This window comes from Anser cygnoides, chromosome Z, assembly GCF_040182565.1.
Source record: "Anser cygnoides isolate HZ-2024a breed goose chromosome Z, Taihu_goose_T2T_genome, whole genome shotgun sequence".
Taxonomy (NCBI): domain Eukaryota; kingdom Metazoa; phylum Chordata; class Aves; order Anseriformes; family Anatidae; genus Anser; species Anser cygnoides.
Genome location: NC_089912.1, coordinates 54,231,240 through 54,301,963, shown reverse-complemented (window position 1 = coordinate 54,301,963; position 70,724 = coordinate 54,231,240). Strand labels below are relative to the sequence as shown.

The 70,724-nt window shown below is 39.4% G+C and overlaps 3 long non-coding RNA genes across 6 annotated transcripts; 2 read left to right on the top strand and 1 right to left on the bottom strand.

Moving 5' to 3' along the window:
- Window positions 1-14,010: 14,010 nt before the first annotated feature.
- On the bottom strand, window positions 14,011-21,023 carry LOC106043836 (uncharacterized). Its single transcript, XR_001211901.3, has 3 exons — window positions 20,175-21,023; window positions 16,151-16,291; window positions 14,011-14,290 (listed from the first exon to the last, which is right to left on the bottom strand). It is a non-coding gene; the product is annotated as an uncharacterized lncRNA (long non-coding RNA).
- On the top strand, window positions 16,701-49,994 carry LOC125180326 (uncharacterized). 4 transcript variants are annotated; one of them, XR_010827654.1, is made up of 5 exons: window positions 16,701-18,153; window positions 22,887-23,272; window positions 26,993-27,073; window positions 42,293-43,602; window positions 44,562-49,994. It is a non-coding gene; the product is annotated as an uncharacterized lncRNA (long non-coding RNA). The 4 variants fall into 4 exon arrangements; XR_010827656.1 differs by lacking the exon at window positions 16,701-18,153 and having other exon boundaries at window positions 22,110-23,272; window positions 42,293-42,877; window positions 43,476-43,602; XR_010827655.1 differs by lacking the exon at window positions 16,701-18,153 and having other exon boundaries at window positions 22,110-23,023.
- A 12,465-nt stretch (window positions 49,995-62,459) lies between these two features.
- LOC106043823 (uncharacterized) lies at window positions 62,460-70,352 on the top strand. Its single transcript, XR_001211896.3, has 3 exons — window positions 62,460-63,427; window positions 65,266-65,430; window positions 67,657-70,352. It is a non-coding gene; the product is annotated as an uncharacterized lncRNA (long non-coding RNA).
- The last annotated feature ends 372 nt before the right edge of the window (window positions 70,353-70,724 follow it).

Genomic DNA, 70,724 nt, shown 5'->3' with positions numbered 1-70,724 from the left:
CTTCCTGTTTAAAAAGACCACTTTGACCAGTCTACTCTTTCATCTTCACAAATGGACTTCTTGAGCAATCACAAAGGTTTTCAGAAACAATGCTTAGTTTCTTCTGTCCTTACAAGTGGCTTTCTCTTCACTGTTCCCAATGGTACACTGTGGAACCCTTAGACTCTATTCACCTTTACTTTGTACAATAATACGTTTTAATACTTTCTAGCACAAAAGCTGGAAATAGCATCCCCACTTTCTCCAGAGTGCTACACAATCTCAACTCAACTTTCAATCTCAACTTTCATTTACATTGTGCCTTTTATTCGGAAGGAATCAAACTGCTTTTCAGATTCTAGTGTTGCTTTGGGAGATAGCCTATGCCCATGTAGCCTTAGGAACTAATATTTACCACCACTAAAATGTAGCCACCATCAGGATGGACTTTCATTGTGGGAAGGGTACTGCAGTGACCATAGTGAGGGAAGGATGACTTTAAATGCACAGCCCAACCATTACACTTCCACAAAGTGATGCCCCATTTTAAATTCATTTGGGAGAAAATGTGTCCTTTGATTTACATATCTGGCCATGGAAAGATAATATAAGCTTTCTAGAACTCATGTAATTTACCTTGAATGGAAGAAGGTGTATTATCATATCATATAGTATCATATTGATGAAGGTGTAGAAGTATATAGCCTTCTTCTATCAGTGACTATGAATGCATGGTCACTGAAAGTTCGCTGTTAGATCATGCTGGTATCTGTGCACGTGCTTATCTGTTCTCATGTTTGTCTAAATATCTGTGTGTAGATACAAGTATCTTTCAGTCTCCTGTACTGCATGATAATGTATAAGAAGATTATTTAGTTTTGCTCAGGGATGAAGGGTTGAGGACGCTTTTTTTTTTTTTTGAAAACAAGCTATATACAAGTACCTTTTGTACTACAACAGTTGCACTCAGTCTGTTTTTCTGTTTTGCACTGTATATTGCACAAACAATAACTATGGAATTCATACAAATCCAAGGCTCCTTTGAGTAAAGAAACATCTTTGGTCAAGCTTTGTGTACCAGATTTCAGGGGAGCTTGGTATTTCCTGATACATTGCCCCCAGAAAATTAAGGCAGCTTTAACTATCAATTTGTCTTTTTCTGACTACTGCACAGTTCTTGTCTCTCCACACAAATCTTGTGCTGATGATACACAGATGATCTTCTCATTCAGCAGCCTTAGAGATTTTAAGACGATTGTGATTTGGTTGTAGTATATTTGTAAACTGGAATGGGTATACTTTTGGCAAGAGTCTTACTAGTATTCCCCTTGGATTCCTTGAATGACAGAACTGAATCATATTTTCATGACTTATATTAGTCCTCCTCACTTATGAAGCAAAGGGGATATAACCTATGCTTTGCTGTTGTTGTTTTTCCTTGTGAGCTGTTAAATGCAACACTTAATGCTGGACTATATTACCATATGTAGCTGAAATCCAGGTAATTGGTGTGAATGTGATTAAAGAAATCCCTCACCCCTGAGGCTTCTGAGTGAGTTTGCTTCATTTTACTGACTGATAAGGGTTGTCATATTTGATCTAACATCAAAAGCGTGAAGAGGAAAAACAGAATTAAACCAAACTTTTTTTTCTTTTTTTTCTTTTTTTTTTTTTCCCTAAGGTTGAGTAGGAAATTTGTAAGTTATGTGAGACAAAACAATTATGCCTCTTCACACTGTACTTCTTGAGATGTGGAGTTGTTTTATTCTTGGGGGATTTTAAACAAAGAGCTGCCACCATGGGGGCTGATTGCTTCAATGGGTGGCCCAATTCCATGGAGACCACATAGCTTATAGGTGAAACTGAACGGAGCAGAAATATTTAATGACTTATCTTAATTGCAAGATACATCCATTTTCAATGCTGGGCTGTGTTTAACAGTTATTTCTAAGCACTGTAAATAGTACATGTAGGCGTATCTTTGAAAGGCTGCAAAGAGAATTTAGAGATTTTCCCTCTTTACATTCACAAAAAGAAGAACATCTATTTGTTTCTTCCTTGGCCACTGTTTTAAACTGTGGTTAGGGATGGATGATAGAGGGATAATAACCATTGAAAATATATGGGACAGATTCTCTCATGGTGATACTTTGCATTAGTTTATCTGAATAGAGGATCTGACTTTTATGCTATTAAACAAATTGAAGGTAGAGGAATTATCTAGCCTGATCAGCTCTGCCAGCTCTGAGTATGTACAGTAATGCTCCTGGAAAGAAAGCAAAACAAACAAACATAAGAAACAGAGAGGTTTTTAGTACAGGTAGCTTGAAGTAGATGGTCCATCTACCTGTTAAAATAACTGTGACAAAACAGGGCGATTTCAAAAAAGGACTGGGAGAAGTGATTCCTAATCTTGACTGCTGGTTCCTTGCTTTAATGGGGGCCTATAGGTTAAAACAAAAAAGACCCTCACTGAATTGCTCTGAAGGGTTTGTTGCAGTGATGATGGCAGGACGAACAGGACATTGAGAAGGCTTAATTGCAGTCAACAATGTAACAACAGCAGATAGCACAGTGGTTTAATGAAACTGAGGGAAAATGTGGGGAGGTGAAGAAGACATGCAAATAGCATGAAAGAAAGAAAAAAGAAAAAAAAAAAAAAAAAAGAGCCAGGCTAAAATAAGGAGAGGGTAGATGGGCAGGTGTAATTAGGCTGAAGAGGCAAGGGGAGATGTGATAAGCTAGTCACTTTTTTTTACGACTGAGGGCTTTTGCTATGGTGAACTTTGCAGCCAGGCTTCATAGTTCTTTCCCAATGGGTTCCAAAAAGAACAAAGGGATCTGTCCAAAATATGAAGCGTTCTGGGGGATGAAGCTGAACCTTGCCTTGACTGTTTCCCATTTAATCTTCTTTTCTCCCTAATTTGGCTGTTGCTTCTTGTAACTTGGAAGCTTATCTAATCATGAGTCTCAGTTTCTCCAGGTGTGAAAGCAGCTATCATCTGAAGATGAAAAGTGCTATAAAAATTCTCTATCATTCATGTTCATTTCAGACTTTGCAAAGAAACTAGTTTCTAGCTTGTCACCTGCCTGTGCTTGTTTTTCATAATCTCTTTAATGAATCTGCTTTCATCAAACTGTGCTCTGAGATGAGCTCAGGAGTAAGTTTTACAGAACTGAATGTGAGGATCACTCCACGGATGGAATGTTTTCAACATTCAACATTATTATTTGGAGGAGCTTCTATGGCTACCAATGTGGTAAGCTTTAGGCTAGACTAATCAGTATGTGGTTGCTGCTCTGCCATCTAAGCTCATCTGAAACTGAACTACAATTCACATTAAGTAATTTTGAGATAGAGGGACAGTCCCAAAGTCTTTGTAAAGTTTTCAGTTAAATACTTGTAGTTAGAAAATTATTTGATCTTCTGGCACAAAAATAAAGTGATAAAAAATGTTTAGGTGAAAATTTGTGGCAAAAACTTTTAAACTACGAGAATTACATAAGCATTTGATCTCAATGCTGAACATGCCTATAATAAAATACTAAGCTGATGCTTGAAGATCTCTGAATCTATCATTAATTTCACAGCTTTAAGCAAATCTACATTTCAAGGCTTTTACCTGGAAATATTTGACAAAGCCTCTGTTCCCAGTGCAGGATTGCCTCACTGTTCCTTTGAGCACAATCTTTGTGTAAGGCAAGTTCCCCCACACCAACATTAAATGTAAAAACCCAAGAAAAAAAGTAAGGGATAGTGATGGAGTCACTTTGACTTCTACGATTGTTGAAATTCTCTCATTCCTTGATATCCTTGATATTGGTATTTTTCCTGCAGGAAAAAGAAAAAAAAAAAAAAAGTATCATTAGTTAAAATAAGCAAAAGCATTGATTGGGCTTGTCAGCTTGAATTATTTCGTCAGAGATTCAATATTTATTATGCATCATCACTACATTTATCTGTTTTCCCTTTGACTTACCCATTTTCTTGTAATGAATGTCAAGCTTATATCTGCCAGGGGTAAACTCTGGGCAAGTCAGCTCTCCCTGTTATTTATAAAAGATTCTATTTTGCACTTCGTCAAAAATGTGCTTCAATCTCATTTTAGAAAGATCCCTCACAAACTCACACTGTCCTTTTGATCCTTGGCTGACCTAGAAAGGCTCTAGATTAAATTATCAATGGAATGTTTTAATATGATGTATAAGAAACTGAAGTCACCAACCATTACAAAGTGAGGGCATAATTCAGGAGAAGCAATCAGTTGCATGACCTGTACATGTAAACCCCTCCTTTTCACCAGAGATGTCTTGTGCTGACTATTCCCCATTACTATCATGGGTATGGATAAACACCAGGGGTAAAAAGCAAAGGCAAAATGTTCACACTAGAACTAAGCTGAAAGCAATTTGGGACATGTTAACGTATATAGAACCTGAGGATTCTTCACACTTTAGAATAGGTATGATTGCTTACAAAACACTTATGTATATACATAAGTATTTGACATTAAGTTTGGGTATCATTAAAATCACAGAATCACAGAAACAGATAATAGTTGAAATTGGAAGGGACTTCTGAAGGTTGTCTGAGCCAAACCATCTGCCCAAGCAGGACCACTGTTCTTAGTAAAAGTCAGTTTACCTCATTCTCTGTTCCTCTCCTTCTCTTTTGTTAAGGTACTTTTTTTTTTTTTTTAGTTAAATGTAGTGCTTTCTTTTTTAAATATCTGCTTTTCTTCAGAGTTTCTTAGTCTCTGAAGAAAGGCCTTGTCTCAGTGACCCCAGACCTTATCTCATTGTATGCTTTTTTTACCTCCTAACTCAAATCATAGCAGTATTTATGAGAGGAAAATTTTATATGTGAAAAACTCAAAATTCCTATTAAATTTTATCAAGTATGTCCATTTACTCATCATAAACCACACACTTAGCTGACTAATCCTTAAACTGTGGATGTTTATTATAAAGCATAAACCTCACTTAGCTGGAAACTAGTTAATACTTTAATAAGAAATGCTTTGGAAACTTAGAAAAGAGAGACTTAAGCCTCGTGCATTCTGTAGTTTATTTGAGATGTTGCCAATAGTCTTTAATTTTCTGGGGCCGTGATGCACACTTATCACCCATAACCTCAACTACACAGTCAGCAACTCAGAAATACAGCAGGTTTTGACATATAAGACATTCCAAAGTGACTTCTAGCTGGATTTATGGGGATGTCCACTTTAAGTCACTTACTCTGGGACAGCATCAGTAGTTTGCTGGCAGTGTTGTTTGTGCAGATGATATTAACAGATATTTCAACACAGAAGTAGGAGCTAGAAGCTGTTAAAAATAGCAACTGCTCCCTACCCACCCCCACCCTGACTTACTTTGGTGGATAATCCATGCTTTTGAACAAGATACATCATTTTGTCATCTGAGGTACACCTGGTGTTGACTGGACTTGCATGAGTAGCGCAGTGTTTCATTTGTGTTGTGTTGTTGTTGGCATGATGGCCATGTGCTATGGATTATTCTCTGCTCACACAGAAGCAGGGAAAAGATGACAAATTGCATTCTCTGGTAGAAGATGACGCTCAGCACCTTGTCTTTCATTCACTTTGTTTTCATTAGACACTGAAACGTGACAGAGCATGAGTCACTTGCAGTACTGTGAAACATGGGTGGCAGAGGTAAGACCAGCCCAGACTCTGAGCACAGTCCCAGCAGCCAGGCATATTGTGATTAAAGCACTGGAGTGATTTACTGTAATCAGAGAAAGGAAGAGAAGTATATTTGATTCTCTTTAAATAAATTGTTTTTCCAGTTGAGCAAAGTTTGTGAAGCTGAGTCCCGAAGAGGTTACTTTTTTTTTTTTTCATACATTTTTTACTGTAGTTAATATAATTGCCATGTGGAGAAGGTCCACTAGTTACTATACAAACACAAACACAGTTTTTGAAGTAAGGTCTTACCATGCAAGAAACACAGAATCAGAAAAAAATGTTTCATTATTTTTACACTGTTAGTTTTCTGCAGAGACCTGAAAGTCTGCTGGAAATTTCAAATGTGTAGATAGTGAAAACTGATGTTGGTGATCTATGCCTTTGCTAAACACTCACAAGATTTTCTTTGGCTTGCACTCCAAATAGTCAGCTTGACTGCTGTCTTATGGTAAATGTGAACAGCAAGGCTTGACCTGAAGACTTTTTTTTTGTCTGTGTATGTGTTTTAAAATACTCTTTCTGTTCAATATTTAATGGTCAGGCCTTTTCTTTTCTTTTCTTTTCTTTTCTTTTCTTTTCTTTTCTTTTCTTTTCTTTTCTTTTCTTTTCTTTTCTTTTCTTTTCTTTTCTTTTCTTTTCTTTTCTTTTCTTTTCTTTTCTTTTCTTTTCTTTTCTTTTCTTTTCTTTTCTTTCCTTTCCTTTCCTTTCCTTTCCTTTCCTTTCCTTTCCTTTCCTTTCCTTTCCCTTCCCTTCCCTTCCCTTCCCTTCCCTTCCCTTCCCTTCCCTTCCCTTCCCTTCCCTTCCCTTCCCTTCCCTTCCCTTCCCTTCCTTCCCTTCCCTTCCCTTCCCTTCCCTTCCCTTCCCTTCCCTTCCCTTCCCTTCCCTTCCCTTCCCTTCCCTTCCCTTCCCTTCCCTTCCCTTCCCTTCCCTTCCCTTCCCTTCCCTTCCCTTCCCTTCCCTTCCCTTCCCTTCCCTTCCCTTCCCTTCCCTTCCCTTCCCTTCCCTTCCCTTCCCTTCCCTTCCCTTCCCTTCCCTTCCCTTCCCTTCCCTTCCCTTCCCTTCCCTTCCCTTCCCTTCCCTTCCCTTCCCTTCCCTTCCCTTCCCTTCCCTTCCCTTCCTTCCCTTCCCTTCCCTTCCCTTCCCTTCCCTTCCCTTCCCTTCCCTTCCCTTCCCTTCCCTTCCCTTCCCTTCCCTTCCCTTCCCTTCCCTTCCCTTCCCTTCCCTTCCCTTCCCTTCCCTTCCCTTCCCTTCCCTTCCCTTCCCTTCCCTTCCCTTCCCTTCCCTTCCCTTCCCTTCCCTTCCCTTCCCTTCCCTTCCCTTCCCTTCCCTTCCCTTCCCTTCCCTTCCCTTCCCTTCCCTTCCCTTCCCTTCCCTTCCCTTCCCTTCCCTTCCCTTCCCTTCCCTTCCCTTCCCTTCCCTTCCCTTCCCTTCCCTTCCCTTCCCTTCCCTTCCCTTCCCTTCCCTTCCCTTCCCTTCCCTTCCCTTCCCTTCCCTTCCCTTCCCTTCCCTTCCCTTCCCTTCCCTTCCCTTCCCTTCCCTTCCCTTCCCTTCCCTTCCCTTCCCTTCCCTTCCCTTCCCTTCCCTTCCCTTCCCTTCCCTTCCCTTCCCTTCCCTTCCCTTCCCTTCCCTTCCCTTCCCTTCCCTTCCCTTCCCTTCCCTTCCCTTCCCTTCCCTTCCCTTCCTTCCCTTCCCTTCCCTTCCCTTCCCTTCCCTTCCCTTCCCTTCCCTTCCCTTCCCTTCCCTTCCCTTCCCTTCCCTTCCCTTCCCTTCTTCCTTTCCCTTTCCCTTTCCCTTTCCCTTTCCCTTCCTTTCCCTTTCCCTTTCCCTTTCCCTTTCCCTTTCCCTTTCCCTTTCCCTTTCCCTTTCCCTTTCCCTTTCCCTTTCCCTTTCCCTTTCCCTTTCCCTTTCCCTTTCCCTTTCCCTTTCCCTTTCCCTTTCCCTTTCCCTTTCCCTTTCCCTTTCCCTTTCCCTTTTCTTCCCTTTTCTTCCCTCTTCTTTTCTTTTTATTTTTTATTTGAAGCTGATCTGGCTTGTATTGTTGTTGATTAATAGGCTGACATTATATGCTTCAAAATCTCAGTGTGTAGAAACATGATTTTAGGCTAGTGAGCTAGAAAGAATCAATGTAAGGTTTTTATAGTAGTTTTGTGTCCCTCTCTCCTCATAAAACAGGCAGCATCTCCAAGACCATAACCGAGCTGCCTCATATAGATCCAGAGACTTAAAGGTATCAGGCAGGAAAGCTGAGACCATGTACCCATAAACTGCCTTCTCTGGGGCTCCGTGCAGGACAGGCTGTGAGACTGGAGACACGGTCATGACAGCTTCCTGGTCACATCACCACAAGACAGCAATATAGTAGTGGACTTTTAAAAAATTATGCTAGATTACTCAAGCGCTGCTCCTACCAAATAGGCCATTAAAAAATACAGATTGAACTGTGGCAAATGTACTGTATACTCATGTGATGTGTAATATACTAATATACTACTGACTACTCAGATCAACTTTACTGAAAACTTGAAGAAAGAAATTAAACTTCAAATACACATTCAGCATCAGCATTGAACTAAAAATTAATGTGTTCTCCTCTTTGCCTTTAAAAGACCCCTTCAAAGTGATAGCTGAAATAGGCACACTGTAGCAATTGTGGGTATGTGGGTCAGTTCAATGAATCAGTGCATGTGTCCTCAACTCTGAAAGTTTCTTTTTTCCTGTTCCCCATCTCCCCTTTTTGATGGTTAGTACTTAATTGTTAGACTGAACTTCCACACCATGAGAGAGTCTTGTGCAATTTGTAAACCAAGGATGTTGACTGTATGCAGAAAGCTGGAATAAATTTGCATTCATCGATACAGCTGAGTTTCTCATCAAACATAATGTTCTGTATTGTCCAGTCATTAATTCTGAGCTGTAAAGTGCCAAAATATCTTTACTTTAAACATAGCTGTAACATTCAGCCACAGCAGAACTGCTGCACAACTTTTGAAAGCTGAGTGTTTCCACATATGAAAAAAAAACTAAATGACTACAGTTCAATTCACTGAAGGTTATTTATACCTCAGAACTTACTGTCCTAAAAGTGCCTGTCCCATTGGAAATATGATTCAGATGCCCTGAACTGAAGAAACATTTTCCTTTTTCCTGTGTAAAATATGAAACAAAAGAAACTGAAAAACACCTCATTAAAACAGTTCCTTTGTCCTTTTTTTGACAAAGTAAACTGCAAAGAAGCATGGCAGTTTCTCTACGTAGGTGGTCTATTTTATGTGCTAACCTCACAGTGACCTCTGAGATACATTGGAAGATACTTGATGAGTTCTGAGGAAAATCAACATGTTATGCAATGAGAGATTTCGGGCTTTAGTCTATTAGTGACCAAGTTTCCAAGCTCAAGAGCCTTCGTTCAGAAATATTGCTTGTCTTTGGTGCATTCCAGTTGTTCCCAAGCTAGGTGAATGTTTTAACCTGCATGGCCCTTTATTAGATCTCGATACTCTGTCAGGCTGCGTTCCCTAAACCTTTCAGGGAGGCACAAGTAGGTTTTCATGATCAGCTGCAGGGAATTTATCTCGTCAATGTGTGTACATGTGATCTTTAAATATATTCCCAGGGTATTTTCCAGAGGTACTTCTTTTCATGTTTCATAGTCCTAGTACACTTTACCACCTTTTTCTTACTGGCTGAATATCTTTGCATATACAGAGCTAGTGAGAAAAAATAGATACTATGGGCCCCATCCTCTGCTCGTATAAATCATGTCCGCTCTGCTGAAGCCGCTAGAGACATACCAGCTTACTTCATGAGAGGAAACAGCCATGTGTTCTTTGTGACTTTCTTTTTTAGAAGCGTCTTTATAGAGTTGCAAATGTGTTTCATATCCTTGGTCTTGGGAGGAGAGCAAGCCAACACTTGAGTACATTACAGCATTTAAAATACAGTAATTTAACGATGCCCGTTAATCAGTCAGCTAACTCTGCATGGAAAGTCTTTACAAATGAGAAAATATAACTTTCATTTGTTACTGTTAGACTGAAATACTTTTTTTTTTTTTTTTAAATAAATATAATTGGTCTCATTTTTTTCAGTGCCAAGTCAAAGCAGAGGCATTTTCCACCCTCTAAATCTTCCGAACTGTCACTACTCGTAGTCTGAGACAGTTGTGAGAGAGGAGCTGAACAGCTTCGGGGTTTAATGTGGTCACTGTGAAGGGCTGGGTCTGTCATGGCCCAGTGATGTGATTTCATTAGTTTGTAACAAAATGGCTGGTCTGGAACAGCTTGCTTGCAGATTTTTTATATTCCTACTACTTATATAAGGAGCCAATATTTAATCGGTTTAATTTTATCAGCAGATAGCAGAGAGAGGACAGAAATGCTCTTGCTTGAGATGTTGCCACATGATTGAAACAGCCCACTTAGGGGTGAGCCAAGGATAGAAACTCCACAGTTTTTCATCAGTCTGACATACTTATAGTTGATTGGCACGCAGAAGTACTGTCAAATTAGCAATAAAAGGGAGAAAAAAAAATCCATGAAGGAGTAATTATGATGTTTGTTTTCCTGAGACTTATTTAATAGGCTAGAGGGGACCATTAGATCATTCCATCTCACCTTCTGTGCATCACAGGCCATTACAATTTCATTTAGCTGTCCGTACATTCATCCATAAACTGTCAACTGGATTAAACAAGTCTGTGGTCAGAAAGCAGCAAAGGTGTCTAGAGAAGGAACAGGAAGGACCATGGTGCTACCAACACCCGATGCTCCAGAGTTTGCATGGTACTGCATATGTAAGCTCTCTCCAGATAATCTCAGGAGATGAACGAAACTCTCTATTGTAAAGTAAGGCTTAAAAATCCACACAAGAAGTGATCTGTCAGTCTTTGTGAATTTAACATCCTAAGAAATTCCCTTCATACCTTTCAGAGCTGACAGTTGTGATGGAGTTATGGATGTGGCTCCATGCACATGGATGAAGATGTTCTAGCTGGGTGCCTAAGGGAAAGGCCCGTACAGATTATTGCTTTCTAGTGTGTCTGCCAGGAAAAATGTGACTTTTACAAAACATTAGAAACAACGACATGTGCCTGGATCATCACTATTTTATTTATTTATTTATTTATTTTTGACGAGAATTAGTATAATCTCCATAGGATGTGAGGAAAAGATCTGGAATAGTCCATTTGCACCCAAGTGATGTTCCAGCCCCTCCCCGTGACAACTGGTACTACAGTTGGACGACACAGAACCCTTGTTTTATAAATGTATGCAATGTGAAAGACAGAAACATGATCAGGATCTGAAAGCCTTGTGTGGGGAGTGTTAGATGCTCTGATTTGCAGTCAGGAACTGTGAGTTTTCATGTCTCTGTGTTGTCTCAGTCCTTACTAAAAGTCTTCTCACTGACAGATTATGTTCTTTCTTTCTTTCTTTCCTTTCACCTCCTCCTCCCTGGTTCTGCAGCCAGGTCTGACTATTTCCAGCAGCCTACAAGTCATTCATTTTGGGCTGGAAGGACTGGTATTGTATGGGACAGAATAGTTACATACATGGAAATAAAAAAACTGAAGGGAAAGAATTTGACCAAAACCCACGACATCTAGGCTGCAGGAGTTGAAAATGGTTGTGTCCAATGTAAATATAAAGAAATCCTCTTTGTAGACAATAGTGTAATGAAGCAATGTCCACTCCTTATTGAGAAGGATTATCGTGCCTTATGCTGATAAAAGAAAACAGAAAATAAATAAATAAATAAATAAATGGCTATAACATGGCAAAATAGAAAGTTGACCAAGGTAAAGAGGAGCTCATGTGAGATTATCAGCCAGTGAGATAAGTCTTTAGTGACCCTTGTTTGAGCTTTGCTTCTGTTTTCAGGCAGCAGTCACTGAGTGCTTTCATGGATGTGGGATCAGATTGCCTTGCTTCCTCCTCTACTCATCACATTTCATACTGCACTTACACTGATGCTTGTAGCACCCTACACATGTGCTTCTCAGAAACAAGTCAACAGCATTAAGTTTTGCAACACCAGATAATGTTGCTTTCAATGTCAGCTGCTTCACTATTTCATGTCACCAAAATCTGAGGTTTTGCTTATAAAATGTTTCCCCATGTAAGAAAAAAAATAATTTTATATATGTATGTATATATATGCTTGTATTATTCTGTGCAAAGCAAACATAACTGCTATGCTAGGCTCAATATGACTCTTCACCCTCTAATGTGGCCACTAGGCAGCATTCTGAATGTTGGTTCTCAAAAGCACATAAAATGCAAATTAATTAAGATGGCTATTCCTTATAATATAAATAACTAAAAACTATTAAAATATCCCTAATGAGGATCAAATAGTTGCATAATGTTCTAAGTTATGACAGTACTATGTAAGACTACTAATGAATAAATGCCAACTGATTACAAAAGACATAATTATAGATGGTTAACGGCTATGCAATTAATAACACTTGCTAATCTTTAGGTAAGATTTAATAATCACTTGATAAATTATTTCACTTACAATGATACTCTGTATTAAATCTAAGTGAAGGGTTATGTTCCCAATTTGATATTTGTGGCTTTAACCATGCTACTGGGAGTTGGGCAGCTCAAGCCTTGTTCTTAGCATTGAGGCTATATAATCTGAATAGGAACCTTAATTAAGTGTTACTGCATGTGTTTTGCTTGGCAGAGGAAGGAGAAAGACAAAGTCTTGGATCTGAACAGAAGCCTCAATCTACTGGCAAGTGAATATGTGTGTGTTCAGGGGGAGGAAGGGTTGTTATCCATGCTTGATTTCTCTTGTTGGAATGAGGTACAGCAACTAACATTAGATATCTGCAGCTTGGGCCGGGCTTTTAAAAAATGCTGGGAGATGGGGTAGTGAGAAAGAGAGTGGGAAAGAAAGGAAGTGATGTTAGCAGGTGACTTCAGTATTATTTTGTTGCCTCTGTATTGCATCTTACCCATTCATTGTAGCTGTGAGTGGTTTCTGCTTGCACATTGGATTTCCTTTTTCCACTCATCGAGATACTACACGCTCAGCAGCCATATTAACTGGGTGAACATTATCCCCTTTCAAGTAATGAGTAGATATTACTTCAAGAAAGAATATAAAGTCTATCATCTTAATCTAAATATCTTTGTGCCTCTGAATCTTATTCCCATGCCTTGCTTACCAGTTCAAGCTTCAGTTTTGGTATAACCAGTAAAATAATGGGGTCATGGTTCAAGACAGTGAATATCCTCCCTTACTATGCCAGAATATTTGAGTACTCCTCTCTTTAAGTCAGCACTTCAAGTCTTGCTGCAGTCAACCAGCAGAGCATGGAAATATGATTTGATTCTCTACTGTTTCCTGCATTATCAGCTTGCCAACTCGTCTTGATCTGACAGTCTCTATTACAAGTAGAAGAAGTATTGCAAAGTGCAGAATGCAAACCTTGACTTTCCGATTTCAATATAGGCTGTGGTGATGGAAGTTAAATTTGTAATGCCATTGCTTTGCAGATAAATACAACACAACATAAAAGGGATCCCAACAAACGTAGCACATCCAAATATTTTTTTAAGATTTGTTCTCATCCTGTACACATTACAAAAAGCAATGTATAGATTCTACTCTGTTATTGTGTTAATATACTATTGAAAATGTATGAGCTGAAAGTAAACAAGTGGTTCAATGAATATGAATACACGTAAAACAAATTAACAGTATTTGATCTTTATCAGGTAAGGGATATCTTTTCTTGTGTCTTGTTGATCTTTTATAAACTAAAAAAAAAAAAAAGCCAACTCGTTGAAACAACACAGTGATTAATTTCTGAAGCATTCTTAGTCACAATGAATCTTGTGAGGACACAAAAACATACAGTAAAAAATTGTCATTGTTATGCACAGTGAAAAAGCTGTCATGGCATGAAGTTACAGAATAGAATAAAGAATAAGTGTGTTAGGATTTTTTTTTTTATTTTTTGCCAACATGGAACAAAAACCTTTTACTAGAATAAGAAAAGTTGTATTATGGAGGAAGACATTTTATTAACCTCTTTCTCATTGTCATAATTCCACTCAAATCTTTCTCCAACTACTTTCTGTTTCAGCTTCCTGTTAAGTATTAAAAAAGAAAACCCAGCAAAACTATTGTTTTATGTAATAGAAGAGCTGCCAAAAGCAAAAATGTGAAAAGTAGTTGAAATTAGCAAGTAGTCTTAGTACTTAAGAAAGAGTAATAAAAATACCCTACAGAAAATTGTTAAATTATTTCAGGTTAATAAGAAATGCACACACTTTTAATTTTATTTCAAAAACTTTGGAGTGAATGCTTTTAGAATTCTTACAGAAATAAACTTGGAAGCCCAGTAAGTAATGGCAGAGTATCTAATATTTCTTCTAAATATCTTTTTACATAACATAGCAGATTATTATTATTATTATTATTTTGTAAATCATTAACTGTTAAAAGAACCACTTTGTATCATTGCGATTTTTTTTTTCCATTGGCCGTTGCAGAAGTGTTCATTTATAATGCTCCTCCATAACTTTTGGTCTGAAAATCTTGAAACATTTTGCAGATTAATTGAATCAATCTTCAGAGAGCTGTAATACAGTACACAGATATCATTAATCTGCTTTATAGATGGAGAAAGTCATTTAGCTGAGACTAGTTTGCACAAGGTCACACAGCAGTCCTGTGTGAGCTAGCTATTTGCTCATAATATTATCAGTTTTAGGCTCTGACCACTAGACAAGTTAATTAACATTTAATTCACATATTGTTCTTGATACCAACATAATGATTCTGATTGATAATGAAACAAGCAAATATAAAAAGAGTTAGATAGTTTTCCATGTGGATTTTTAATAAGAATTATGTTATGAGGAAGAATGTGAATTTAAGTCAATAAACGTTATTTTAGAATATTGAAAGTCACAGAGAAAGAAGAAAAGCAAAATTCTTTATAATAATGTTCTTGCCATGCATGAATATAGTGCTTAATATGCCAGTCATCACTGTGGTACACTCTTATACTTGCACCATAAATGGGAAAGAATACAAGATGCCGGCTTTGGAATCATATCTGAACTTCCCAAAACCTTGGGTTGGTTATATTTTTCTTATGAGGTCAGGCTGGGTCTAATGGAAGGCCTGAAACTTCTCAGTGCTTGGGATGGTTCTGACAGAAAGTTTTGTATTCCTAGATACCCATTCTTAAAAATACAGATTCATTTGTGTAAATTTATATTGTTTCTGTTACGGTCTTTCATTAGAAGACAGACTGAACTGATCTTCATGCTAGTTTTTAACTTTTTTTTTATTCTAGTTGGGAATCTTGTTCTGAAGATGCCTAAAACATGGCAACTTTTAAAGACTTTGACTTTAACGCTTACAGGTATCACTTCCAGTGTTCTGGACCTTATTTGTGGCATTCCACAATGATTTTACAAAGAACAAGAAAGGTCAGGGCTGGGAGTGCAATGCTGAGAGTTGTAGTGGGGGCCCACGTGAACCTAATGAGGTTCAACGAGTCCAAGTGCAAGGTGCTGCACCTGGGCCGGGAAAATCTCAGACAGGAGCACAGACTGGGAGAAGAACTCATTGAGAGCACTTCTGCAGAGAAGGACTTGGGGGTTCTGGTGGAAAAAAAAATTGAAATGGGTCAGCAGTGACCTCTTGCAGCCCAGAAGGCCAACTGCATCCTGGGCTGCATCAACAGAGGAGTGGCCAGCAGCGGAGGGAGGTGATTGTGTCCTTCTGTGGCTCTTGTGAGGCCCCACTTGGAGTACTGTGTCCAGGTCTGGGGCTACCAGCACAAGAAGGACATGGACTTGTTAGACTGGGACGAGAAGAGGGCCACAAGGATAATCAGAGGGCTGGAGCACCTCTGCTACGAAGACAGGCTGAGAGAGCTGGGGATGTTCAGCCTGGAGAAGAAAAGGCTCTGGTGAGACCTCATTGTGACCTTTCAGTACTATGGGGGGACTTATTGAAAAGATGAGAGTGGCTTTTTACAAGTGCAGATAATGATAGGAGAAAGGGGAATGGTTTTAAACTAAAAGAGGAGAGATTAAATTAGATTAGATGTTAGGAGGAAGTTTTTCACGCAGGATGGTGAGGCACTGGCACAGGTTGCCCAGAGAAGCTGTGGATGCCCCATCCCTGGAGGTGTTCAAGGCCAGATTCGATAAGGCCCTGAGCAACCTGGTCTGGTGAGTGGTGTCCCTGCCCATGGTAGGGCAGTTGGAACAAGGTGGTCTCTAATGTCCCTTCCAACCCAAAGCATTCTGTGATATGGTTCTTCTGCAGGCAGGACAGGCCTCATGGCAACACACCACTCTCAGCAATGTCCCGAGGCAGGCCCTGCCCTACAGCAGGGCTCTGGCACTACACTGCAGCATTAGCCCAGTGACAGCTGTTTCTGAAGTATCATTTGAAACTGGGGTAATCCTCCCAGTTACCTTTACTCCTTCACCGTTAGCTGTGCATATCTTCCCCCTGCGTGCAATCCCATGATGAATGGAAGCGGCATTCTTGTTCTCTTGGTCTTGTAACTCTGGGAGCTCATGTGTGAGAGATGTTCTTCCTGTCCTGGCATGTTTCTGAGGTGGTATTAGTAATTATACCAGGGGAAAAAAAGGGGTGATGTTATTAACATCATTAAATTAAAGTGATTTGAAAAGGAAGCTTTCACATAACAAAGAAAACAGGAAGTAAAAGTATGCAGAACAATTTGAGGACATGCCTGAACTTTCCTAGGCAGAACTGACATCCCACTCATCAGGTGGGAAGCAAAAAAATTAAAGAATGTTCTTTGTTTCCAAATTGCAGATTGGCAGCTTTGCTTTTAGACATGTTTCAATCTCCAGTTGTGTCTGGAAGTAATTTTTTTTTCCCATTTTAATGTTTAATTTTCCATTACTGTGTAAGTAAATGTTTTTATGCTCAGTGTATACTTCAAATTTTAACTCTAGTAAGGTATGTAAAAAAACAAAAATAAAAAATGCCTGTCCAGAGGAATAGAAAAAAGTTCAAAGTTCAACTCATAATCATAAGCAGCAATCTCCCTGCCACTCCTCCCTCTCCTTTTCTCTCCTCCTTTTCTCTCCTCCTTTTCTCTCCTCCTTTTCTCTATTTTTTAAAGAGGTCAGAATTAAATATCCACTTTTTCTCTCTTCCTCTGGATGAGCTGTAATTTCATAATATGATGGTTTTATCCAGAGCTAACGACTTTGGTTTGGCGTAGAACTATATAATCTTAGAAAATACAAAGTAATAGCTTAAAAGCTTGGGCTATGAAAGGAAGGAATACTGCAGCTTAGTAAAAGCATATGTTGCTTGTGGGGACCTCACAACCACATTCAAATTCAGCTCTTGCCAAATCACGTTACATTGCTAGAGCTCCTTCTTTAAATTTCCCCAGTGAGGCTCATATGGCAGGATCTGTGTTCCTGCTATACAGTATTAAGGAGGTTCGTGGGCCTCTCTTCACCTTTTCCTTTCTTTCTTTTATAAAATGATAATGCCACGTAGAAATTTACAAGTCAAGATCTCCATTCTCATTTTGGTTTTGTTTTTGATTTTTGTTTTTCTTTTTTTTTTGACAGCATCATTTTTAACAATGCATTTTCTAAAAGACATAATAACATGGCAAAAACTTTGTCTCATATCCATACGATTTCCTCTTGAGACAATTGTTCTGGGAGCTGATGACTTTGTTTTATAGTGAGACACATGCAGTGTGTGGAAAGAATATTTGACTGCAACAGAGATTGAAATCTGAGTACAGCAGTCATGAGAGAGCTAGATCTGAATAAAAGTACCTAAATTTCACTGAGAAAGTATTTATAAGTTTTGCAAAAGACCTACTTAAGGATTTTTATTGGAACATTTTTCCATCTTTTTTTTTTTTTTCAGATGCAGTCTTATTTAAAATGTAAGAAAAAAAATATGAAGGCTGTTATTTTTGTTTTCATAGGGAAAACGTGTAGGGGTTTTTTGTTTTTTGTTTTTGTTTTTTTTCCAAGGAGGCACAAAATATTCTGAAGAATTTTATTTTCCAGGGTGATTTTGTATACAGGATACTTTTATTCCACATTAATAGCAGGGGACATATAAGACAAATTTAACAGAAAGTTCAGTGGCCAAATTCTTTGGTGGAGTAATGCTGAAGGGGCATACAAGCAGATCTAGAGCAGAGATACATTTGGCTCCATGTATGCTCTGTATAGGCATGTACTAGTATGTCAGAAGTAAAATAAAGTGTGCAATGAGAAGGTAATTCTGTTTGACGTGAGGCAACTTCAGAGTGAAAACCTTTAAAACTTTGAATGCAACATAAACCTGATGTAATTACTCCTTTGGTTCAGGGACCTCCACTTAAAATCAATGGAAGTTACATGCAACAAAACTTTACGCCAGTCTGTGAACCCTCCTGAAGACTACTCATGCAACATTTTATAAGGTTTGGTATGATATTCACAAAAGATCTACCTTACGTGAGAATTTCTGTATATCTGTTTCATCAAGTGATATTTAAGGTGCTTGCTATCAAACTGCAGACTTACATTCAGCCTCCTACTCCATCAATGGATGGCAGATTAGAAATATTGAAAATGACAAAATTAAATGTTTTCTGCAAAAACATACTGCAAATGCTTCTATTCCTCTTATGGAAAATAAAGAGGAAAGAAGGACAGAAAAGGCCAAATATTTTTTGCAGACTTTCTGGGCTCCTTCAGTCCTAGGGAAGGAATTTGATTTGGTGAGGCTAAGAAAAGGCCAAAGCCTTCCAGCTGCATATAGCTGACAACCTGTAAGTGTCCTGGATTTGCTGAGGTAAAAACTACGTTTCAGTGGTAACTTTCAATCAGTCCTATTATTTGGCTTTCTTTTTATTTAGAAGTGTAAAGGAACATGTGAATTTGTAATTATGGTATGTGTCAATCTAAAAACTCTTTTGTGCAAGGATGTTCCAGCAGTACTAATGTTTTTATTTTGTGTCTCATCTTGGTAAAACCCAGGTACAGTGAGGTTCTTGGGAAACTATCAAAAGGGGACATGTTCAGAACAGTTTGTGATTCACTGGATCATGTGGACTGGTGAGAAATACAGAAAATCATTTGAAAAATTCACATGGCTCTGTTACTAAGAATGAGCATTACTGTGGGACATTGGCCACAGGGCAGGAGTGGGAAAACCTCTCACTGTATAAAGTCTCTAACACCACAAACTACATGCTTGCCCATTTGTTGTGTTGGCAGTTTTGTATTTTTGATATTTCTGGAGGTGGAGTTATGGTAGTAAGATGAAATAAAATTCACTATAAGAATTAAATCCACACCCTGTGTTAGACTAAGGTAGTAAGAGTATATGTTTTCAGAAAGTAAAGTGGCACTTCATCTAGATTATGTTAAAAATCGGTCCAATTTCATTCAGATAATCAGTATATACAGTAGTTTCACTTAAAGTTAATTATTCTTCTGGAGTTATTCCTGCTTCTTGCAGTGCTTGCCACCTTATATAAAGTTTTGAAGCGGGATGAAATTTAAGGTCATCTGTTATATGCAGCTTCCTTATTCATTAGTAAATGTTTCATAATCCCTGTACCAAAGGAAAGCAGAAATGAATATATGGTCAAGAGTTATGAGGATGTCTAGTTACTTTACTGATCTGTTCTGTATCTGTAAACTTAATTTGAGACATCTCAGATTTTTACCAAAGGTGAGTCAGTAGACAAGCAAAGTGCCTATCCTGTATCAGTTCTGACTTGCTGAGACTTGCATTCGATGTCTTCAGTTAGAAAAGAAAATACCAGGCACACTGAGAATACATATATATGCAGTATATATTATGCAAGAATGAAATGGTTCATTTCTAATGAAAGAAAGCTTCTTAGCGAGTCTAATATAAACTATGCTCTATTAAAAAAAAAAAAAAAAAGACGTTGTGAAATTAGTAACAAGAAACCCAAATTTCTGCATTCCCCTCCCCCCCCCCCCCCCCCCCCCAAGATTCCCCCAGATTCCTGCTCTGGAAGCTCAACCAGGACTCTGAAAGCCAAGCTTTGTCTTTTCTAGTTTACTTTTATAGCCCAGATACTAAATGGTCTGCTGCTGTAGCTGAAACCTATACGTTTTTTCACTGTCTTCACTAGAACATGGCTCACTCTCTTGTATCTAGATTGGCTGTGCAAAGGTCACAGAAGTACAAAAAAATGTAAAGGTAGTATCAGTTTATAGTGATAAGAAAATGAATCAGTCTAAAGTCAGAATGCTTTCTAGGCAAAGATCTGTTGAATTACAAGATATTGTTTTAAATAGCTGTTATTCTAACCATAACCGCACTTTCAACAAATACTATATGCGGTTTAAAGAAATACTCAAATGACACATATGTCCATACTAAGAACATAACTAATGTCAAAGGAAGATAGAATATGAGAGATGAATAGTGCATTGTTCCACATTCAACACTGTGACTGACCGTGAGTCCAAAGAAACTATTATTTCTGCCTCCACAGAAAATACGTACACTCTGTGCTCGTGCTTTTTCTTTACACCTACAAAAAACAAACATATAGTAAAAACACTGCAAATAGCTGTGTTAAAATGACCATATAAACATGGTTAACCATTAGCAAATCTGTTTTAATGCCTTGAGGTACAACTGATTAGAAAAAAAAGCAAAACATACTGGGGAAAAAAAAATCTCTTTTGGAAGTTTTCAGCTGACTTCCAAGTGATAATAGAACTATTTCAAATATGACTTGCTATCAGAGGTAGTGTGTTCTTGAGGTATTCACAGCTACAGGAGTATGCTTTCCACCTCATGAAAACACACAATGCTCATTAATTTTAAGGCAAACAGGCTGATTAAAACTGTGATACCCTTATCATTTGCTAACAGAATTTCTTATAACATACACCTGTTGCTAATAATATAAATGACAGAATCTGCGAAATGGTAAAGGATTTCAAATGAGATTCAAACACCACTTCCGATGTCCAGTGCAACTGTTGTGCAGTGCTTCTTGGAGAAAGACTGATAGCCTTATAATCCGTCGAGGGGCAAAGCAGAATGAGGTTTTAAATACGCTGGAGAATAAATGCTGTGGGAACATCAGCACAGGGGAAGATTACTCCTAATGTCTGTCTGGATTGGTTGCATTTATTTAAAAAAAAATAATCTAAATGTGTTTTATAATGATTGTCATAACAATGAGTGACTTTCTTTGCTGGGTAGAAAAGCTGATAGCATGAATTCACAGAAAACGTCCAAAATATACACTTAAAGCTTTGACTTTTTCAGTGGCTTTATTTCCATGAAGAATTGCATTGCTCTCCACTGAACTTTGGAAGTTACTGAACACATTTGACTTGGCACAGAAAGAGCACATAAGCACCTGCTTAACTTTTAAAACAGCTCCAAGCCACTATTGCTCCAATTTACATCCTGTTTAAGGGATTGGATGCAGATCATCTGCAATCTTTGTAACAGGAGATGGTCTGAAGAAATAAGGGAGGAACTGGAACAAAGCCAAGGCAACTCTGGGTGTTACCACAGATAAGCAGCATACTTCAGCTTTCCAACTGGCAGTCAGTTGTAGAGAAAACCAGCTACTCTACACTTGCAGCAGTCCACTGCTGCTGGTTGAATGCTGCACTTTGATGTAGGGAAATAAAAATGACTGAGTGGATGCCTAGGCTTATGGATATGGGTATGGATATGGATATGTGAACAATTTGCACAGAGCAAGGACATGTGGAGAGTAAGTTGTAATACAAGGGATGAGAAAAGCTTGCAGTTTGTTTTTATATTTTAGCCAGTCACTACAAAAACACCAGCGTGTAGTAACACAGTGACCCTTATCTTTCTTAATGGGGTATCCTTTCTTCACTGGGATCTGTTATGCGTGCAGCCACAGAGTTCAACATTAAAACTGGATAGTCTCTGTGAACTTATGCAAATGCATGTAATCAAACACTGCGTTTTTCAAGCTCATTCTACCACAAAAACACAGGTCCGTCACTTTGTACGTAATCATCAGACTAAGCTTTTCACTTCTTAATCCTCAGAATGAATAGTAAAAGCTGAAATGTCATCGTAAAACTGTGGAGAATCTTTAAGGCCAGTTTCACTGGGCTTTAAGGAGATCAATGACCTCAAATGCTTCAAAGGATTATTATATCAATTTATAATTAATTTCATTATCTTTTCATCATCATAAATTATGAAATCAATATTATTTCATATATGCTCAGTATTAAGGCTATTAATGTATTGATGACTACAGCTTTATCACTCTTTCTGTGTTATCTGTGACAAATTATTGTTCTAGGAAGAAGAAGATAATTGAGTCTCAATATTAATAAAATCTAATGTATTTGCATTAGCAATTTACGCTTCATGGGAGTTGAAATAAGCTGAATATTCACTAGTTGATTAGTTTAATTAAAAAAAAAATCTTATTTGCTTGTAATTATCAAAGAACTCTGCCTCAGATATTACAGAGTTACTACGTTTACAATCAAAGCTCATCATGGCATCTCAGAGAAAAGGAGTTATTCTTTGGTTTTTGGATGAGAAGTGGAACCAAAAACCTCAACCACTGGTACTTAGAGCTGTGTGCCTAATGGCAAGATTCTACTGACTGAAGAGCATGAAACTGATGAGGTTTGTCACAGTCATGATCTTGGAAGACTGTAAAAAAAAAAATCAACCCCACAATCCTAAAAAAAAAAAAATCCCATTCTGTCCCCCACTTCATACAATGATGTTTTAAAAATATCTAGCCATTTTGCCTTTTTAGTCCAAGTGTATTGAAATGCTAATGTTCACTCAGATTATTCATAGGCAAGGGTGTTCGTAGCTCTCGCAGAACAGCTCCCAGTGCAATTAACTTTGTCCAAGTAAGGATGCCAAAATCTGGCCACTTATATGGCCTGTATGATATTTAAGTGAATTTGAAGTCAATCTGTATGTATTAATGCATGTTAGACCATATAAAAATATTCCTGGTTGTTATTGGTGGTGAGATTTGGTTCTTACACAATAATACTGGAGTTCTTTTACAGAGAAGGTAGCACTGGATCTGTGCTTCACATTTTATTTTTTTTACTTCATTTTTCAAATTTCTTTGATAATATTGAATTATCTTTGATAACATTGGCATTCTTTTGGTTAAATACCAAACAGAATCTTCTATCACAGAGATTGCATTGAACAGAAAATGAAGAGCATGCTATAGATTGATAGATTGTGGATAAATCTTCGTATGGAAACCGTATGTGCAGATAGCTTATGTCCACTGTGTCTACTGCAGATTGCAGAAGGTAAGAATGTTCAGCTGGAATAACTGAGTTGTCTTTGAGCTACATATTTTTAATTTGTGAAGCTTTATAAAGCAGTCCAATGGTTGTTATGTGCTAGCAACTGAAATCACCAGTCAGCTTTACACAGATTCCACTCCGTTTTCTGCCACAAGCCACGGATGTCAACCTTCTATGAGTCACACCTGCACGACTTGAAACAGATCTTTTAAGAGAAGTGGAAGATCTGTTCAAACTTGAACATGTAAAGGGGTAAGCATAAAAAATACTCCTTAATTTTCTTTAAGGTTTTGGAAAGTTTTTCTTTAACTTCTGAGGTGACAAATATATGTTTTAGTAGTCTTTGCATTATGTTTGTCTGTTAAAGATTCTCACTTCTGCAGTTGTGCATGTAAATGCAATCATTTCTCGACCACACACTGTAAATATTACATCTGTGTATGTGTGTTTATATATAATACAGCCTGAATTTGTCTTGCCTATAGTTTCAGTAGTGCTTTACTGAGCACAGGGCAGTTCTTCCAGAAGGGGAACAGCAGTAGGACTGAAATAAAACGTGTTACACCCTTCACACTATCACGTGTAAAACTAAGTTCTGCCAAACGGTGTCACTCACATGCTCTGTATCTCTCTTGAGAATTATACAACTGTCCAAAGTATTTTTGAAGCAAAATCAAATTCTCTCTCCTCATCTGAACTAAATAAAGTAGAAATGAGCCATTTTAAGTAAGAAATGACCCAATTTCTTCTTTCCAGTAAAAAACAAAACAAAACAACAACAACAAAAAAACACTTTAACTTTACTGTAGATGTCCTGCTATTAATTATTTGAACACAGATGCTTTGCATGCATATTAGGAACAGCAAACAGGTTAACTATCAACTCTGCTGATAAACAGGGCAGTATCATCTCTCACTTTCACAATACTTAAATAAAAGATGCATAGGTTATCTCAAGGAAGTTCCATGCATGCAATAGATAGAAAACTGAAATTTTCGTGTAAAGAAAGGGAGTAAAGTATATAAATCAAAGAGAGAAATAATCTGAAGTGAATATGAAGCTAGTGTAGTCTGTGCAAACTGATTACCTCTGGATTTACATTCTGCCTGTGAAAAAAAATCTCTTGACAATTAAGCTGAGCAGGTACCAGTAATTGAGAGTGGGGAGCTCTGGTTACCACTAAGATAACGTTCTGAACATAAATAAGCAGAAAACAAATCTCAAAAAAATGAATCTTTTTGTTACCACTAGTGCAGTCAAGTTATACCTCTCTACTTTTTAATTTTTCTTTCTTTAGAAGAATGTGATAAGTAAATGAAAATGAATAATATAAACATAAAATACATAGGTTAGGCTTGCTCAAACAACCCTTACATTCGGATTTCACTTCAGATTTAATAGTAGGAATGACATTACCTTACCATCTTTCTCAGCCTGTATTAGGATTGATTGTGATGCATTTTGTGCTGTAGGAATCATATTTGTTGATGATATATATATATGTATAATATATATATGTATAATATGTATATGCATTTTATATATATATATCATCAACATATATATATATAATCAACAAATATATATATATGTATATGACTGTAACCTGAAAATTAAAGCAACAAGATATCTGGGGTATTGTCCAGCCCAAAGTGAAAATGTGCATTATGAGCATCAAAAAATGTGCATTATTATGCTGTGTAAAGTACCCCATGATATAATCAAATTAACAACAAAATGAAAATGTGTTGTTTTACTTAATTTATCCATTCTGGTGATCTTTATTCGGATTGACAAAAGTTGAGAGTTAAGACCAGAAGCCTACTTCATGGAGAATGTGAATGCAGAATGTCTATGTGTTTGGACAAAGTTCTTACTTTAGTTTATTCCTAGAATTTTAGAATTTTAGAATTCCAATATTGTGACCTAAAACAAAATTAAAAAAAAAAAAAAAGAACCTCTCCTGTTATATTAGAGGAAAACATCTCGTATCCTTGGATAAGAAACAGAAATGCTTATAGATTTTTCTGAGCTGACTACCAACTTCTATGATTTGAGCAATTCAAGTGAACTTTTTGAGTAACTGGTGCTTAGCTATAGCTTCTTTGTAAAATTGGGTTTACTAATACATTTGAAAAGGCAGTTTAAAGACAAGCAACATTTAGATGAGTAGTTGCACAGTCGTATGTTATTAGGAATGCATAAAGTAATAAAGAGACCAGTGAAAACTGGACAGAGTAATAGCTTGCACATAAAAAAAGTTTGTCAGATTTTCTTCAATCTGCAGAAAAAAAAATATGTTTCTCTTTCAGAGTACACCTGGCAACTTCTACATAAAGCCAATTTTGTTAGTCACTGTAATAAAACAGCTAACAGTAAGATTTATAATGGAAGCTGATAGTGTGCTTAAAGGGGAGCAACCTTAACTTCTGCTATTAGTTCTTTTCCTTTAACCTGCTCCCAGACTGCAATCACATGAGCAATTCAACAAATCTGAGAGACATGAGACCTTGAGAGTTTGCTGGGAGAACTCCAGGATTCATAAAGTTAAACCATGCCTCCCTCAATATGACTAACATATGGTCTTAACAAATTTCACCAACCCTGTATAAACGGAACAGCTCCAGAAAATGTTTCTGTTATTCTTTCAGTTACTCCATTCACTTTCAGCACAGCTATGAGTGTTGTTAGGATTTGGTTCTATAAGAATTGTTAGCAATTCTTATTTCTTATTTCTTTGTTAGCAGTTATTATTTCTACAAAATAAGATATTTTGGATGCATTATTTTACTGCTAGATTTGCTGTACTGTCTTCCCAAAATCAGCATCACACCTCTTTTTAGTGATGATAGGAAAACAAGTTTTCTCCATGTGACACGGAGATATAATAATACACTATTGACTTTATTTCTCTTTAAAAATGTTTTCCAGTCATACAATTCTGTATCACCATTCACTGAAAAGCACTAAAATTCTATTTAAACCTGAACTCTGTACAATTCCAAACGCTTTAACATACTGTAGCTAATCCATTTTTGTTTAGAGAGTTACAGTGCTTATGGAAAATGAGTCAGAAGGGCTGTTATACAATTGCTAGATTAAGTTGTTATATATGGTAGGATCTATTCTCTTGCACTGTCTTGAATAACCAGAATTACATCTCTGACTGTACATACCAGTAGTTCATAAAAGCACTTTTGTTCATTAACTTAAATCCTTGCAGACAGCCTCTGGTTTTAAAAGCCATCTGGTGGCTGATAAGAAATATAAATTCTTATCTCTTTTCCTAAGGCCAGTGGATCACAGCCAAATGGAGGATGAAAGCTCCAAAAATGCCACCATCTTGGTTGTAATCTGCCGTTCCATGAGGTCACTAGATCTGAGACTAACAATGCATTGAGCATGTGGGGGATGGGGGTGGGAGAAGAGGTAACTATTTTCTTCATGCAACTTTTTTCCTCTGCTTCTGTTTAGAATGGCATAGTTTAAGGTCAGGTGGAAACACTATCATTTGCTGTACTATTGCATAAAGATTAATTATACCTTCAGAATGAATGAAGGGTTCAAAAACAGCAGTTGGAGAATTAAACTATTCAGTTACCACAGGTATATTTTCTAACATTAGGTTGCAAAAATAAGCACAGATACACAATCTTCAGTCAAAGATAATTGTCTTCCACTAAGTTTTGATATCAGAATTCCTTTATGTCCTATTTGTTTTCCTACATCCTAATGCATATTGTCACTAGTATCAGTGCATATGACACTAGCTGGTGTGTCAGAAATGAGGGACTTCTTAAACATTTTTTTCACCTGATCTAAGGAAGCCACAGGGTTACAGCATAAGATTACATTCAGCTATATACAGCTCTGTAATAAATCTCAACAATCTCTGGGTGTGTTGGTCAAGCTTTAAATGGAAATAAAAACTGCTTTCTAAGCAGAACATGTCTGTTTTGTCTTTTCAATAGGTCTAATGACTAGCTTGAACAAGATAACACTTTCATTTTGTGTTTCAAAAGATGTTAATGAAGATGAACACGGCAATTACGGTGAGCTGATATTTACAAGATTCCTAAGAAAAAATAGCTGTCTGTATTCTTTGAGCTCTAAAGAAAAGCACAAGGAGTAGAGGAACCCAAACATTATTTTTCTGAATTCTGTATTTGCATCCCAGATGTTAACACAATTTTTGGGAAGCCTATGACTCAGTGCTGGAGAAAAATGTGTGTGTGGAACAAACTGACATTTTGTTTCTTTTTAGACAGTTTTCACATTGGCATCAAACAAGTAGTAGTTCAGACTTTTAGTTCTTAGAAATCTCAGTTAAGCCATAAGCTTTTTTTTTTTTTCTTCCCTGATTTTTTTGCCTAGTGTCTGTTTAATATTATCTTGTTCCAGGGTCACTGGAAGGGGATGGCAGACTTCTCACTATGGTCCCACTTACTGTGGGAGTGGTCTGTGGATCAGATCCTCCTCTGTATATCTTCTCCATTTACATCAGCCACATCTGTCATAGCTCCTAAGTCTCCTCTTACTGTGTCTTTCCCTCATTTCCATCGTCCCCTGTAATTTTGAATCCCTACCCTTTGATTTAAGCATAAAAGTTTTGGGAGTTTTATGTTGTGGGTTTCTTAACTCTGTGCTCTGTTACATCTAGTTCCATTTCTAATCAAATTGAATCCAGTTGGTAAATCACATGTAAAAACTAACTGTTGTAGCTTTTCAGTCTGGTGCTCTTCAGTGTTGACTTACATAATGAAAGAAAGTTTATAATTCAGTAGTGCAGCGTTTTGCTTTTGTTTCTTACAAGACTCTGTGCTAACCTGACCCTAATATTGATGAGGATAAAAAATACTTGGTGTTTTCCTTAACTTCAGTTAAGGAAAATTTAAGTTCTGCATGCAGTAATCCTTCATTCTTCAAACAGACAGGTTACATGAAGCAAATGCAGTCTAATAATAGAGACATTCCTCACATCAATTGCTTCGGCCACTTGAGTAAACAACTTTCACCAGTAGTACTTTTACGTACGGTCTTTCACAGAATCGGCTTCCAAGGACAACAAAAATAACTGGGGACAAAGACACAGCATTCAGTGTTTTCATATTTTTCAGTACTTCAGGCATCCCTGCCTTTAAAACAACGCCAGGTACAGTTATTTTTATTGTTTACAGACCGTCATTCCTTTGAATTAAGTGGAGTCCAAAGGCTGGTGATTAGATAACAATTGGAATTAAATTCATTTGCTTGGCCACTGGTTTTCTGTGCAACCTAGTTTCTCTGTGCTTCTATTCCTTCAAACACAATGGGCAAAACAACTGGAGAAATGACAGGGCAGAAGAGGAAGCCTCCAGCCCAGCCCCAGCCCAGAGCAGGCTCAGACTGGGCTCAGGCCGGGCTGCTCAGGGCTTCACCCAGCCAGGACACAAAACCCCCAGGCCACAGAGTCTCGACCTGCCTGAGCTCCAGCTCCATGGCCGGGTTGTCCTGGTGGGGAAAAAAAGGCTTCTCCTCTTCTCCAGCCTGAGCCCCTCGTGCCTCAGCCCGTGCCGTCCCTCCTGCCCTCCCACCAGGCACCTCTGGGCAGAGCCCGGCCGCGTCTCCTCCGTCCCCCTCCTGCTGCCGGGGCTGCTGCTGGGCGCCCCTGCAGCCACCCCTTCTCCCGGCAGAAGAGTTCCCACTCCACAGCCTTGCCTTGCAGGGGAAGGCCTCCAGCACCACCATCTTGGTGCCTCCCCTTCCCTCCTGGCAGTCCTCTCCACTTTGAAAAGGTACCATGACTGTTAAAAACAGGGAGGGGTTGGATGTTATGGTGATAAGGGACATACAATAGCTAGGATGGGAAGAATCTGCAAGACATTAAAGTAGCAGTAATGGCATGGTTATCATAGTCTTTATAGTCTCATGCTCCATAAAAGTGACCTCAATACTGACAGCTTGTTTTATTGTACTGTCTAGTGAAAGAGAAAAAGGGGCCATGTTTCTACTGAAACTTGTTCAAACAGATTTTATATTTGGTGTAGAGTAAGAATTTCTTCCTTCCTGTATCAGTGCTTTTCTTCAAGATGACACAAGTACAGATAAAAAGTTTTATAAAAGAAATAAATAGCAATGTTAGAGATGAGAGTTTGTTTTTATCCTCCCTAACTGTACCGTGCCTCATTAATATGTTTACCAACTGACCTTGCTTGACAACTAATTCCTTATGGTGAGTCATGTTTATTACTGACATATGAACACTGAAGAAAAAAAAAAAAGAAAAAAGGACAGTGTATATGCAGCACTCACATACCACACAAACCTTATTTCAAGAGTTTGGAGACATGGCACTGGACCTCTGCACGTGGGTTAATCTAACTCCCGGTTTGTGGGCCGACACACAAACCTTTTTGAGGGCCTTCCTGGGTTGCTGTCTCTGCCTTGCCCCACTGTAAAATTCTCCCCAGTAACAAACCAGCCTACAGTCCCTTCCCTTCCTCCCCCACCCACAAACACAACAAACATTATGACAAGTTTGAGGAGACATTTGTTTGCAGTGACTGGGTGTTTTTTTTTTATGATGGAACCCTTTGCCATCTGGGTTTGGGCTCAGCAGTTAGGGTCTGGAGCTTTTCAGTGCTGGAGATGAATAGCAAAGTGTAATTCATGTTGGATATTATGGCTAAAATGCAAACATTTTTCAGTTACATTTCGAGGAATTTGAGTCCAACCACAGACCCAGGGCACAACAGTGACAAAACTCTTTCCAGCTGCACTACTGTATGCAGTAACCCAACTGAACAGAGCTTTGAGGGCCCTGTGACTCTTGTTCTCAACCTTGTGTTGGTGCTGGATGCCTGCCACTGGAAGTAAAAATGCAGCTTTATCACTTGACTCCAAGAAAATTCTACCCTGGATCCTTGGGAACAGTGGCATGGTTCTAGTTCATGTTGTGGCTTTTCTAGGTTCACCAGTGGGTCCTAGGAGTTGTTAACAGATAATTTTTGATCTCCTTGCCTGACAATTACAAAGGAGCAGCACTATTGTGTTTTAACAGGGTTAGGCAAAAAGCAAGAGGTAGGAAAAGAGAGGCACTCTGGAATAGAATTAGGGTTTCGGCCCTTCAGGAATATGTCATCTCTGTAATGTGGTCATATACAGGCTCTCCTGGTGCTACTTTCTTTGCCTCCCTTCTCTTCACTCCCTATTTTCAACATCCTTCAAAGTTTTCCTCCTGGGCTTGAATACTCTTGCCAGCTGTTTTCATCATCTGCCTCTTATTAGGCTTCCTGTGATGAGGCAGATGTTTGCTCCTCTGTGGTTAGCCTCAGCTAGCCCCAGTTACACCAAAGCTGAAAGCAGAGGGAGCTGGTGGCCATCTCTGGGAAGTGTAGCCCCACTACTATTCACACAGCTGCAAAAAAAGGAAGAACATCTTAAATGTGGCCTCATTAACAGAAATAGACCGTGGCTGACATTTTGAATAAAGGAAAATTAGGACATACGAAGTCAGGAATTATAGTATCATGTGAAACTTTAATTAAGAACAGATACTGCAACATTCATAATAAAACTGTGGGAGTTGGCAAGGTTGGTTGGATTTATGCTACCAGCAGCTTATACCCTTCACAGCATAATAGCTCACAGCAGACAGTGAAGAAGCACAGATCAGGGCACACAGACTCCTGAAATGAAGCACTGAGAGGTTTCTTCCTGTGGCTATGAGTACCAGATTGCAAGGGAAGATTTCTGGGCCTGGAAGATTTTATATGTGTGGGCAGGTGGAAGAAAAGGAGACTGATACTTTGAGACAGAGAGGTTGCCTTAGAAAAGGTGAAATGTAGAGAAAGAACAATTAAGAGATTAACAGTAGATCATAGGCAGAAATCTTTCCAGTGTAGCTTCAAAAACAGTTCAGTGTTCAGCCCTGAATTCAGATTTCCCAGATTGCAAGTGTTAGTTTGTAAACAGGGAGCACCAGAAAGTTATCTTGCAAACACAGTTTATCAGTGAGTGTGTTTAGTATAATCCTTGTGTCTCATAACTTGACAGTTTACCTCTACTTCTGCTCTGATACATACTACCAAGTCCTGTACTATGGAATAGTTTCTTTCTAAGCTGTCGTCTATTTAAAGTGAGCTTTTCAATGGAAAGTCACGAATGTTTCTAGGTTCACTTTTAGTCCACATTTACGTCCTCAAATTTCAAGTTTGTTTAGAAACAGCTACACTTGCATAAATCGTATTCTGAATTCACATAATATACAACTGGTGATGGACATGTAGATGCATTCATCCAGTCAAAGAACAGGATCAGCCTTTGTAGTGCATCCTAACAAATATAACTGATGAGCTTGTGTTGAACTGCAAAAATAAAATTCAGCTGTAAACTCTATCTCTTCTCTCTCCTCACCTCCATAAGAAGTCTAAATTTATATTGCTTACATAGCTGGTGGAAAACTGTTCAACTGATCTGAGGAGTTTTGAAAACTTCTTGGTCATACTCTAGAGATTAGGGAGTTAGTTTATTTCATTCAGCTTTTAGTTTAGTGCCATCCATTGGATTTAGCAGAAATAATCATGTTTTACACTGGCCTCAAGTAACAGCTTGAAAGTTCGGTCATTTTTCTAGAAGCAATTCAGGCATCTGAATACTAATTTCTGTAGCATCCAGTTTTTTAGTTTCTTTAGATTCAGTACAGCAAATAATTTTCAACAGGTCTGAAGTGCTTCACACATAAAGATACAAAAAAAATAATTTGGTGCATTTGCATTACTGACCATAATGATTTGTGTTTATAGATTTTCACCTATCATTGTGCAAGAATATTTGCTCATATAAACAGGAGATTATTCCTAACACAATATTTCTGAAATTCACTGTAGCCAGTAAAAAATTAGTCTGCCTAAAGGAAGCTGGGTAGAAGAAATGAATGTGAAAGGGAAAAAAAAATCAAGATTACATTGGGCAATAGTGAATTATAGGCCTACTTAGGCATACGCACACAAGCTAGAGGATGAAACTTTTGTAATTTTTCAGCTCATTTAATCTGAAAGGCCCACATACTGAGTTACATAGCCAGAGTTAACATCTGCAGTTTGGTTGGTACATGCCTTTGGTGTTGGCATTAGCCCTGTGACCACAGTGGCTTCTATTGCTCAGCTATTTTAGTGGCTTGGCATCTTTCATATTCCCCTAGGCTCTATGGTAGAGCAAGCGGACACCCACACTGGATGCCAAGAGAGTCATCTTAATGAATGACATATTACGAGCCTTGTGAAAGCAATTTGCTTTGCTCCATGGCATAGTTGGCTAACTTCCTATTACTGAAGGTTCAGGCTAAATCCAGCACTAAAGCTATGCAAATTCTTGCCTTTTGGGCAACATATCACAGAAACAAGTCTTATTCAAAGTAATTCTTGCCTTTATTTGTTTTCTAAAAGGAATCTTAAATGTTACACTGACCAGGGGAACAGTTATCTGCTATCCCATTTCATGGGTAATGAATTCACATCCAAAGACTTGGCATTTTTACAGTAAAGTATAACTTGTGTAAAATATACAACAAAGATACTGATAAAATCTTGTTTTCTGTCCTACAGTTTGATGAGGACCACTATTAGCTGTCAGACCCTAACAGTAAAAGGGCTGAGAGCGCAGGACAGGCAGCTCACCCTTCGTGCCAGGCAGAAGAGCAGAACAGCACTCATGTTCTCACTCTTCGGCCTTACTTTCCCTTTGTCTCTTCACAGAGCATCAACCGAATACAGTAACTCTGCTCCATGCACAAATATGTGTCCTGTAGGCTTTCATTAGTTCCACAGCTAAAATTGAATAACATTTTCTGCTCCAGACTCCTGTTGCAGTCACTTAATTTGACAAAACATTCATCTTTTAGCTCTTCTAGTTTTTTTTGAAAGAAAAAAGAACAAAAAACCCACTATTTTTCTTCCCCAAAACCCTGCTTGCTGCCTTTGCTCCCCAGTCCCTGTTTCTTCTGAAAAGCACATAGATCAGAAGGAAGGCTATATGTGTGTAAAAGAAATTACTTTTTTTCTGTCACAAACATTAGGCATGGAAACAGTGTATGTGGAAGGGCCAGTGGGGGCCTGAAGAGAAAAATGGGCTTTGATTTGACTGAACTCTGAAGCTCTAAGAATAGCACTCAACACTACTACTTGTACACACAGTTCCCAGTCAGCTCATACTGCGTGCATGTGAGGAATGCTGTGCTGCATGTACATATGAAGCTAATTTAGTTGGGTAGTGAAAGTGTGAAGAAGTTCTGTGAGGCAAAGCCAGGACCTTCATCTTGTTCATTCCTGAGGGCATGGTACGAAAGTCTGCTGCACCCTTCAGGCAAAATTGTGCTCAGGCTACAACTTGAAGGCATCGTGATGCAAAAGACAGTCCTTTTCCTTTACTTTGGAGTAAACTAAATTTTAAACATCACAGAATTGCTATCCCACTGTTTCTTTAGAGGTGATTACTGCAAGATTGTTGAAGCTCAGGCATGGTTAAAAATTCATTATTTCCTTGGTTGTGAAGGTTCTTTAACAGCACACTTCCCTCTTCCCTGCCCCACAGGGGACTTTCTGAAGTGCATTTATTCAAAATCATGCTGAATTATCGAACTTAATGGGAAAAGGATTTATCCTTGAACTTCTGAGCAGAGCAGTGTACAAGAATGGGGACCAAGAGAGGCACAGTCTTAGCACTACCCATGAAATAGTATGCGGAGTCCACATTTCTGCCATAAAACGGTTAGAATGGTCTGAAGGAAGGACAGAAGTAGAAGTGACATTGAGCATAAGCTTCACAAAATAATCCCAATTCAGTCCTGTGGCACTCTTCTGGGATTAATTGATGATTATTCAGGTAATTAAGGTAAGAATTAATTCCTGAGGAAGAGGAGTTAATAGCCCTTTCAAGAACAACAGGAATTGACAGTGTTTGTGCCATGCCTTCGGTTGCCAGCAAGAGCTTCAATACATAAAGTACTACCAAAAAGTATTGCACGCACCTTAATAAAATAGTTGGTGCACTCACTGAAGAGCCCACAAATGGGCATTAGCAGGTCCAAAACTTACAAACAAATGTATGGCGGTGAAAGATAGACACTGCTTTCCTTGTATCTCAACGTTATTACTTTTTTTTTTTTTTTCAGAAGAAAAATAGGATTAGTTCAGCTTTCTCCACTGTTACGTGATACAGCCATTTTTGAATATTGATTTAATAACATTAAAAGGAGTCAAAAAATCAAAACCAAGTAAACATTAGTAGTGCTGAAACCATTTTGTCCTCAGAGCTCCTATAGCTTAGTTGTATCACTAATATACAAGGGTCTGAATGGAGACATATGGTCACCATCAGCTTGGATATTTAATTTTGAGATGACACTTCTATTAATCCATCTGAAACGAGGGAAGCTACCATGTAACTGGTTGCAATTAGCCAACCACAATTTTCTCTAACCACTTCACTCTAAACCAAAAGCCAAAATGGCATTTTAGAATTACAATATCACTCCCAGATTTACATCTCTTGATGAATTCCCAAGGTTAAGATTCAAGTCATACTGTAAAACCAACCCTCAATTATACCTTTTAAGAGAGGAAGATCAGTGGCAGGTGGTGCCTGCTATAAAAGCCTCATTAAAACACCTTCTGTTTGAGTATCACAAAAGGGAGTCTCCAGATGGAGGCACAGATCCACATGGTAGCCCTACCTCAAATGTGAGTTTCACCTGACACTTTGAGAACAGAAGAGTGTTTTTTTTTTTTTTTTTTTCCCTAACTAATAAACAACCGAGGTTCAAGAGAGGATATATTAGGATTAATTGCACTTGATCACTAATCCATTGTAATGCCATATGCTAAAGGCGTTGTTCATTGTTAAGCCTAGAGACAGGTAGGGCCCCTCTGGTAATGTAAACTGTCCCCATTTCCATGAAGTTAATCTAATTTCACCTCCTCACAGACCTCAGATTCCAGTAAAGATACTTTACTCTTCCTGCTTTGTCTCCTGATGCATTTTTGAATGGTAGCAAATCTGATATAGAAGTTAATGATGCTGAAACATGCTGACTAATTGGAAAATGATTTTTCCTGGTGCTGCTTGCTGAAATGAGCACAATATTGAAAGAGTACTTACTGTATTGTGTGTTCAGCCTGTTGGTTCGAAGAACCAGCTCTTCCTTCATCAGCCACACAGTTCAACTTTTCTCACCTCCTCCCCCTGCTAGTCCCAAAGCACATTTGAAGAATACATGATTTACTAGATGAGAACAATTGGCAGGCCAAACCATGTGAGTAAAGTTTGTTATTAGAGGAGGCGTTGTCACCTTGTGCAGCCTTTGGAGTAGGAGGATTTTTTTCAGTGGCTTGGCTTTGGGATGGATCCAAACCATTAAGTGCCAAACAGTGTAACCAGAGCATTTTTTACAGTTCTGTTGTGTGTTTTGTGCTAAGCTACTTTAAAAATTGCCACCCACTAAGTCTGTCTCTTAAATCAAGGAGGTCATTCTTACTCAATATGTAGCGTGTGTATTTGTGAGAGGCAGAAGGAAGTCACATAGATGCATTCTGTGAAGATAAGAGTATTGAATTCACATACTTTTTACCAAGTGATATGTAGCATATTATCTCCCAGGAGCAAAAAAACTTCATGGGAAATTGTAGTAACTATTCAGGGCCAAAATATGTTTTTATACTAATCTAGTTCAATGGCTAGTCTGTGCAAATTGAAAGAGTAAGAAATGAGTCAGGATTTTGGTGTTTAACGTATCGTCTTCAGCTACCTTCATAAGACTACTCTATACTTACAAAATGCCCTCTAGTCCAGAAGGGACTACAAGTATGTTACCAGCTGTATGCACTTAAAGATCCATTCTACCACCACTGAAATGCAACCATCTCTGAGGTGAAACACAGCAACTCTGCCATTCCAGAAAAAACAAAACACTGTTTTTAGGAGGAGGAAGTGAAAAATAACTGTTCCAACTGCAGTTCCAAGGGAAACTATGTTGGCAGAGTATAATTACCCTTGTTGAAAGCTGGCCAGGACACTGACTTTCTCCATTCCTGAAATAGGTATTGGGAGATTTTAGCAACCACAGGTGCTCAAGACCTTAAGTTTTTGTTGAGTTCAAAAGGCATTGGCTGATGGATGTGACAAAACATTCTCTTTATTTTAAATAGAATGCTAAGTTTCTCTGGCTTTTCCACTAATATCTGTACTACTGTGGTGGTTTCACCCTGCTGGGCAGCTAAATTTCACCACAACCTCTCTATCATTCCTCCTCATCAAAGGAAAAGGGGAGAAAATATGGTGCAGAGGGCTCAAGGGTTGAGATAATGACAAGGAGATCACTCACCAATTACTGTCACGGGCAAAACAGAATCAGTATAGGGAGACTAACATAGTTTATTGCCTATCACTAGAGTTTACTGCCTATCACTAGCAGACTAGCAGAGTGAGAAACTAAAATCAAACTAAAAACACCTTCCTCCCATCCACCCTATTCTATGTCCTCCCCGTAAGCAGCGCAGGGGAACAGAGGCTGCGGTCAGTCCCTGTCCCTTCATCTCCACCGCTCCTTCACGGTCACTCCCTGCCCCTGCTCCCCGTGGGGTCCCTCCCACGGGATGCCGTCCTGCCCGAACTGAGCCTGTGGGGGCTGCCCGCAGGCAGCAGCTCTTCAAGCACTGCTCCCACATGGCTCCGGTTTGCTCCAGCACGGGTCCCCCACGGGCGGCAGCTCCCCCCAGACCCCTGCTCCTGCGTGGGCTCCTCTCCACGGGCTGCAGCTCCGGCCCGGGGCCTGCTCCTGCGGGGGCTCTCCATGGGCCGCAGCCTCCTCCAGGCCACCTCCACCTGCTCCACCGGGGGCTCCTCCACGGGCTGCAGCGTGGAGATCTGCTCCGTGTGGGACCCATGGGCTGCAGGGGGACAGCCTGCTCCACCAGGGGCCTCTCCCTTCACAGGCCGCAGGGGAACTGCTGCTGTGTGCCTGGAGCACCTCTTGCCCTCCTGCTGCACTGACCTTATTATGTGCAGGGCTGTCTCTGTCACCTTTTCTCATTACCCCAGATGCTGTCACACAGCAGATATTCCCTTCCTTCAATCTGCTCTCCCAGAGGCCCACCAGCGTTGCTCCCTGGCTTGGCTCTGGACAGCAGCAGGTCCCTTTTGGAGCCGTCTGGAGCTGGCTCTGGTCTGACATGGGGCAGCTGCTGGGCTCTGCTCACAGAGGCCACCCCTGCAGCCTCTCCACTACCAAAACCTTGCCACATAAATCTAATGCAACAACACATAGTGGAAGGCCAGGTGATGGCCCCTTGCTCCTACCAGTACCATGTCAGTGAGAATAATAACAGTAGCTGAGAACCTGTTCACGAATGAGACCAACAGGACCAAGTCAATCTAGTTTATCTCCAACATCTTACACATTTAATATCAATTTGGTTTCCTTGTATACTGAGTTTTTGATAGCTTTTCCAAGACATTACAAACTTGTAATTGTGATTCTCAGTGTCCTAAAGAAATTCTTTCCAGATAATTTTGTGTGAAATAGCAATACAACTTTTGTACATCAAACCTGATTAAACAAAATGGTTGGGTTCAAGTTTGGTCTGTTTTTTCGCTTCAAACTATGCCTTGTGGTCCTTGCTGTGTGCCAAGAACACCAAATCCTCCAGAACCCTGTATGATAAATATCTTGGGATGCTTTCTAGCTCAGCATATCTACTTTTACTCTGCTCCAGGTTTAGTAACCTCCCCAATAACACATTATTGCTCCCCATTTAGAAACTCATTTAGAACTCCCCATTTAGAAAATGGGGAGTTTTCTAAACTCTGTCTGTCCCTGAAGGCTGGGCTCTACCATGAGGAGAGATGGGCACTGGTTTCAAACTTAGAAGGGCTGAGTAAAAGTCAGCAAAGAAAAAGAAATTTCTGACTTTCTGAACACATGGATGTTTCAGGAGTTCTGAGCATTCATTGGATACTTCACAAGCAGAACTGTTCACTGTTTTTATTTATTGACTCTTGTCTCTAAGTTTCCTGTATTGAGAATGTGGCCCACAGTGTAGGAACAAAGGAGGAAAAATTAAATGTGGTGACTGAAGAGAGGAGTTATGTAAGGTACAGTAGTCCCATATTCTCATTTGCTTTCTATACTGTCTGTGCTTGGACTCTGCAATTTATGTGTTACGAATTATCGGTAAGCTATTCCATGATCTCCACTGTGTATACTACACACATGTGAGTCTTCATAGATATATGTGTGTACCATCATATCCATCCACCCAGACAGATGGCTCTTCTTGATCACAGATGACTGGATCTGGCAGAATTGCAACAAACAAATGATCTCCAAAACCAAAAACAGACCAATGACTGTGTTATGAATAAAAGTGCTGAGTTCAGTTTATTCTAGTTAACTGAGGCATGTTATTCAAGGGAGTATAGACTATCCTTTGGTACCCAAGATTAGATTTTGAAAGTCATATAATATTAATGAGATTTCAGCAAAAATAGGTGTAAGAACAAATATGCACTGATTTTTATTAGGATTCATCTATCTAAAATCTTTACAATTTAGTAATGAAGCACAAAACATGATCTAGGTGACCAACTGCGCAGCGAAAAAGCAAGCACACATAGCTATGTGTGGTGAATGTTCTCCTAGTTGTGTCTTGTAGCTTTTGCTGTGTGAAAGTGAGATGGGGCATGGTGTACCCTGGGTATTTTAGAAACTATCTTTCTTGCAGGCTGAATCCTCTGAAAAAATGTATTTAATCCTGCTTTCAGCAGTTTACTAGTGCTCTTTCTGGCTGTTGTAGCCCTGGAAAGTGAAAAGTGTTTCAGAGAAATTGCAGGTGGCTAATACTCCTCTTCTGAAGGATTGTGACATGCTAGAGATTTGTCTCAAATCACTAATCATACCTTCATATTTCTGGACTTTTTTGAGACTGAAGATATGAGGTGGTGTGGACCTGATGGTGATTCCAATTTTGTAGTTGGAAGGATTTTTAATAGTCATTATTGTAAGTGAGAACTGTAGCACTGATGCCAATTTTCACTAGTGTCATTTTTTTTCTATACAGACTTCAAAATATACTTGACACATGATGAGAATAGCTCGCAGTCTTCATCAAAATAAACTAATACCATCAACTTTTGCTTGAAAGAGCTATTGATAGCTTATGGTCTGGGAAGCAGACCATCACAATCCATCCTGTGGTCCATTTAGAACTGTGAACTGCTTAGATGCAGGCTTTGGTGTAGGCTGTCTCGCAGCAGATATGGGTTGCTATTTTGTACTACCTGTAGAATGCAGGATCTTAATACAGTAGCTATTGTTGAAGCAGATAAGACCAGATCTTCACGAAACATGTTTTCTAAAAATCTTTTTTATATGACTAAGTGATATTCTAAAACTTCAGATAAGAATTTATATGGGAAAGATGAGTGTTCACAATTTCTGAAACTTTTTTAAAAGCTTTTAAAGTCAAATTTTCATGATGGAGTGGTAATGGCTTGTTTTCTTTGTGTAGTTGCCACTTCTTCTAAAAACTGTCCAGTAACTGAAATGCTTTATAAATACTAATGATGGTCCAAATTATAGATAGTTGAGCTGGTGAAACTTCCCTTTTACTGGCTTTGAAGACCTATGGATGTCTATCACTTAAGCAACAAACCATATCAGAGACAATACGATCCCACTGAGAGATTTTTGAATGGAAGGCACAACCAGTTTCTTCAGTCTTTCCTCCAATAAATTAATACCTACTGCTAACATGTCCCAATGGGATGTGACTCAGTTTCTGTTTAGACTTTAATGTCTACAGCACTGTACACCTCCTGGTAGGATATTTTCAGCCTTTTAGCTAGGGTTTTTGTGAGGGTCACAGGTGTCCAAAAGAGTTGTGTAAGACAGCACAAAAAACGTCACCTTCCATTTCCATCCTCCTCCTTTCATATAGGTACCTTTTAGGGTGATCAAAGCGCTGCTTGTGGTGTTTCATGGAAGTAAACCAAATCTTTAAAATACACAGAAAATGTGTCTGTCATTCTTGTTTTCGGTCTTCTCATGAAAGATGCAGCTGTTTTTACAATCCTACCATCTGTAGAAGGTTCTGTGTCCATGAACAATGATGAATTATTTAGCATGCTTCAAGTTACTGATGCGTGTTTTCCAATAAGATACAGTTCTGAAGCTGTTTCCTGGGTATGGATAGGCTACCATGTCTCTTACTTTTTCTTGCAAAGCTTAATTCATAGAGATGTGCACTGGCTACTCTCTCAATTTACAGGTTACATGTGCTCAGCAGAGTTGAAGTCATTATTCACAGTTCAAAGAATCACCAAATCAGAATGGCTGAGGTTAGAAGGGACCTCTGGAGGTCGTCTAGGCCAACCACTCTGCTCAAGCTGGACCACCTAGAGCCACTTTCCCAGGACCCTGTCCTGGTGGCTTTTGAAGATCTCAAAGGAGGGAGACTCCACAACCTTGCTGGGCAACCTGGTGCCAGTGCTGAGTCACCTGCACAGTAAAGTGTTTTCCCATGTTCAGATGGAACCTCCTGTACTTCAGTTTGTGTCCATTGCCTCTTGTCCTGGGCACAACTGAAAAAAGCCTGGCTCCAGCTTCTTTACATCCTCCCTTCAGGTATTTGTACACATTGATAATGTCCCCTGGAGACTTCTCTTATCTAGGCTGAAAAGTTCCAGCTCTCTGTCTTTTCGTGTAGTAGAGGTGTTTCACTACCTTAACCATCTTTGTGGCCTTTTGTTGGGCTCTCTCCGGTATGTCCATGTTTCTCTTGTACTGGGGAGCCACAAACCAGACATAGTACTCCAGGCATGACCTCACCAGTGCTGAGTAGATAAGGGAAGGATCACCTCCCTTGACAGGCTGACAGTGTTTCGCCTAATGCAGCCCAGGATACCATTCACCTTCATTGCTGCAAGTGCACACTGCTAGCTCATGTTCAAATTTGTGTCCACCAGGATCTCCAGGTAATTTTCTGCTTATTTTCCTCCAGCAAGTACTCATACCTGAAGTTGTTCCTGACCAGGTGCAGGCCTTCGCACTTCCTCTTGCTGACCTTCATGTGTTTCCTGTCAGCCCATTTCTCCTGCCTGTCATAGTCCCTCTGGATGGCAGCGTGACCCTCTAGCATAACAGCCATTCCTCCCAGTTTTGTATCAGTTGCAAACTTGCTTGGGGTAAACTGCTTCATCATCCAGATCGTTAATGAACATGTTAAACCAGACTAGACCCAGTATTGATCCTTGGGATTCAAAGCTAGTTATCAGCCTCCAACTGGACTTTGTGCCCCTGATCACCAGCCTGGGGCCAGGTCGTTCAGCCTGTTTTTGATCCACCTCACAGTCTGCCCATACAGTCCATACTTCAACAGCTTCCCTATGAGGATTCTACAGGAGACAATGTGAAATGCCCTACTGAAGTCAAGGCAGGCAGTATCCACTGCTCTCCCATCACCTACCAAGCCAATCATTTCATAGAATCACAGAACCACAGAATGGTTAAGGTTGGAAGGGACCTCTGGAGGTCATCTGAGCCAACCACTGTGCTCAGACAGGATCACCTAGAGTCACTTGCCCAAGCCCCTGTCCAGGTGGTTTTTGAAGATCTCAATGGAGGGGGAGACTCCGCAACCTCTCCGGGCAATGCGGTGCCAGTGCTCAGTCATCTGCACAGTAAAGAAGTGTTTCCTAATGTTCAAAGGTGTCCTGATATGGGTTAAGATAAAGCTAATTTTCTTCCTAGAGGCTTGTGTGGTGCTGTGTCTTGGATTTGTGATGAAAACAGTGTTAACAAACTGATGTTTTAGTTGTTGCTGAGCACTGCTTACACAGAGTCAAAGACTTTTCTGTGTTTCACACTGCCCTGCCAGTGAGGAGGTTGAGGTTGCACAATAAGCTGAGAAGCAATACAGCTGGTCCCAACTGACCAAAGGAATACTCCGTATTACATAGCATCATGATCAGCAATAAAAGCTGGGAGGGAAAGAAGGTAGGGACGGGACATTCAGAGTGACAGTGTTTGTCTTCCCAAGAAGATGGGAATGCATCATCATGTTATGCATGATGAGCCGTGCTTTCTTGATTATGGCTGAACTTCTACCTGCTGATGGGAATTAATGCATGAATTCCTTGTTTTGATATGCTTGTGTGTGCTGCTTTTGCTTTACCTATTAAACAGTCATTATTTCAACCCACTGGTTTTCACACTTTTACCCTTCTGATTTTCTCCCCAGTCCTACTCAGGAAGAGTAAGTGAGCTGCTATGTGGTGCTTAACTGCCTACCAGGGTTAAACCACGACAAGAGGGAAAACTCCTCTATTTCAGGGAAACTCCTGTGCTTCAGCATGTGTCCATTGCCTCTTGTCCTGGCCCAGGGCACCACTGAAAAGAGCCTGGCTCCATCCTGTTTGCCTCTTCCTGTCAAGTATTTATATACATTGATAAGAACCCCCATGAGGCTTCTTTTCTGCAGGTTGAAGAGTCCCAGCTCTCTCAAACCTTCCCTATATGAGACATGCTTCAGTCCTTTCACCATCTTCAAAACGCTTTGCTCAACTCACTCCAGTATGTCCATATCTCTCTTGTCCTGGCGAGCACAGAACTGGACACACTACTCCAAGCGTGGCCTCAGCGGTGCTGAGCAGAGAGGGGAAGGATTACCTCTGTTGACCTGCTGCTAACACTTTGCCTTATGCGCCCAGCATACCTGGAGTTGTTCCTCCACAAATGAGGAGAACCTTCATTGTAAAAGATTATCAAGTTGGTCAAGCAACATCAGAGATCATACCATGCTGCCCTGAGTGTAAATATGGAGGAGGTAAAGAAAAGCATTTAAAGATGTTGATGCCTGTAAAATTGTATTCTTTTAAAATAACAGTAAAGATTAATGTGAGAGTGAAATTAATGATATTTAGAAGGGAGGCTAGTTTGACAAATGTTATGTTTCAGAAGTCAGATGAAACCTACTTAAAGACCTATTAAGTGATTTCAGATGTTTTCCTTCACCAAACTGGAAGGGAAGGACCTTGAGGGTCCAGGAGAAGGTTACAGTTAAACAAAAGAGAGATGAATGTTTGATAGAGACTTCATTATTTCTGCCTAATAGCATATTCTAAAAAATTGTATTAACCATATCAAGTTTTCCTCAATAAAATGTAATCTGTAGCTAGATTATTACATTTAGTCTGTATTTCAGACTAGAGTCTATGCAGTTCTTTAACTCAAAATGAGGAAATGCAATAGCTCAAGTGTTAATTTTACAGGGCATAGTGAACCTGGTGAAAAAGCTTTGATGTTCTCTTTGTCCATACCAGTTTTTTGTTGTTGTTCTTTGCTTGTTTGTTTCCCTTAGAGTCACTGGTAATTATTTTGCCTCCATTAGAAAGAAGTTCATGACTTCCTTCTCCTTTTTGCAGTTAGTTTGTGTGTTGGATCACAGAATCACAGAATGGCCTAGGTTGGAAGGGACCTCTGACAACCATCTAGTCCAACTCCCCTGCCGAGCAGGATCACCTAGAGCATGTAGCTCAGGATGGCATCCAGGTGGGTTTTGAATATCTCCAGAGAAGGAGACTCCACAGCCTTTCTGGGCAACCTGTTCCAGTGCTGTCACCCTCACAGTAAACAAGTGTCCCCTGATATACAGCCGGAACCTCCTGTGCTTCAGTTTGTGCCTGTTGTCTCTCGTCCTGTCACTGGGCAAAACTGAAAGACTGGCTCCATCCTCTCAACACCCTCCCTTCAGATATTTATACACATTAATAAGGTCTCCCCTCAGTCTTCCCTTTTCTAGGATAAACATGCCCAATTCTCTCAGTCTGTCTTCGTACGACAGGTGCTCCAGTCCTCTAATCATCTTAGTAGCCCTCCTCTGGACTGACTCCAATAGCTCCATGTCCGTCTTGCACTGGGGAACCCAGAACTGGACACAACACTCTCAGTGTGGCCTCACCAGAGCTGAGTAGAGGGGGAGGATCACCTCCCTGGATCTGCTGGCAGTACTCTTCCAAATGCACCCCAGGATACCGTTGGCCTTCTTGGCCACAAGGCCACATTGCTGGCTCATGGTCAGCCTGCTGTCCACCAGGACTCCCAGGTCCTTCTCTGCAGAGCTGCTCTCCAGCAGGTCACCCCCCAGCCTGTACTGGTGCTTGGGGTTATTCCTCCCCAGGTGCAGGACCCTGCACTTGCCCTTGTTTAACTTTATGTGGTTCTTCTCGGCCCAGCCCTCCAGCCTGTTGAGGTCCCCCTAAATGGCATCACAGCCCTCAGGTATCAGCCACTCCTCCGAGCTTTGTGTTGCCAGCAAACTTGCTGAGGGTGCACTCTGTTCCATTGTCCAAGTTGTTGATGAGTAACTTGAACAACACTGGACCCAGCACTGACCCCTGGGGGACACTGCTAGGTACAGGCCTCCAACTAGACCGTGCACCTCCAAGCACAACCCTCTGAGCTCTGTCATCCCGCCAATTGCCAATCCACCTCACCGTCCTCTCCTCTAGGCCGCACTTCCTGAGCTTGTCTAGGAGGATGTTATGGGAGACAGCGTCAAAAGCCTTGGTGAAGTCAAGGTAGATGACGTCCACCGCTCCGCCCTCATCTACTCAGCCAGTCATCTCATCATAGAAAGACAACAGATTGGTCAAACGTGACTTCCCCTTGGTGAATCCATGCTGACTATTCCCGATCACCTTCTTATCCTCCACATGCTTGGAGATGTCATCCAGGATGAGCTGTTCCATCACCTTTCCAGGGATGGAGATGTGTCTGACTGGCGTGTAGTTGCCTGGGTCCTTGCCCTTTTTGAAGACTGGGATGCCTTTCAGTTTTCAGCCATTTCTGCATTTTTCATATATTCGCCTCCAGTCCCTTCCCAAAAGATGGGGATAATAACATGGGCCTTGGGTTTGGGAGAATGTAGGTTAAAAGTTATTTGCAGATTGTACCAAATAATGTTTTCACTTCCGGGAGACACATATCTCTAAAGTTACTACATGTAATTAAAAGAAAACCAATTGTCTTTGCAGTAACTGTTTTATCTATGTTGTTTATGTTCTGTGCTTTCTTTTTCTATGATTTTACCAATGTCAAATTTTTATATTCCTATTTTTGGTAGGGAGTTTCAGGCTGGATGTCAGGAAAAGGTTATTCACTGAGAGAGTGGTTGGGCACTGGAACAGGCTCCCCAGGGAAACTCCACGGCACTCAGCCTGCTGGAGATTAAGACCATTTGGACAACACTCTCAGATACATGGTCTGATTTTTGGGTGGTCCTATGTGGAGCCAGGAATTGGACTCGATGATTCTGGTGGGTCCCTTCCACCTTGGGATGTTCTATGATTCTACTTTTTATTTCTGTCTTCCTCCTTTACCCTAGTTTTCTACCATACATGCACAAGTAACAAAGGCATTACAGTTCCAACCACTATCTTAATCCCATAGCAAATAACATAATTTTCTTACAAGAAACAGAATTTCAAAGGTAGCTCCACCTCCAGGTGTCATTTCTGAGATAACTTGATCTTAATTTTTGTAAATGTAGAGATCCTAGATTCTTCTTTTGCTTTATTTGATATTCCAGGTCCTTGAGCATTTCTACTAATCAAACAGTAATGACCACACAAACAGATAAATTGCTTTCACATTTTTGCTGGAAAAAAATAATAATAATTATTATTATTATTGTGATCTAGTATCATGTGGTAAAACTCTGGCCTTCTGCCACTATAAATCAACAGATATCCGTGTCATTATTTTAGGTCAGATATGAGGGTGAAATAAATAAGTACACATAAACTACATGCTGATAGCCATTTCATTTGGATGATGCTTATGTACCATTAACAAAAAAAGAAACTTCTTAGAAGCTCACAAACTGTATAAATGTTTAGATTTAGCAAGGGCTTACCCTGGTATAGTGTCTTGTCAGCCTCTAATGAAAATGCAGGAAACCCAATAATTGGAAAGAATGAATCTGCAGATTATTAGAGCATCACCACCTCTGTTGTATTACATCACCCAAACAGATCACTTGGCTATGTAGTGCCTTGTGCACTGTTTTTTTCACCATGGTCTTGTGAAAGCAAAGGATTGCATTGCAGCTACAAGAATTTTTGCTCCTGATAATGCTTAGTCATGCTACTATGTGGGTATAAATAATATGATTTATTATTTTCTCTAGCGGTCAAGTGGACTGCTTGCAAATATGTGTCTGGCATAAGTATAATTTGTACACTTGTACTATTATGTAAATGACAAGCAAAATAAATTACTGTGTTTTTAAAATTACATATATGCCTCAGAATTATGTCATACTGGTTGATTTTTGCAGTAGTCTTAAGGCCTTTCTTGGCTTTTTGGCTTGTCCCTCTTTCTGTTTGTTTTGTGTGCTCGTTAGAGTTGCTGTTAGCTACATTCTGATGTTTGCAGTTTTGGGAAATCTGAATCTTTGTTATTTATGTTATCAGTGATCTGTCCTGGGTTGCCCACAGCAATGTTCCAACTGTTCTCAGGTCCTCAATTACTAATTATGCAGATGAACAGATTGTGCAAACTCTTTCCTTATGGCCACATTCTGCAGGAGTTGTTATTAAATTGCTGCTGCACTTGAATTTTAAGTAGGTGCTGGTCCTTAGTACTTTTGTTTAGATGTCCCGTACATGTCTGTTGTAGTTGTTTCTTAACAAGTGATGGGTACACACACAGAAAAACAAACAAACAAACAAACAAAAAACTATGTCAAAAAAAAGCAACACAGTTGTTAGAGGAAGTCAAGGACACAGATGAAGTCCAGATATCCACAGAAGCAGCCTCTTCCTGAAGATCTTTAGGATAGTGGACAGTCTGCCAGTAGAATAGTTGGAGCTGTAAAATCAGTGAAACGAGTGAAATCACTGGGTAGAATTTGTTGATGTCATTACACTAGGGATGTTCAGAAATAATTAAATTTTGAGGTGAAAGAATTCTGCTATATTGATGATGCCTTACCAGTTAAGTAATACTCCAGTTTTTGAGGGACAATTCACAGCATAAGATAGTATCAGAGTGAGAACACAGAACTGGCCCCAGTTTAAGTGACAGCATGGGTTACAGGATTATGGTGGCATCTTTCTCTTTTATCTTTTGCAATACTACAGTGGTGCCCAGAAGATACATAGGTTGAATAACATGTGTTTTCCTGATATGACTGTGCCCTCTAGTTGGTCATTTAAAATCAGTTAGTGACTGCAGTGAGTGCAGCACACTGAACCATCACTTTTCAGTGTCACCACACATTTATACATTCCCTGAAGAACATTTTGAAGCATTTCTGCTTCAAAAAAAACAATGCCACCCAGATACCACAGCAGAACACTTACCGATTTTCTTCACAGAAAAAACTTTTGGAAATTAGAAAACAAAGAGTATGTTTTTTCCTTGCTTTCCTCCTGCACAGCTGTGCAGGGCAGAAAAAAGTACGATGCAGCCAGAAGGATGGAAAACATGAGCACGAGAATTAAATAAATTTTATGTCTGTGAAATCTGAATACCCCACATTTCTAGATAATACTTCAAGGGTGAAATTAATGTTCCCAGGAAAGTCAGTGCAAATCTTCTAGTAACTTCAGTAGGGACAGGTTGAAATATGGAACATTTGGTTGCCTACCTAGATGGCCACTTAAAATTGAGACATAATTAGAGTAAATCTGTTAAAATGACACATCAGCTTGGAGTCAAGTCAACTTGGAAAAAAAAAAACAGAATAGAACAGGAAAAAAGTTTCAGTTTAACAACTGCAGTTATTTTCAAGTCTGATATCAATCACTGAAGTCTTAAAATCAAATTTTCTTTCTTAAAAAATCTCATTTTTCTTTTCTGTGTGAAAGGAAACTTTCATATAAACAGTGGGGCAAATTGCCTAGATGTGGGAGAGTCTGTGGTAAGGTCGAGAATCATCAAGGACACAAAGGTGCTGTCTGGAAGCAATAAGAAGTAAAAAGGTTCAGAGAAAGGGTGATCTGTAAACAACAGGATGCTTTTAAGGATCAAAGTATTATCATCCTCAAATTACAAAGGAACAAAGCCATATTTGGCAAAGTGATTGGGTTAACTAGGTTAAAGAGCAAACTTGTGTGCTTCATTGGTGAAAAGAAAAAAGGCACAGCTGAAACGTACTTTGCACTACACTGCTTTAAGGATGCATCTGACTAATAGTCACCTGTTCAGCTTGGGAACTATGCAGCAAATTTTGACAAGCTGGTGAGTTGAGGGCTATAAAAGAACTTTGAAGACTGAGAAGGGTGTAAGGAACAAAGACTTCTTGGAAGGAAGAGACAGCAAACTGTTTTCCTCTTGGCCTCTGAAAACTGGGGTTTTCTGAAATCATAACATTATGTCACATAATTACAACTTGGAGTTACCAGTGGGTGACGTGTGAGGAAAACAGAGAATTATCTTTCCTTCTGCCTTATTTCTTCTTGTTCAGTGAAACGGCTCCAAAGCCAGGTCATGTTTTTATATAATAAATAGAAAAAGATATGCATTACTGCCTCTAGAACAGCCACATATGAGAAAATAGCCTCTTGTAAAAAGACTAAAAATTGTTATGTCACAGCTTTTGTAGGTGTTGTTGGTAATTTTAAATGATGGAAGACACAATTACATGTATGTTTAGACATACACACACTTACAAACATGTTAAATATGTTAAATACACAAGTCTGGACAGCTGCTTCTTTCAGATAGAAAATATACACAGTCCTGCTTGATTTATGTTGGCAGAATTGGTTGGATGCATCTCAGCTGCTGTACAAAACATTCAAAAACCATTTCTGTCTTTTCTGAAAAGACATTTCAGAATATTTTTCTTAAAAAGACAGAAAAGAAAAGACTTTTCAAGATGGAACTTAGCTTGGATAGTCAGCATGAATGAAACCTGTCTCACATCTGACCCTGGTGACAGATACCTATCTTGCAGCAGGTGGTTTCACAGAAAGGGCATGAGTTGTGGTGGGATTCTCCATGCCAAATGCACAGGGATTTAGATAGACCAGACCCAAGGACTCTGCTTTGGACTTGTTTAAGATACTGAAACAGAGACTGAGGCTAATGAAAGCTACCTTTGTCTTCTGTACCCAGTGTGATTGTGTCAAGATCCCTCCAGTGTAGCTTGGTCCTTAAGCCATATACAAATTCTAGTTTTCATCCAGAAACATATAATCATTTCTGTTTCTTAGGAATAATTGCCAAAATAGAATGATTCCTTACAGAGGTGAGTGAGAGCCACAGACTCAGGTAATTCATGCTATGAGAGAAGATAATGTCAATGCAGACTGGATTCCAGGAATTGCCTGAGAGGGAAAGCAGAGGCACTGTCTTACTTTTCTTTCAATACCCTCCTTCTGCACAGCAAACGCCTATAAGGTCTTCTGGTGTGGTGTCATGATGGAATACCACAACACAGAGTCAGATTAACAAAACAAGATAATCTGCTCCCAGCTTTAGTTGGCCTAAAACCAAAACCACTCTTATTTCCTTAGAACTCTTCGTTGCTTGGAGTCTAGAGGATGTGTTTTCCTCATTATTTATTTATTTATTTACTTTTAGGAATGATATGCTAATAGTTTTTGTTTGTTTGAGAGGGAAGGCAGAGAGAAAGGACTGGAAGAGTTACCTGCTACATGATACAGCAGTATTTTTTAATTTTATTTTATTTTTTATTTTTTTGAGAAACACAGAATCTGGGTTCTTGTCATGGGTTCAAACATGAGAATGCACTAAGTCTGTCTTAGCTCAGATTTTCATATTTAGAAAAAAAAAAGTCACTGAAGTTTGCTGATGCTGAAACTTCTATATATTATTCTACGCAGATAAACGTCATAAGAAGCCCTATTCATTAAAAAAAAATATATATAAAAATTATAATGTTCCTTCTGTAGATTAATAACTTTGAACTGCTAGATGATGATTTTTTTCTTTCCCTGACAAGGCCCAAATGTGGTGTTCTCTTTGTTTACTATGGGGTTAATTTTAACTTCCAGTTTATCATGAACGTGACATGGTACTCTCTGTGTGCTACACTACCTCTGTAAGTACAAGAACTCTTTCTCTATTCCTAATATGGTGTAAACTGTTGAGAAAAAGTGTTGGATAGAGGTCTTTATTAAAACCTCCAGGTTTTGGTGAAGTATAAGTCTGTTTTTGTTTGTTTGTTTTATTTTGCATTCCATCTCCTATCTTTCTGTTGTAGTGAAAAAGCCCAGGTTTTGAACCAGAATTTTAGGATAATGGAAGGGAAAGGAAGGGAAGGGGGAAGGGGGAAGGGGGAAGGGGGACGGGGGACGGGGGACGGGGGACGGGGGACGGGGGAAGGGGGAAGGGAAGGGAGGGGAAGGGAAGGGAAGGGAAGGGAAGGGAAGGGAAGGGAAGGGAAGGGAAGGGAAGGGAAGGGAAGGGAAGGGAAGGGAAGGGAAGGGAAGGGAAGGGAAGGGAAGGGAAGGGAAGGGGAGGGGAGGGGAGGGGAGGGGAGGGGAGGGGAGGGGAGGGGAGGGGAGGGGAGGGGAGGGGAGGGGAGGGGAGGGGAGGGGAGGGGAGGGGAGGGGAGGGGAGGGGAGGGGAGGGGAGGGGAGGGGAGGGGAGGGGAGGGGAGGGGAGGGGAGGGGAGGGGAGGGGAGGGGAGGGAAGGGAAGGGAAGGGAAGGGAAGGGAAGGGAAGGGAAGGGAAGGGAAGGGAAGGGAAGGGAAGGGAAGGGAAGGGAAGGGAAGGGAAGGGAAGGGAAGGGAAGGGAAGGGAAGGGAAGGGAAGGGAAGGGAAGGGAAGGGAATCTGGAAGGCACCTTCAAAGACCACAGAGTCCAACTTCTGACCTCTTCAGGGCTAAGTGACAGCCAAAAGATGTTACTGAGGGCATTGTCCAAACGCCTCGTGAACACCGAGAGGCACGGGGCACCAACCACCTGGCTAGGAAGCCTGTCCCAGTGCCTGACCACCCTCACGGCACAGAAATGTTCCCTAACGCCCAGCCTGGCCCTCCCCTGGCGCAGCTCCGTGCCGTGCCCACGTGCCCTGCCATCGGTGACCAGGAGCAGAGAGCGGCACCTCCCTGCTGCTTCCCCTCCTCAGGGAGCTGCAGGGAGCCGTGGGGTCGCCTCTTGGCCTCTTCTTCTCCAGCCAGATCAGCCTTCCTCACGGGCCATGCCCTCCAGGCCTCCTGCCGGCCCTGCCGCCCTCCTATGGGCGCCTTCAAGTACCTGAACACCCTTTCTGTGCTGTGGAGACCAGACCTGCACGCAACATTCAAGGTAAAGCCGCACCAATGCTAAATATAGTGGGAGAATCACCCCTTCTGACTGGCTGGCTATGCAATGTTTAATTTGAAACTAGACTTGAATTTTGCTGGCTGTACTCACCTCAGGTTGGTATTCTAACTCTCCATATCTTGAAGTAGTACCAAGTAAAATTCACCTTACCAGTTCCCTCTACATGCAGGTAGTATTTTTAGCATGATTAGTTCTGAAGTGAACGTTTTAATATCATTTTATGATAATGCAGAATGGAACACAAAATTAGTTCAGGGTCAAAATGATGTTAAAGAGAAGGGATCCTAGAATCATGTCATGTACCATATACATGTATGTTGCACAGCTGGAGAAGTACAAATTTTACTCTTAACAGAGATCAAAGGCATGCAGTTTTTAAACAGAAGTATCTTTAATGTTCTGTCTTCTTTCTTAGTCTCTGATTTGCATTGGATGTCTAATCAAAGTGCCAGAATCCTTTGATCCTTTGAGGAAAACTTGAGGGAAACTTAATTCTCTGCATGTTATCAAACTGTTCAGATGTAGGAAGTAGCAAAAGTCTCTAAAAACTTGTTGATCCAAAACTTTTGGACTTTTGTCTCTCTCTCTCTCTCTCTCTCATTTTTTTATTTTTTATTTTTTTTTTCCCCTGGCCTATAAACCTAGCTAAAACAGATAAGACTTCAAAACTGTCTCGTTTGTCTTTGAGATTATTTTTACAGTATGTTTAAATGTGGGAAAATGAAATCAGTCTTTCCAACAATTGTTCCATAAAAAACAAACACACTCATGTTTTGTTTTGACTTGTGTTTTTTGGTACCTTGGATTTTGATGTGATGTTTCATAGTTTCAAGCATACTCCCTTAAATTACCAAATAGCATTATTACTGCTAGTAAGGATACTTGTTAAGTATTAGTTCATATTTTGTATTAAAACTGGCAGACACAATTGTCTTCAGTCAAGAAATCTTATGTGATGATGTTTAAATAAAAATCCCACTGATGGTCCTTAATTAAAAGTTGGATTTCACAGCACTTGTGGCAGTGCTTTTATAATACACCATGTTCTTGAACAGCTTCTCTAGGGAGAAAATCCTGTGGTACGTGCAGGCGTGCCAGAAGTTTTCTCTCTCATTGCAGCTTTGCAGCCAGCCAACATTCCTGAAACATCCTGGAATAGAATGCTTCAGGCTACCCTAGGGACCACAGTAGGTTTCCAAAATGTTTTTATTAATAGTGAACTTGATAAACAACTTAATAGTAATATGCTAATCTTGATGAGAAAATATGCTTTTCATTTAAAACAGCAGTATAATGTGGAAAGAAATTTTGAGGGTAGGTGGTGGGGACTGGGGAAGATTCCTGGTCCTTATTCCTGTGAATTTTGCTACTTGACCAATTTAAACTATATCGGCTATATTGGCAATTGAGCTTCTTGGTTCCATATTTCTAACACAGCCTATTTGCCTATATTTCTCTAATTTTATTCTTTGACCCCCAATTGTCCTCATATGACATTTTATACATGCTGAGGTCTGTATTCCAGTTTTATCCTGTTTTTCCTGATAGAGCTTCCTTCAAGAGGTGCACATGGATATATAAGTTGACAAAGAAGAGTTGGTAGGTAGGAAAAAAAGGTTTTGCTTTTAGTGTAAAATATTGAACAATATATACCATACCTTTCTGACATTTTCCGGTATATATATATCTTTTGTTCTTCCTAGAATGACATGATTTATTTATTTATTTATTACCTTTTAGATGGGGTAATGGCTATTAAAACACATAAACTAGCTCAGAAAACACTTGTAGGTAACTTTCAGAAACCTTCCAAATCCAAGTCAAAATGTGAGATTTAGAACAAAGGCAAAAGCTATAATCCTTTATTGGGAACCAGGGTTTTTTTGATATATTTTATTTTTTTAGTATGTGTCTGAATAACAGAAAGTTGAAAAGATTCTCTCTTTCGTATTCCTGTGAGGCCTTCCTGTGGCCTGCACAGCTCACTGTAGTTAGCAGGAAAAACAAAAAATACGTTCATGCACTACCTCTAACACACCCATAATTCAGAAGTGTTCTCCCAGCCAGTCTGTGCATGAATTTTTGCCTGCAGTATGATGCAGTGGACCTTTCTTGAGATAACAAACTGGAGAACCTAAGAGGGCACTTCTCTGAGCTTCAGAGGTTTCCTTAGGCCAGCTGGCAGAGTAATGTTACCATAACTTTTCTGGAGAGGAACTTTTTAGGCTTTTGCTACTGCTGTTCTTATTACCGTTAACATTAATATCAATATTAATATTAATATTTATTAGTATTTTAGTATTTTATTTAAGGAAAAGCAAAGACGTTTTGCAGGTAAAAATGAGAAGGAAAGGCAATGCCTTTTTGTAGGAGAGACAGGAAGAAAAGTTTGGGCTTGCTTTGTTCAGATCAGGACTGAGTATAAAAAGTCTGCAAACAAATATGTGGAGGTCAGTGCCACTACATACTGAGAAAGAAGATTTTTTTATAAAATAATCAGTGTTTTAACCAATTGAAATGAACAATCAGCAGCAGGTAAGAACAATACTATCATAAACTGAACAAGATACAGGACACATGTATCACTAGTGAGTATAAAAGGGCCTGCACCTTGCAGGCTGAGCTGTGGTAGGAGCAGTGGGTCACCCTTAGTTTCCTCTGAGAAACAACCTTTAAATTCGTTGGAAATAAAGAGCAGCCCATGGTTTAGTTCTTCCTCCTCCTTTGGATGCTCATCCTCTTTTTTTGAACTGTGAAACTCACAGTAACTTTGGCATGTTTTTTTCCTTAAAGTTTTATATCCTGGAGCGGTGTGATGATCCAACTTCTACTAGAGATTTAGTCTCTAAATCTCTAGTCTCCAAATAGTCTCCCAAAATAGTCTCCAAATAGTCTCTAAATAGTCTCCAAAGCCAAATGGTGTCTTGACCTTAAACATGTATCACATACAGGATTTTGTATGTGTTTGTTTGTTTGTTTGTTTAATTATAATTCCTATTGCTTTTAACAGTTTTACTGCGATTAATCCATTATTATCCATGTAATTTACCATATCAGAATTCAACCCCGATAAGTTTATATATCTATATATCTATTTTTATAACTGCTACTGTGCAGTGTCACACAGTAATTGTATGGCTGCCTTCCCTATCATCCCTTAGACAAACAGAGTTTACACAGGAAGTGGTCTTTTTCAAAGGTTGTTAGAACAGCTTCTGCTTTCTGCTTCATTTCCTAGTGGTCTGAAGCCTGTGTTATAAAATTGCCGTATTTAATATAGTACAACAGAGCAGACTCATTTAATGTCTCTCACTCTGCTAGAGAGTGGTGTGTCCAGGTGCAATGATCTACTGTCACTTTCAAGCCATAAACAAGGACAAGTGACAAAACTCATGTTACGTTTGTTGGCACCATGCCTGAAAATGTGGATACAAAGCAGAGGATGCAATTTTCTGATGCTGCAGCTTACAGCTTTTAGCCACAATATATACTTGGAAACACCACCCAAGCATATTTTTGTGTGTCTTGTATGTTTAATCTAGAGGGGAAATGTAAAAAATATATATAAATACATATATATGTTGTGCATATTCTAAAACAAAATTAAAAATTTGTTTCATCGTATTTCTACAGTGAAACAGAGACTTCTATTCACTATACTTCACCAACAGTTATATTTTAAACAAATATTAAACACTATATTTTACCAAACATTTGTATTTTACTGCTTGCATGTGAAATGAATTGCTTTACTATTTGTATTACAGCACTGAAAATACTTAGCTGTTTTTTATTTATAAGTAGTGCTCTATGAAATTACTTCCATTTGCAGCATCTTTTCTTCCTTAATGAAGCGGGTTTTCACCCACATATACTTTTCCATCAACCATTCAGATTTTTTGTTATGATCATCCAGTAGAAATTGATCTAGCTTTTGTTATTGTTTGCTGTTGTTATTGTTGTTGTTGTTGTTTTGTACGGTGCAGCCTTGGGAGCTGCTGGAGAAGTATACCATAGAATCATAGACTCTCCCAAGTTGGAAAGGACCCACAAGGACCATTGAGTCCAACTCCTGGCTCCACACAGAACTACCTAAAAACTAAAATATATGTCTGGGAACATTGATCTCAGAAGTCACTAAAGTCTGCTCTCCTCAAGTCCTGGGTGGTGATCCTGCTTTTTGCCTTGATACACCTTCCTTTCAGGGTCTTCAAATCCAACATCTCATGGTCACTTTAGCCAAGTCTTCCTCTGACCAGGAGAAGGTCCTCTCGGATAACTTCTTTCTTCAGCATATCAGGACCAGCAGCAAACCTTCCTTTCGCTGCCTCATTCATCACCCTTATTAGGAGGCTGCAGTAGTTTGCTCCAGAAACTTCCTTGGTTGCTGTTGCTTTGCTGGGCTGTCCTTCCAGCAGATAGCACAGTGATTCAAGTGTCCCATGAGGGACAGGTCCTGCAACCATGAGGCTTCCTAAAGCTGTCTAAAGAGGACCTCATGTCCTTCATCTTGAACAGTTGGTCTCTGTAGCAGAGAGTCATTATATATAGCAGAGACTCATCACTCCTGTTGCCCTGCCCACAACAGCTGGCTCATCACCCAGCCCAAGGCAGAGGTCTGTGCATTCCCAGAGCTCTCTGGGCCCTTAGGCTCATGATCATTACTCCTGGGCCACGTAGTCATGCTTGAGACTTCCCAGGTCACCCCTGGAAGTATCACTGGTGTCTCCATGGAAGAACTGCAGGAGGTAAAAGAGTCTGGGGGCCAGACAAGTACTGCAACCAGGAACTGAAAAGATGTGTCTCCTCTCTCTGACTCCCACAGGGTTGAAGCCTCTGGTGGGTTACCCCCCTCTTCACACATCAGGGTCGCTAGGATACAAGGGGGAGCCACGTCCACCCACATGCATATCCTGGCGTTGCCCAGGCATCCTGTGAGACAGTTCTCCCAGTGCCTAGGTACATGGTCCCTCAGGGTAATGCAGCACCCCTCAACAGTCCCCAGTCACTCCTAATTGTCCAGAGGATATCATGAGCCCAACATGGCTATCCTGGGCTCCTAAGCCCTCCTCTTGATCCTACCACATCCCCAGAGTTCACTGGGTTCAGTGGCAGAGAAAAATGGCAAGTCACTAATCACTTTTTTAGAGCCTTCTTTTAAGGAAACAGGAGCAGGCAGTTCCAATGTGTCAGAAGTCAAGCAAGTGGAGCAGAAGGTTGGCTTGGCTGAAGAGGGATCTCTTCCTGAAACTGAGGTAGAACAAGAAAGTGTAGGGACTTTGGAAGCAAGGTCAGGCTAGACAGGAGGACTACAGAGGTGCTGTTTGCCCTTTTAGGAAGAAAATGTGTATAGTGAAAGCTCAATTGGAGTTGAAGCTGGCCAGTACTGTGTTGGTTAACTAAAAAGGGCTTTTTCAGGTATGTTAACAGAGAAGGAAATACTAGAGAAAACATTGCTCAGGTACTCAGTGAGGTGGGTCACCTCACAAATAGTGATGAAGATAAAGCAGAGATGTTTAATACCTTCTTTGTTTCTGTCTTAACACCGGTGGTGGGCCCTGAATCCACTTCTGACTGTACGAGTAATAAGCTCCCAGACGATGTTGCGCTTGTCTGGGATTTGATGCTCCAGCTGAAAGCACAGAAGCCTATGAGGCCTTAATGGAATTCATCCCAGGGTACTGAAAGACTTGGCCTATGGTACTGTGAGACCTCTCTCCCAAGTTATTTTTCAACAGTCTTGGGAATCTGGGGAGGTCCCAGGTGGCCGGAGAGTAGCAAACATTATTCCAGTTTTCAAGAAGGGCAAGAAAGAAGATCCTGGTGGTTATAGGCCTGTCAGTCTGTCTTTGGTGCATGGTAAAAATAAGGAGATTATTCTGGGAGTTACTGCAAAACACTTGAAAGACAATGCAGTCATTGGTCCAAACCAAAACAAGTTCATGAAGCGAAAATCATGCCTTACTACCTTAAGAAACTAGTATTTCTACTGGTATCTGAGGGTAGTAGAGAGAATGCCTGTGGGAGGTGTGCCCATATAGACAAACTTCTCAGCTTGGTGGCTCAGCTTTGTGAGGAAGTGGACAGGTTAAGCATACAGGCCTCTGAGGGATTGCCTGCCGGAACCACACTCTGCCCTCACTGGAACAGAAATGTCAGCTAGGTATATCACATGAAACAAGGCTGATCCTCTGCCCTCTCTCCATGGACCAGAAGGCATTGACTTGAGGGATAGAGGTGAATGGAAACAAGCCTCTGCTCGGGCAGCAGGAAAAGCTCCTCCTTCTTGCCTTCAAAGACGCCTTTACATAACATATAAGGCTCTTGAATTGGAAGAACAGGGTTATGATGAAGTAGATGATGATCCATCTGTGCTAGAGGAATCATCAAGGTTAGGTATCAGCTTATCCCCTGCATCATGACCACCTTCATGAAAAAAATACAGCAGATTATTGCCATAGGTGTCCCTTCTGAGGGGAACAAAGGGCCCAATCTAGTCACCAAACCCACCTTTTAGGGAGGTTTACTGCCTTCCTGGGACTTTCTGAGGATATTCTGTGGTTCTATGACTCTGAAGCTATCTAAGAATTAAGTGGAAAATGCAAAGTCAGTAATGAGGTTCGCCTTTTATTTGCAGTATACTGTAAATACTTTGGAGACTCAGCTTGCAGTGCCTCATAAGATCTGTACAATTTGTGAATTGATCTTTGTAAAAAGGTCTTCTTTGTTCCAAAACAGGGACACAAATCACAATAGGATAAACAGATAATCTTTTGTTTGCTGGAAAATCTAGTCATAAATGTAGTGTGCACTGTGGGGGATCTACTGCAAGTCATTCTGTTGGCAAGGAGAAGTTCTCTTGTTCTTGCTGTAACTACATGCATATGCTCACATGTGCACACAGTTATATGTGCAGCTACCTACATTCACACAAACACACATTTACACACACGAGCTGCTCATCTCTTGGTATATGCCAAAATACAATACTTCAAATAATTATCTTTATTAAGTGTTTTCATGAAGTTGATTGACTATTATGTATCCTCTGGAGGGTGCTGTAAATATTTTCAGCTCTACACCAGCTTACATCTCTTTGCTTTTCTTGTTCAGACACAGCGCACCATGTTCTAATCAGAGAGAAGCAGTTTCTCTGATACGGGATCAGAAAGTGAACTGTTATGTTCATGTTTATGTTTATGAAGATGTCCCTGTAATTTTGAATGATATGCTCAGAAAAGAATACGGTGGAGTTAAGGAAAAAGGGGAAAACATACAATGCATCTCAAAATAAGGTGAAAGTTTTCTGTCCCACCCTGTCAAGGGGTCTGCTGAAGTAAGAGAGGGAGGGAGGAAGGAAGAAAATGAAGGAAGGAAGGAAGGAAGGAAGGAAGGAAGGAAGGAAGGAAGGAAGGAAGGAAGGAAGGACGGAAGGATGGAAGGAAGGAAGGAAAGAAAGAGGGAAGGAAAGGAGGAAAAGGAGCAGTGTGATGAGCCAGAATATGTTACAGAATCACAGAAACCTTCAGGTATTTATAAACATGGAGGAAATCATGCTGAGCCTTCTCTTCTCCACGCTGGACAGTGCCAGCTGTCTCAGCCTCTCCTTGTACGAAAGATGTTCCAGTTTGTTCATCATCTGTATAGGATTCACTCCAGTAAGTCCGTGTCTCTTACATTAGGAAGCCCAGCACTGAAAATAGTGTTCCATGTTCTGTCTCACTAGTGTTGAGCAGAGAGCAAGGATTAGATTAGGAGAACTATGGCAAAAAGCTGAGAGTAAACACGTGCCAATTAAATAAATAAATAATAATAATAAAAAAAAAATGGAGGAGAGCAGTTCCAGGATAAGAAGTACAAAACCATATGTACTAACGGTATGATATAGAATCATAGAACGACAGAATGGCTCAGGTTGGAAGGGATCTCAAAGATGACCTAGTTCCAACCCCCCTGCCATAGGCAGGGATGCCACCTGCTGGATCAGGTTTTTCACGGCCTCATCTAACCTGGTCTTGTATACCTCCAGGGATGGGGCATCCACAGCTTCACCACCCTCTGAGTGAAGAGGTGGTTTCCTCCCAATCTCTAATCTATATCTCTCCTCTTTTAGTTTAATACCATTCCCCCTTGTCCTGCCATTACCTGATTGAGCAAAGAGTCACTCTCCATCTTTTTTATAAGTCCCCTTTAAGTACTGAAAGATCGCAATAAGGTCTCACCAGAGCCTTCTCTTCTGTAGGCTGAATATCCCCCGCTCTCTCAGCCTGTCTTCACAGGATAGGTGCGTCAGCCCTCTGATCATCTTTGTGGTCCTCCTCTGGACCTGCTCTAGAATATCAACACCCTTCTTGTGCTGGGGGCCCCAGACCTGGATGCAGCACTCCAGGTGGGGCCTCACAAGGGCAGAGCAGAGGGGCACAATCCCCTCCCTCCACCTGCTGGTCACTCCTCTTCTGATGCAGCCCAGGATGCAGTTGGCCTGCTGGGCTGCAAGCATGCACTGATGGCTCATGTTGAGCTTTTCATCCACCAGAACCCCCAAGTCCTTCTCCACAGAGCTGCTCTCAGTGAGTTCTTCTCCCAATCTGTGCTCATGTCTGGGATCGTCCCAGCCCAGGTGCAGCACCTGGCACTTGGACTTGTTGAATCTCATGTGGTTCACATGGGCCCACTTTTCAAGCTTGTCCAGGTCCCTTTGGATGGCATCCCTTCCTCCTATTTTATCAACTACACCACTCAGCTTGGTGTCATCTGCAAATTTCCTGAGGTTGCACTCAATTCCACTGACTATGTCATTGATAAAGATATTAAACAGCACTGGTCCCAGGACAGACCCCTGAGGTACACCACTTTTCACCGGCCTCCACTTGAACATAGAGCCATATGGTAAGTAAAAGAAAGAAAAAATACAAGAATTTTCAGCTGTACATATTTTATGTGTTTTTTATTTTTCTTTGTTTGTTTGGTTGGTTGGTTTTCTTTGTTTGTTTGTTTTGTTTTGTTTTGATCTGTAAAAACTGATCAGAATAATTAAAACAGAAGTATGTCTCCTGTCATGTACAATAGTGTGAATAGGTTATAAAAATTGCCATTACTCCAGGTAATGGATTTAATCACATGGTCACAAAATTCTGAAGCTATGATTCCAAGAGTAATGTTAATTATGCTTTCTCTCTTCTAATTTTGGTATAGTCTCCCGTTCACAGAATATTAACTCTACTAAGGAAAAAGCGTGTACATGTGAATGTCTTAGGGGAAGACCTGCATTTTAGAGAATCTCCATTTTAGTTTGAATGTCCAGTTGGCTTTTGAAGATATAAGTCACTTGCTGTGTCTAGCACGTAATTAATTATAGCATTAGCTTACATCTGAATGGAAAAATAACATTTTGAGCAATTATCAGACTAGAGTACCTTTGAGAAAAAACAATACTTTTAAGCACAATTACAGAAAAATAAAAATAAAATGAGGACTTAAGTGGAATTGAAAGTATCCCCTATTCTTCAATATCAGTCCTGTCAATGAAGAAAATGAACATTTTAGGCAATAAGATCTCCATAATGTCTGGCCTTTACGTTTCTAATTGTAAAACCTGTTCCAAGAAGATACTGCCAAACTAGAAGTTTATAGATACAAGTTTTGGATCTATGAAACCGGTCTATAATTCCTGTGCTGCCCTATGTGCTGCACTTGGAAAATATATACGTTGTATATTAAAAAATAAAATAAAATAAAATAAAATAAAAAAATAAAATAAAATAAAATAAAATAAAATAAAATAAAATAAAATAAAATAAAATAAAATAAAATAAAATAAAATAAAATAAAATAAAATAAAATAAAATAGTAAGTGATTTTCATCTTTAAACCTCCCCTTGCACTGCTCCCTCCCCCAGATTCTTTCCCTCCACCACCCACTCCAGAAAGGAGCCTGGGGAGGAGGTGACTGTTCCACACCATACAACAGCCATGAGAAATAAGTATTCCCCAACAAGTATCTGCTCTTCAGGTGAGAGTAGTTGAGAGCAGTACCCCAGCACAAACGTTCTTATTTCATGTCTCTTTAAGGTCTCTGTAACTAAACAGATTGAAATTGTGGTGCTGAGAGAGGTCAGAATAACAATATTTTCCAGTTTAACAGTCTTCCTTTTTCTTTTGAACTGGCTGGAATTCACATTGTTTTTAACCACTTTTTAATAAATTCCAAGTTTTGGACACTGTTCTTTTCTATACAGCTTGCAGCTGGAACAAAACAGACTTACAATAGCTGAAGGTAATTCAGCAATTTTAAGTTTTTTATGAGGATAATGAAGTGAGAGTTTCTGGGGGAAAAAAAAAAAAATCTTTGTGAACTCTTTGTTTTCCAGAACCTTTTCCTCGTTTGGAGGATAATGTCCTCTCCTAACAGTTATGATTTTTCGTTAGACTGATTCTGTGGTTTTTTGTTTGTTTGTTTGTTTGTTTTTTTCTTGTTTGTTTGTTTTCTATAATAAATATATAAATTAATTTTTTCATTTCTTCCCCACTTCCTTTTATTCTCTGTTGATCAGAAGGCTGGATCACATGACAGCATAAATTACTTTGGCACCTATTCTGTGAGTGCAGACCCGGGGCAGGGGGTCTGTCTGGAATAGCTTGCTTTTACTTGTCTTTTGCATTGACTCTTTGGGGCATTTTTGCATCTTGTTCTCTGTGTCTTGTGCTGAGCACTTTTTATGTTTTTCTGATAATGTAAAAGATGTGTTAGACTAAAAATCTCCCTTCAACCTCTTTGAGGGAAAGAGACTCCTGATTTTTTTCTCGTCTGAAAAAAAAAACCTGCTATATTTTGTGGCTATTGGAATATTGCAGGTATAGCTGAGAACCATGAACAATAATCCTTTTGTGTGGAATTCTCTGACAATGCCTAACAAAGGAAAAACAGGAGTTTAAATGCATTTGTTCACACACTTGTCTCTTGCCTTTGCTCTTGCAGTTTTCTGTCTCATGGATTCTATAAATATACTAAAGTAAAAAATAAAAAATATACAATTTCTCTTATTTGAAGGCAAAATAGGTGCAATGGCATGGAGGCATAGGCTCTGGAATGTTATGCCTTCATGGACACCAGGCTGTAGGGCTAGGGTAGAAAGTAATCCCGGACTCTGGACTTTACATATAAGGAGGGATCTAAGTGAAAAAGCGGGTGAAAAAAGCTTGCAGCCTGGTCTTTCATATGCTGTGGTTTCCCAAGTTAATGTTGATCCCCACTTTACTTGATAAACTTTTGATTTTTTTATGTCCAGCAATTATGAGCTATCTCGGGAACCCAACATAAATCTTCATATTTTAATGGCTTGGAGGAAAGGTCTCTAACAGATTTTGTTAATCCTCCCTGCATAATCTAAAGAAAATGAAGGGTTATAGTGTAGAGGAGCACTTCCTATAGTATCTATTTTATTCTAAATTTTCAAATTCTGTTATTAACACTCACAAAAAGTACCCTGAGATTTATGTAAATGTTATGCCTATTATGCTGTTGGAAAAACTTGCCAAAGGTCACTAAAAAGCTTTGGACAGCAACTGGAAACTAAATGTCCAGTTCTACTCAAATGGAGCTCAGGGTTCATGAACCCTTAACCTCTGATAGAAGTTACATAAAGATGAACCAAAGTTATTTGAATAGGTGGGAAAGTCTTTTTATTTTCCTTAGCCATTCTTCTCATAGTCCCTTATGAAAATCTTCCTTCTACAGATTTATCAGAAAGAGAGGGTTCCATCAGGAATTGGGTTTGTTTAGGAAAAAAGTTTTATGGTGAAGCATTTGGGAATAATCCTGCAGAGGTTATTTTAACTGCATTTTGCCAGCTGATCTTTCATTGCATTGTTATGCCTATTCCTGGTAATTGCAAGGTGACACTCCTGAATGCCTGTGGCAAGACCAGCACTGCTCTAATGGTGACTCTCGAGACTTTCTGTGTACTGTGAAATGGAGAAGGCTGCAAGAGCTACCTGTGTTGCCTGGCTCCTGTCAGGCACCATACACTTCTGCATCAACTGCACCATACTTCAGCTGACTTCAAGAACTGTGTGAGTATGCCCAGAAGCAACCTGGGATCTCTGACATGATGGCAAATTGTATTGTAAAAAACTGCCTCTAGTCCTTCACTTTTAGTCATTAGACAACCCTGATTCAGGAGGTATGTGCAGGTCTTTTTGACTCATTATGGGCTTAGTGGCTTATGGCTTAAAGCTGCATTCTTTATAGTGGCCTTCTTTGTTATGACACTACAGTTGCAGCGGATGGTGAGACACTTGCAGTACTGCCAGTACTGCCACAACAAACACAGAAAGATCAGGAGGTAGACACAGCCCACTTTTCCCCAAAACACATGATAAGTGCATTTTGAGGATTTCAGATTTTTTTTTTAATTTTTTTATTTTTTTACTTTGAACAGCTGAAGTAGTCTTGCTAAATATTTTCAGCTTCTTTCTGCAGTTGTAAATGTTAGACAGTTACTTTAATACATGTGAAAGATTAGATTCCTGTACAGCTGCTTAATTCTGAGAGCTGCAGCCCTTGAAAGAAGATGTAAGATTTGAGATTACAAATTAAAGGAGCTGGTGCTCAGCACTTAGGTTTACTCTCAGCTTGGTAAATTTGCAAAAAATGTTGCTGTAGCATAACTAGGATATGTTAGATTGCAAGCAGAACTCTTCGAGAAGATGACATTCAAAAATAAAATATCTGTCAGTGTGAAATGAAGCAATTTTACACCATGCCTGTACATGTACATACCATACTTTCCCCCAGAAATCTTGAATGTTTGGGCTCCCTTCACAAAGGCAGCTACGTTTATAGTCGATTATGTTCCTGAAAATTACCAACTATGTTATGATAGATTTCAGTGGCTCTGGAGAAGTTAAAGGAATACCATAAAAAAATTGCCTGAGAGAGCAACTCCAGCACTTAATAGGAAAACTGAGCTGTTGTGTCAGTGGAAGCTCTTTTTGAAATTTAGTGCTTACCTTTAAAAGCAATATTTAAATTAAGTTTACTAGGTCTTTTTCTAAACTGTTGAACTTCCCATAGGGGAATGGGATTTAGGTTTTCCTGTTTGAATGGTCAGAAGTATGTCTGTTTTCCTCCCCTTTCACCCTGCCTCTCTGAACTCCGGATATAGTTTAAGTATGTTTTTCTGGAAAAATTCCCCTATTCTGGACCTCTTTTCTTGTGTGGATTCACTTAGTTTACAAGCTGAACAGTGGTAAAGATGGTAGAGGAATCTATTCTACTTTTAGCTGTAAAATTTACTTGGACTGAGAAGGAAAAACAATTGACAGTTATTCGAGAATATGTGCAGAATGCTAACTTTGCAAAATTCGCTTTCCTCTTGACCATACAATGGCTTTTAGCACAGAGATGAGGGTTGCAAGGTGTGTACCTCAAGTTTTGGAGACCTGACTTGGTTCAGACAAGCACTTGAAATCTGAGAAGCACTTCTGAAATTTGTCCAAACATCTCAATTCCTCAAAATTGTTCTCACAGTTTTGCTATCCCAGGCTCTGCTTACTAGTTTTTTGGCATTTCTTCTGCTGCTTTTAAGGTGGAAGTTCAATCTTTTTCACAGTATTTTCTCCTGTCTGTTTGTGATTTGGGACATTAAAAAGAAAGTTGATAAAGTTTACCAGAGTTGTAAGAAGTTGGGTTCTCAACGTTTTTACACCCAGTATTTTATATAACCTCTCCTTCTTCTGTCTTTAACATTTTCATAATGTCTTCATCCTCCAGTGTTTTACAGCTGGGTATAATACAGTAAGTTAAAAAAATAGATGATGTGAGTGAGTTCGATGAGTGTGTCAGCTGCTACTTCATCTTTGTTTGTTTGTCTGTTTATTTGTTTGTTTTCTCTTCTGTTTCCTCTAAGTAAAAAGCTTCAGGATGTCAATTAGCATGATGAGATGCTATGAATCCAGACTGCTTGGTCTCTCAGCTGGTACCACGTAGCCATTCGGAATAGTTTCTGTGTATGAAATTATATCTCATACCTTGAGGAAGAAAAAGGGTATAATTGGAGTAAGATAGCAGAATGGTGAGCAACTACCTTTTTTTTTTTTTAAAAAATCCCTATCATTTTTCCAAATTATTTCTGTATTGTAGGGCAATGATTGTTACATTCATATCAGCGTTTATCGAGCCCTTTGTCAGCAGAATGCAGCACAGTAGACTCACATGTGCAGGCTGTGTCAGGTCACATGAAGATGACTCATTTTCTTTTAAATAAAAATTCTCTTCTCCGTAAAGATACAAGAGTTTTTTTGCAAAGAGAGAAAGCAAGCAAGCAAGCAAAGAAAGAAAGAAAGATAGAGGTGAAAGAGAAGAAAGAGAAAAAGAAAGATAAAAGAGAAAGAAGAGACAGGAAGGAGGAGAAAAAAAGAAAAAAAGGAGAGGAAAGAAAAGAAAAAAGAAAGGAGAGGAAAGAAAAGAAAAAAAGAAGGGAGACGAAAGAAAAGAGAAAAAAGAAAAGAAAAGAAGAGAAAAAAGAAAAGAGAAAAGAAGAGAAAAGAAGAGAAAAGAAGAGAAAAGAGAAGGGAAGAGAAGGGAAGAGAAGGGAAGAGAAGGGAAGAGAAGGGAAGAGAAGGGAAGAGAAGGGAAGAGAAGGGAAAAGAAAAGAAAAGAAAAGAAAAGAAAAGAAAAGAAAAGAAAAGAAAAGAAAAGAAAAGAAAAGAAAAGAAAAGAAAAGAAAAGAAAAGAAAAGAAAAGAAAAGAAAAGAAAAGAAAAGAAAAGAAAAGAAAAGAAAAGAAAAGAAAAGAAAAGAAAAGAAAAGAGAAAAGAAAAGAAAAGAAAAGAAAAGAAAAGAAAAGAAAAGAAAAGAAAAGAAAAGAAAAGAAAAGAAAAGAAAAGAAAAGAAAAGAAAAGAAAAGAAAAGAAAAGAAAAGAAAAGAAAAGAAAAGAAAAGAAAAGAAAAGAAAAGAAAAGAAAAGAAAAGAAAAGAAAAGAAAAGAAAAGAAAAGAAAAGAAAAGAAAAGAAAAGAAAAGAAAAGAAAAGAAAAGAAAAGAAAAGAAAAAAGAAAAGAGAAAATTTAAGAAAAAGAAGGAGAGAAAGGAAGAAAAAGAGAGAAAAAAAGGGGAGAGGGAGAAAGAAGAAGAGAGAGAAGGGGGGGGAGAGAGAGAGAGAGAGAGAGAGAGAGAGAGAGAGAGAGAGAGACTCTTTTAACCATACTCTCCCTCCACCCTTCACAAATCCTCTGGGATTTCTAACTTTCTTAGCTTTTATAGGTTACACACTGTAAGCCAGATGTTCTGCCAAGAGTGTCCATTGACCGTGAAGGGATGGGAAGAAGGGAAGAGTCAAATTTGCTATGATGCCTTGAGCCTGCAGCTGATGTCTTGTCAGCCTTAGCTGAGATTAGAGAAAGGCCACCCCATGCACTGTCATCTGCTAATGGCTCCCAAGCAGATGACAGTGCATGACAGTGCTCCCATCAGCCTGACTGAGCTGATATTCCCTATTCCCTTCCTAGAGTAATATCTAGACAGATTTGGGCCTATGCTCTATACTTTAGTGTTTTGAAGTTCTCTTTTGCTGAGTCCAACCTGTCAGTGATCCTCTGTAGGTATGACAATGTTGATATGGAAAAGGAAGGGCATCCTGAATACAAGCTTGAACAAAATGTTCATTTCAGAGATGTTTTGGAATGAGTCAAAGATTGTAGATCTGATTTTGATAACATATATCTAGGCTTCAATTCAGAATTGCCATAGAATCGTAGATCAGAATAGTGTGGGATTTTTTGTTTTTTTTTTCTACTAACTACACAAGTTTCACCATGTTCCTTGCTCATAACATAACTCAGAAGCAGGAGTGACAGGGAGCTGGAAGCATTTCTGTAACAACAGAATTCCAGAGATGGAAAAAAAAAAAAAGATTCAACTTTGAATCCTATGGTTTTGCAACAACAGAGTTTAATTCATTTATTTTTCCTTTGTTTTAAATATGGGACATAAGTGAAAACTGATTGTTGTTGTGTTTATTTGTTTTAATATACCTCTGAAAACATAATATGCATATGTATAATTTTTTTGAAAAATTCCAGGGCTGTTACTGCCACTGCACTGTGTAATGATTTAATACTGCTAGTATCCCTGTAGGTTCAATTATAATGTGATCTTTTCATCTGTTATTTAGAGTAAAAATTTGAATATTTGCTATTTTCTTCAAACTTGACTGACAAGGACATGCAAAAGGAAAAGGAAGGCAGATAAGATTCCTTTCCTCTCTAAAGCTCAATCTACTTTTATTTTTATTTTTTTTAGAAATCGTATGACTGAAAAATTACAAAGGACACAACACAATACAGGGCAATGAAAGGCAAGATATGCGTGAGATTCTAAGCTGGTGATGGTGCTCTGCAGATTTACATCACTTTATGGTCATTCCTGATTCCATCAACATCTGTGTGTGATCCCACCCAGGCCTCGCTGTGGATGGGATAACTCTGTTTATGTATATCTTGTGCTTTATAACCGAACTATTCCTAACATGTATTTTCCTAGTGTATTTTAACATGTCTACCATCATATTTACTTTTTGTTCCAATAGGTGTGGCTGTTACTGAGCTAAAGAACTATCGGTCTCCCTGATGAACAGTTTTTAACAGCAACTTGGTTGAACCCAAAGATAGAAATGCTCCACCTAAAGCCCAGGATTGGTTAAATCAACTTAATTAAGTAAACCAAACTATATGGTACTCATACCAGTAACTGTGGTTTTGGTCAGCAGCATTGACTGGGAAGACCTGCAGCAACACTACACCTTCCTTCCAGTTGTAATAACTATTTTAGCAACCAGCCAGGGAATTTGTTACTGGATGGATTTAATTGCACATTCCTTAAGGTTAACCACAGACAGCATGTTTATCTAAGTGCACTATCTACAAGGTCTGTAATCTGGAAGCAAATGGAGCATTTATAGTACTCTAGGGAAATGACAAGAAGGCCAGGGGAAGCCACTGTGATTTTAGTATCCAGGCACAATGTGGATTTCCATTTCTTTGCTGATTATAACACTTCAGTGCAGACAAGAACAATAGTACCTGCACTTCAGCTGATACCCCCCTGCAACAGCTGTGGACAAGATAAATAAAAGCAGCCCTTTGTATGGTGCTTGCTGTCATGACATTTAAAAAGGTAAGTCACGTGCAGCTTTTGTCATGTAAATGATAGCCCATCAACATGTTTTGCTAAACTGAATGGACAGTCACTGAAACTCTTGGAGGAGTTCAGTTCAGGCTCTTGCAGAGCCATCTGGAAATTACCATCCCTACTGCCTTGTGTGTATATAGCTTCCTTCTGGGATATGCTCTGGATTTATGGTTTGTGGTTCATTGTACGTTCCCCATCCACTCCAGGATGCAATCCAGATGTAGTGCTTACTAAAGTAGATGTGCAAACTTTGGAGTTAAGATACCTATTTGTTTGTCCTTTCTGGCACATCACTAAGATTGTTTTAGAAATTTTAAAACTCTCTGCAAACCATGTTAGGGCGATGTTAGGCAAATGCCTTGTCCTGAACTCCTGTGTCTTTCTTATCCTTGCCAATTTACTGATGCTTACTCTACCTGATGATAAACTTTGACTAAATGACAGCTTAAGAATACTGCCTGTAATTCAAGGAAAATTTCAATGTCATCATTACAGGTTCTAGGTTCTGCCTTTGTCTCGTTCTTTATGTTTGTCACACCTTTTTGTTATGTTGTGACCCAGCTTTCTTTTTACTGTATTAATCCTGAACAGTTTATAAATTTCAATATTGGTGGAGCTGCTTGTAGAGAAAAGTACTATCCAGAGTGTCAAGTAGGAGAAGAATCTGGCCTGAAAATTCTTCTATGCTTTCACTTTGGTATAATGAACCTTATAAATCCTACGCAGCTGACTGAACTATTCAGAATAAATGATACCAAGGTCAGTTTTCAGCAAGATGGCTTCCAGAAGTGATGTGTTTAGAAATGCTAATTCTATTTCCATGCTTAATTACACAAAATATTTCAGAAGTGAGATGTTTAAATAAAAATGGGTGAAACTTTTTTCCTTGGAAAAGTGTGTCAGTGGCTTAGATGCTTACCCAAAATAGAAAAAAGATGTCTTAGTGTTCTGTATAATAAACTGCTTTCTTCTATGGGATATAGATGGCACATGTACTGAGACACGGCATGTCATAATTCTTTTCCTGTAATTTTATTCTTGTGGTTTAGTCATGGGAAGTAAACTGCTCTGCAATTCCTACCTTGTTCTTCTATTCTTGTGCTATGAAAAACCTACATGTGTAAGTAATCTGTTTCACCAAGACTCATGCATTTTAGATTTTTTATGTATGTGTGTTGATGTCTCACTTTAATTTCAAAATTTGAGAATGAAGGTCTGGGACTTCAGCTGCTTAAAACAAAATAATCCATGAGTTAGCCTGATGTGCCTAGTTTAGAAACTTGTCCAATTTTACTGCTTACACTGTTATTGGGACAGGAGTGGCGGATGAGTTCCATACATATGTTCTTGAAATTCCTGTCTTTAGCAGCTGTTTACTTGACTGTCTTCCTCATGGACAAAGCAGGACTGAGAGGTGCTTTTTCACTGATCTTCATCCCTGCTACTTTGACTGTCCAACCCAAGATTTAAAAGGTTTTTGTGAGAAGAAAATGCAACTGATGGAATTTTCTGCTGCTTAAGAACAGAACAAGGTTGTGTGTATATAGAGCCTTTGACCTCAACTGAAGTACAGGTAAGAATGGTTGTGTCAGCTAAGGCATTGTTCTATGGTTGGCAAGATTTGCCTTATGCTACTGCAAACATCCTTTTTGAACTTAGACAAGTAGCTTAAGCTGTGCAGGTGTAATGTTCCCATTTGTAAACTGGAAGCAGTATACTTCAGCAAATCATTAACCTGTATTAGATTGTGAGATATATTATACAGCGACATGTTCAGATCTGTGGTGGTGAGGACCATATGGATTTCTAAGCTGGTTAACCAGGACTTAACTTAAAGTCCACTCATGTAGCTTACAAAGCTACTTTTTACATTTTTTTTTTTAACTTTATATTTTAAATGTATGGGGAGGTTGGGATTGCGGAGTACCAGAAAAGATGAGAATTAGCAGAATAAAACAATAGGTATAAGCACCTTATGAAAAAATGTAGTTTCTCTGTGTAGAAGTAAGAAAACTCTTTATGAAGATATCAGCTACAAGGTTAGCCTTAATGTACTCTTCATATATGTTGGGACCATAACTCAAATTTTCCAGGCTGTTTCTCTACTTGAAGCCTTTGTAATGAATCCTAGAGTTCAACCAAATTAATTTTACCTGAGTACAGCACAGTAAAAAAGAAGC